Genomic DNA, 60948 nt, shown 5'->3' with positions numbered 1-60948 from the left:
AACACTGCAGTCAGTCCTCCACTACAACGATTGCAGTAGTCGTTTTTCTTTTTTATAAAGAAAATGTCTCATCACTAGATCAATAGGTTAATTTACATTATCAGTAGCATTGGATTTCTGGAACCTTCATTATTAGGATCCGAGTGATTTTTAATAGTTAATTCAATATCTGTCTTCTGAACATTACTGTGATTAATTCACACAACAACACTGCAAGCACCATCCACATTGGACAATATCAGCTGGCTTAATAACTCATTCCTATAACTTCAATCATCTTTTCTCTCTGTTCAATTTCAGACAACAGTATAAGGACACAGTTGTTAAACCTGTAATAGAATTCTACACAGCCTTTGGTCAGTAATTTCCTGCTCTGGCAGATTATGCACCAATAACAACCCTAGATACCCACATGTGATCACAGCGAGCATAACAACATGGATGTAGCCTGAACGGACATGGACTCGCGACAGGATTGCCCGTGATTGATGAGGCAAATCACAACCCGGAATAACTATTTAAAATGAAGTGATAAGACCTCGGCTACCTCATAGAAATATTCATTGTGTATTTTCTAAAATATTTCGACTAGAACCCACTTTATTTCTGATAGTGATTGTTTCCCATACCAGCACCTGATCATATCACACCTCACGCTTCATTACCCTGGCCGGCACTCTCATGTCTGCTCCGAGATGATAACAATGGGATGATCTGATCAAACAAGGTTCACCAGGAGGCAGGAAGGCAGGGTAGCAGGCTAGTGAGGAGGCAGGGTAGCAGGCTAGTGAGGAGGCAGGAAGGCAGGGTAGCAGCCTAGTGAGGAGGCAGGAAGGCAGGGTAGCAGGCTAGTGAGGAGGCAGGAAGGCAGGGTAGCAGGCTAGTGAGGGGGCAGGAAGGCAGGGTAGCAGGGTAATTATGGGTCTGGGTGCTACAGTAACTGTCAGTCTGTCAGTGAATCCCACAGTATCTCGTTTGCCCACCTACTTCTGGTGAGGTTAGGCCATACAGGTAAATGTGCAATGAATATACTGTTGTTATTGTGTGTGTGTGTGTGTGTGGGTGTGGGTGTGTGTGTGGGTGTGCGTGCGTGTTCTTTGTACATGTATGTCTGTGTGTGTATTCTTCGTGTGTGTGTGTTGTGTGTGTGTGTGTGTGTGTGTGTAGGGGGGAGGGGGGGGGGTTCTGTGTGTATAGGTCCAGCACAGCAGGTCATTCTGGTTCTAGGCAAGGCAAGGCAAGGCAAGTTTATTTATATAGCACATTTCAGCCACAGGGCAATTCAAGGTGCTTTACATGAGACATTAAAAGCATTAAAACAAAAAGCAAGACATTATAGACATTTAAAACAAAAGGCAGGACGAATTAAAAGCATTAAAACAAAAAGCAAGTCATTATAGACATTTAAACAAAAAGCAGGACAAATAGAATACAGGAATAAAAGTTACAGTGCAGTATACTGATAAACATAACTCCTCTTAGAAAGCAGTGGCAAAAAGAAAAGTCTTCAGGCTTGTTTTAAAAGAACCAAGAGTTGCAGCAGACCTGCAGTTTTCGGGAAGTTTGTTCCAGATATGTGGGGCATAAAAACTGAATGCTGCTTCTCCATGTTTTGTTCTCCATGTCTTGTTCTAGACAGAACAAGCAACCAATATACATAACACCCTCTACTGGTTGTAACCGAACATGCACATTTTATTTATTATCCCTAGTTGTGTGCTCTCTGGTATTACTACAACACATTTGTATTAGCCTAATTATATTATGTGACGTTAATACTTAATACCTTAATTTGATTGATGTATGAAAATGATATTGGAAGTTTTTTTTCTAACATAATTAAATCACAAATGATGAAATGATAAATCAATACTATGTTTGCAATTACTTTAACTAAAAAAAGTGTATTAGTAGCACTGCCCCATTCCTGGAGTACCAGGCTGTTTACAGCACACAAGCATGGTTGCACAGCTCATCAGAGAAGCTCAACACACACACACGCACGCACGCACGCACACACACACACACACACACACACACACACACACACACACACACACATACATATCTTCAGCTGGTCGCCGGTGGAATTTGTCCTCTGCATTTATCCCATCCAAGCTGTCCTCCTCCAGTTCTTCTGCATGTTTTTGTATTACCCGAGTGAGCACGGGTAGAACATGCAAACTCCACACAGAGGGGCCCGGGAGATAACCCATGTGGGAATCGACACCAGGACCTTCTTGCTGTGAGGTGATGCTGTAACGCACCGAGCCACCTTGGATGCTGCCACCCTCATGCTGGAGCTTACTGTGCCTTGGGACTTGGGGGGTCTTTGAGAGAAAGAGGGAGAAATATGGGGGTCTAGTCAGTGACTGCACCAGACAAGGCTGGAAAGCAAGGAGCTTATCTGTGGAGGTAGGGTGCACAGGCTTTGCAGGACAGTCCTTATGTAGGGCCTACACTGCCCTCGGCATCACAGAGGCTGCAGAGAAAGCCTTCAGGTGACTCTGGATCAAGACAGCGGACCCGTGGGAGACTGCTGCTGCTTGATCACCCTCAGCTGGGTCGCCTGGGTGAGGGTGTTTCGGAAAGACCCGAAACATACAGTGACCCTAGGCTACATCACTGATGATGTGCCCTAGCTTAGCATCAGAAGATGTTTCACTACAAAAAAAAGTTGAGGTATGAGTAAAAAAATTAAATAATTCAAAGTAATATATTACATTAACATTTTCATGATAAATAAACAAAGCCTGTCAATTTGAAAAATGAATTGTAAATAACGTTATTGCTCTTGATATTTCATTTACCACACTTGGCATAAATAAAAATGAAATGATAACGAAAATGTTCAAAAGACAAATACATTTGTATTTTGATTTCCTTGTTGGGGGAGCTGAAACTGTAACAAAAAGAAAATGAATTCTCAATGAAATACTATACTTCTACACATGCGGAAGTTGACGAACCAATTTGGCCCTTGAATCGTCACGTCACCCGGAAGTGGAGGAAAACACCCAGCTAGCGGCTCCACCGACCACATCCAGCAGGGAGACATGGGGGGCGCTACGAGTGTCGAGATACCAGGAGGAGGATCTGAAGGCTACCACGTCCTCAGAGTAAGGTGCATTTTAGTTGCATTTCGTAGCTATAGCTAGATATAAAGATATATCCTCCTGTGCATTCATTCGATCAAAGCCGGAGGTTTCCCAGAGCCAAACATGCTTCCCGCTTGCACTGGTTCTGTTGCGGCCTGCCGTCAGAGTGGTTAGCCAGTTAGCTATACATGTATTTGACTTTCTGTATTATACTTAAAACACGTGTATTCTTGGATCAAATGTTTGATCGAACTGTTGACAAGGGTACAGCCATTAGCTTCTCTGGTACAGCACCATAGCTATTCTGACAGCACCGAGCTAACGTTAGCTAGCTAACGTTACAGTAGCTAGCCAGACATTGGCTATCTATCTATCTATCAAACGCGACACTATAGCCCTTCTTCAACCAGCGAGTCCTGCAAAGATGGCATCGTTTAAAGATCTGATTTAGAAAGTGTTTCAGTCTGCAATATGATAATAGTGTCCCTCACCAGCTTTCTAGTAAATACGGCGTATACTGTATATTTCCACATCGTCTTATCAGAAGAACCGGTCTAACCATCTTTGACTGAGTGGGTCATGTGTGCTGACTGTCAAATTGATGTTACACCTTTCCCTGCTTTCATGATTCTGATGCAGTCTGTGTTTTCCTGCTACATTTTGCAGGTGCTGGATAATTCCCCTGGTCATCGTGCAGGACTGGAGCCATTTTTTGACTTCATTATTTCCATCTGTAACACTAGACTGGTAAGTTGTCAATGATAACCCAGCACTAGACTGGTAAATTATCAATAATAAACCCAGCACAGCCGAGGCACTAGACTGGTAAGTTATCAATAATAACCCAGCACAGTTGTGACACTTGACTGGTAGATTATCAATAATAACCCAGCACAGCTGTGGCACTAGATTGGTAAATTATCAATGATAACCCAGCACAGCTGTGAAATCCCATACAAATCAAACAGTGCCATTATTGGCTCCACTGAAAAGCTAGAGTTGTCTGATCTTACTGTGTGTGTTGGAAATGGGTATTATAATTACCCCCCCCCACACACATTTAGCAAGTCCAATGAGCTCGTGTAAATCCTCTGACACACCCGACCGATGATCGGCCATCTTGAGCGTGAGCATCGTGAGTGTTGGTGGCCTGAGTTGGTGAGGTGTGTCGAGCACCGCTGGCTACTTGGGAGGATTTACGGGACGAGTCAGGACAACTGAGCGTGTTGAATCAACCTCGGAGCGTGCTGGCACATCGGGAAAAGAGAATCACTCTCTGATCGGCTGTTATGGGAGTGACCTGCAGTAGCCTGTTACTCCTACCAAGTGTTGAAACACATTACAGTAGGCTAGTTGAGAGAACAGAAATAGGGCCTATATAAAATGTAGGCTAAAGTAACAGCTCATATAGCCTCATATACTAGGGGCAAGAATTGACCAAATACGTTTGGCTATAGAAATATATGGATTCAGAAATCGCCCATGATGCAGACAAATAAATTCAATTCCAGTAACCATCTAACCTTCCATAACCATCCACCTTACTGCTAAACAGAGAACTGGCTACCGTTGGCGTCTGGGTTGCACTGCTTGCAGATCAAACTGAATCTCGCTCCTGGTGAAGCTGATTGTGAAATGTCCAAGCGTTTCTCTTGAAAGCTGGGAGACTCTGGTTGATCAAACGAACGCTGCTCTGCTCATTCACCTCCTCTCTATACATTTTTCATTTGATTAACATAAAAAATGCTATCGTTTTGACTCACACGGAAAAGAGGCTCTGTCGAGCCCAAATTCTAAATCCCCTCTGTTTCAAGGAGCTGAGATCTAGTCCCAAATCCCTAACACTACTGTATTCCCTTGTGTGATGACCCAGACTACTGCTGGTGTTGAGTTATTTCCTCTCCCGCAGGCGCAGGTCATACTCACTAGTTGCCCGTTGGCTCGTCAGACCGCTGTGTTCGACTGCAACTTTCCTGCCCCGCCACAGGGGACAGGAGGCAACGCAACAGTCACCCTTCATCGCCGTTAGTTCTTTGCTGTCAGATTGTTTGTCTGTACCTCAACAGTAACTTCCTGTCGATCCCTTGCAGAACAAAGACAACGATGCCTTAAAAGACTTGCTGAAGGTGAACGTGGAGAGGCCCGTCAAGATGCTGGTGTACAGCAGCAAAATGCTGGACCTGAGGGAGACCACTGTCACGCCAAGCAACATGTGGGGCGGCCAGGGGCTTCTGGGAGTCAGCATCCGCTTCTGCAGCTTCGAGGGGGCCAATGAGAACGTGTGGCATGTCCTGGTGAGGGAATGTTTATGTCCTGGTGAGGGAACGTTTAAGTCCTGGGGAGGAATGTTTATGTCCTGGTGAGGAGCGTTTATGTCCTGGGGAGGAACGTTTATGTCCTGGGGAGGAGCGTTTATGTCCTGGTGAGGAACGTTTATGTCCTGGCCCGTATTTGTTGAGTCGTGAAAGTTGTTTGGCCTACATGTTGATCTGGAGAGGTGTGATGGCTATATAGATACACCGATTTAACAGCATTGCATCGATTTTCTTTTCGTCTCAAGGAAGTAGAGCCAAATTCCCCTGCAGCCGTCGCTGGTCTGAGGCCCTACACTGATTACATCATCGGAGCTGACACTGTTATGAACGAGGTCTGCAGGGGGCGGGACTTTTCTTAAGAGGCATCAAGGCAAAACGATTGGTTTGATTGTCAGTAAACAAGGCCTCTCATCCCACAGAGCGAGGATCTGTTCTCCCTCATCGAAACACACGACAAAACCGGGTTGAAGCTGTACGTGTACAACACCGACACAGACAACTGTCGGGAGATGGTCATCGTTCCCAACTCTGCATGGGGTGGAGAGGGCAGGTAAATATGTCCGTCGTATCTGCTGTGAAATCACCAGCTGTCTCTTTGCCATCTAGCCGTAGTTTACTCACATTCTGCCCCTTCGCAGCCTTGGCTGTGGGATAGGATACGGCTACCTGCACAGGATACCCACAAAGCCTTTTGAGGAAGGCAAGGATATCAGTCCCCCGGCACAGATTCCCAGTGAACCGGTTTCTCCGCTAAAAGATGGCTTTACAGAGGTAAAAGGATCTCTGCTAACGGGCTTTATCTTTTCACCCCCATACCTGACACACTGGTACACGGTTTGCAAACAGCCCATTTTAAGTTTGCGCCCGTTTGCGTCTTCTCCAGGTCCAGCTGTCTGCCGTCAGCCCTCCCCCCGCTGTTCCTTCTTCTGTCCCTGCTGGACTAGAACAGGATCTCTCTGGGCTGTCAATCAGCTCAGCTCCACCCACTCTTCCCAGCGCCCTACAAACAGGTACATTACATTACTTTACATTACAATCATTTAGCAGACGCTTTTATCCAAACCAACTTACAATAATTGCATTTAACGTAGGAAGTCAGTGTACTACTACTCGTCAGAACTCCCAAGTGCATATCATTTCTAAAACAAGTGACTAAGAGCATAATCTAGTGCTGAAGGCAAAGTGCAGTATATAAAGTGAGTAGCAAAATATACAAGGTACAAGTCTATTACATTGTTGCACAATGTGGTACATCCCTTCAACACAGGCCCGTGTCATTTGGTAGTCAGTGGTAAAACTTGAATATATGAGGATTTCCTCGTCTTCTCTAGGCGTACCTACCGTGCCACCGCTGCTGAGTCACGCCGCGTCCTCCCAGAGTTCCCTGCCCCCCGCTGACCCTGCCGCCAGGATGCCCGGTGAGCGGAGGAGCGCTCTGTTTGTTCTCGTCTTTGTGAGGTGTATTATTCTGCCTGCTGCTTTGTGTGTTTAACTGAGCTCATGTTTGCCGCCCAGGTCTAGCATCTCTACCAGGAGGCCTACCATCCTTTCCCTACTTGCCAAATTTGAATATCACCTTACCAGACTTTGGCACGATATCAGTACCAGGCATAGGAGGAATGCCGCCAGCAGGTAATCTCGCTGACTACAGTTGAATTGCTGTTTCAGGTATGCGGCTGGTTTTGCTCCTGGCTGTGTTCTTTAACCTCCCGTTCTCCACCGGCGTTCCTCAGGTTTCCCTTCTCTAGCTCCTCCCCCGCCTCTCACCCTGCCCTCCCAGCAGCCCCTGGTCCCAGGCCTGACTCCGTCGGACTTCCTGCCTCCTGCGCTCGTGACCGCCGCCCTCGATCTGGAGGCCGTGTCCTCCTCAGCCTCACCCAGCGTGACGGTGACAGGAACCTCCTCTGAACCAACAGCTGCTCCAGAGTCCTCCTAGCAACATCACCCAGATAACAGGTCTGGTTCCAGATCTGCGTCATGTTTGGGACGATGGCGAAGATGGTCATAGAAGGCTGCAGCTGAAATGTTGAAATCGAGTACATGCCAACCAACAAGCTTTGGTATTTAAACCTGAACCAGAGAAATTCTGGATAGATGTTGGTATACTGAAAGCTTTTTATTCATATGGGAGGGTGGGGTCAAACAATGATTGGGGTCTTCAGGAGAAGCTTGAGAAATCTGTTACCGTGGGAATTGTGAATGAAATCAACTTCAATTTGTTTCAATGCAGTATGAATTTACTAAATCTTTTTTTATTTATTTTTTGTTGTACAAAATAATCAAAGTATAATTAATATGAATGATGAATGAAGTAGTTTGTAAATGAAACATCCTTTTCTTGATTAAATGGATGCGTTTTCTCCTCTGCATTTAGACTTGTATTTTCATTCTGGGTTTCTGCGTTGCTTATGATAACCACAAGGTGTCAGTGTAGGACCACACAATGATACACCACCTATATCAGGAATGTTTTTGGTAGTAATTTGTAGGAACATATTCCATTTCATAAAAAGACAATGACTCCATTATACTCTCAATATAGAAGTTTTTAGGAGAATTTGAATACAGCAGCGTTATTGACTTGGAAGTGGCGTACGATGATCGTAGAGTCGACGGTTCGAATCCCAGCTCCTCCTGTTCACATGTTCGAGTCCTTGGACAAGACACTGAACCAATGAGCAGGCTAGCACGTTGCATGGCAGCTGCCACCATTGGCAGGTGAATGAGAGGCCTTCATTGTAAAGCACTTTGGACAAAAGCACTATAAGTGCAGTCCATTTACCATTTATGATTTACTTAAATTATGCAATTGGGAATGAAGGAAGAAAGGATAGCCAGGGCAACACAATGATGTACAACTAGAAGTGCGGTAAGTTGGCGTTTTGTCATATACTGTACAACATCAAGAATTTAAATAAAGCGTTTATTTTGAGGTTTTATTTTGCTTTTGGCTACATTATCTATAATTCCAGCAGCAACCTGTAATATTAATCTCTTCATTGTACAGGAAATAGCATTAGAAATGGAGCAAGAGCAGATTTTGGGACAAAGGCCGGTTCCTGTTTCTTTAGAAATCGGGTGCCAGCTCAGTTTCACTTGGACAAAGGTGGCCAGAGGAATGGTAGTCATACAAGATACTGTATGCCACATCACAAGGGACTGAACTGGATTATTTAGTGTACCTGGTATCAGGGATACACTACTGAAAGTTAACTGGCACCCTGCCACGCCACATTTAGTTACCAATACTGCACCATGACTGGGACCCTCCAACAACGCATTCCGTAGGGCACTAGCATGTGGAACGTTCAGATAGAATTAGAATCAGAATGACGTGCCTGTAAGAAGCGTTACGAAGAGTTCTTTCAGCTGAAGACTTAATCACCTCTTTCAATACCTTGTACCCTCCTGAAGATACATCAGGCGGCACAGTTAAAGAAAGGTAAAGATTCTGAAATGAACTGGCCCAATAAGAAGCACTCGTTTATTTCCATTTCACACCAGTTGGTTTCCAGGCCGACTACATCATGACCCTGATGGAACACGGGAGGTCCGACCAAAAGCATTTCTGAAAGAAGTCACTTTTGTGGCATGCCGTGATTTCCCACTATTTATTATAATCACTTATTATTTTTGCTGAACTGTACAATTTGTACCCAAAGTGAATCATACAGCCCTTTAAAAAGATAGAGCAACATCAAATGAAGCAAAATGAAAACACTCCAGGAAATAAAATTTACAAGGGAAAAATGGTAAACCTTTGTACAGAATAGTACTGCTGCAATCCAAAATCTGAAAATCATCTAATGTACAGCATATACATTTACTCTCAAAGGAATCTTCTTTTGAATCTTCCTGCATAGGATTCTGTACATTGCCATTTGTCTACATTTGGTTATTTTGTGCATTCAACATTAGTATGCTGCCTGGCCCTAAACACCTAAAATGCCACTTATATGCTAAAATTACATTCTCATGGCTGACTGTAATTTAACTGAAGTTAAACCTAACACTGTCTCTCAAAACAATCAAAATAGATAGCCAAATTACTCAAGTGAAATTACTGTAGACCTAAAAAAAAAAAAAAAAGAAAAAGAAAAAAAAAGTTGACTGCTCCCTAAGTTATCTCCTCCTAGCGTCGTAACCATGAGCGCCATGGCAGGTCCATGGTGGTCAGTCTGAGCCGCAGCCTGCCAGGTCTCCCTCCGGCCTGGTGAGGCTTCTTCTACCTGCACATCAAACTCACAAGTGTCCCATCACATTTCTTCAAGGTACTTTATCCGTTGCAGTGCTCTATTGGACCTTCACAAGGTCATTTACTCATCATTATGTGTGTTGCTTCAACAGCCTTTCAATCATTTCAGTCATTCCCATTGACAAGTCCTTTTCAAAACACCCGTTAGAAAGCCAGCACAGTCCAGGGCCTGCAAAGACAAAACTCGGCTGGCCACAGAACTCGTCACCAGTGTCCAGAGGCAAGAGAGCCTTTTCTCATCCATCCACCCACCCACCCACCCACCCACCCACCCATCCATCCATCCATCCATCCATCCATCCATCCATCCATCCATCCACCCACCCACCCACCCACCCACCCACCCACCCATCCATCCACCCACCCACCCATCCATCCACCCACCCATCCATCCATCCACCCATCCATCCACCCACCCACCCACCCATCCATCCATCCATCGCTACTGGGTGGCACGTAGCTCCTCTCCCACATGCCGGCGCCTGTGGGCGGGAGGGCTCTGCAGCCAAGGGGGCTGCCGGGTGTTGAGTTGGTCGGTCGGTGGCGTGTGGGGCCCTCAGTACGAGATGATGCTGGAGGAGGCGGGTCCTGAGCCTCCGGCGCCCATCTGTAGGCTGCCGGAGGAGCTGGCTCTCCTCATGTGAGGCAGCAGGTACGCGTCGCTTCCCAGCTGGTGGACATCAAACCGGTCCTCTTTCCTGTACGCCAGGCAGCGCCTTATAAAGTTCTGTGGGGGGGGTGGGTGGTGGCATTGTCAGAAGTCCAACAACTAAACATTACAGTAGGCAGGAACGCCTTCTAAGTCTACATCATTACCATTAGTCTTAACTGTGGAAGATATATCTTAGCGGCCTGTAATGTCAGGTGGTTTATCTGAATATCAGTCAATATCAAATCATCACTGACCTTTGCTTCATTACTGGCTACAGGCTTAACAGGGAACTGAACATCCGTAGCTTTGAGTATAGTGTTCTCCTGCAGAATATCCTGCTGCGACTGGTTATGGCCGAACGGCTGAAAAAGAAAGGAAAAAAAAAAACAGCTTTGAGTTCCCTCATTGGCTCAACGCAAGTCGATTGATTGATTGAAACCTTTATTTATACTCAGGTGAGCTCTGAGGTGAGGCCACCTCATTTGTAAAGCTGCTGAGTGTACAACAAAATAGAACAAAACGATGTACAGTGCACTTAGTTAAAAATAGTTACAGCATGAATCATAAAGAAATGAAATCAGGCATTTAAATTCCGTAAGGGAAGGAAGAACTTCCAACTTTAACTTGGACTGAATGTCATTCCAGGACTTTGGGGCTGCATAAGTAAATGCTGTCCTGTCAATTGCTGTACTAGTCCGTGGAACTTTAAGTGTGATCCAGTCACTTGAACGTGTTTGATGGGCTGGGGCATTCCTGTCCAATAGGGCAGCTCTATACGGTGACATCAACAGTGACGTTCCAGCACCCCTGCTTACCTTCCTTCCATACAAACACTGGAAGAAGATGACGCCCACGGACCAGACGTCCACCTTGTTAGAGATCTTTGGTGGTTCTTTACCCACCACAAAACACTCGGGGGGCAAGTACCTGGCCAGACAAAAACACAACAAACATTAACACAACCATTAACCAGGCACACAACACCACGGTCCTGGAATACATGTTGAACTACTTCTCACAGAACCTTAAATACTAGTAATCCCTCTGAGTGAGCCTGTTACTAGTCAAGAGGAGGGCGTCAAGTTTGGTTTACCAGTAGGTGCCCGCTCCCTGGGACGTCAGATCCATCCCGTCCACGCCGTAGTTGTCGTCATCCATGATTTTGGACAAACCAAAGTCTGTAATTTTGATTTCGCCACACGCTGTGCCATCCACAAGCAGGATGTTACCTTGAAATCAGACCAAAACCGATGAACACTGAGAACGAGCAAACATGCCATCAGGAATCCATAAGAGGGGTGTAATATGATACTAAGTACGCCCTCCAAAAGGTATTTGACTGTATAACTTCAGATTCAGATAGTTTATTGCCATGGTAGTTTACACATACTGGGAATTTGTTTAGGTCAATGGTGCATACACTGAAGGAGACAGCATTAGACTGAGTGCAGGACAGAGACAGCACTGTCCTATCCTGCACCCAGTCTAATGTTGTCGCCTTTAGTGCAGGACAGAGACAGCACTGTCCTATCCTGCACCGTCTAATGTTGTCTCCTTTAGTGTATAGACTGCCTAAGCGGAAGCAGGAAGAGAAAACCGCCATGGGACCTTAAATCAGAAAAACAGTAGTGAACAGTCTGAGAAAAATATATTTTTTAATCCCGATTGAATTGTGCCATGACCATCACATATGATGTTTGTCAATTTAAAGCACATTTTACTCATCTCGGTTAATTTGCGAGTTAGCCAATATTATTAGCTAGCTCACATTACACATTACTCGTTTAACACTCACCATGACCTAGCTCTTACAGAACTGACTAACTCTTCTTTCACATAGCTGCAGCTCTCAACATGGCCAGAAGAATAGTGATTTTCACCTCTTTTAATAGTTTTAAACTCATCCTGGAATAACTGCTTTATAGTATTACGACAAACTGTGACTTTCTTGACTTGCAAAATTATGTTTTAAATTGACGAACATCATGTGTATGGTCATGACACAATTCAAACAGGATCAAGAAATAATCTCTTTATCGACATTAACTACCGTACATTTTTTTTTTACGAAATAAGGTCCCATGGGACGGCTGTTCCTGCTTTCGCTTAGGCACTCTATGCACTTTAGTGGTTAATCATTCTAGTGATGTAAAATGTGGGTGTTCACCTGGCTTGAGGTCATAGTGGATGATGGGGGGCTTGATCTCGTTCAGGTATCGCAGCGCGTTCACAATCTGCATGACGATGGAGCGAGCCTCCTTTTCAGACATGAGCTTATTCTGCTTCAAGTAGAAATCCAGGTCGTTGCCTTCACAGTACTCCAGCACCGTACAGAACCTGCAGGACAAGGTCAAACAGCACTTAACACCGACTGATCACTAGTTTGTAATTCAACAATCAGAGTACAAATATAATCTGTAAACACCTTGATGTGGATGGTAAATAGACTGCACTTATATACATTAAAATGGCCTCTCATTCACCGATTCACACACACATTCACACACCAATGGTGGCAGCTGCCATGCAAGGTGCTAGCCTGCTCATTGGGAGCAATTTGGGGTTCAGTGTCTTGCCCAAGGACACTTCGACATGTGGACAGGAGGAGGAGCCGGGATTCGAACCGCCGACCCTACGATCGATTGGACGGCCTGCTCTACCTCCTGAGCCATGGCCGCCCCATGGTGGAAAGCTGTGGTGTTTCTGTGTGGCGTTCTATCGTCTGAACGGCGGCGGTGACTAACGTGTCTGTATCCAGCGAGAAGTAGTCGTAGAGCTTGACGATTCTGGGGTGGTCCAGCTGCTTGTGTATTCTGTACTCTCGACAGGCGTGCCTGGAGGAGAGGGAAGTTGGGTTACCACGGGCAACCGAGGGAAAAGACAGAGGGCGCAGGGCGGTGGCCGCTGATTGGCTGGATGAGCTGACAGTGTTCTCTTGGAGGGGAATCATAATGAGCCTTGAAACCAACAGCATCACAAGTAAATAACAGCAGCCGTGTGACGGATGAAACCACTGTTGACTGTGTGACATAAAACCACTTGGAGCAGTGAGAGGCAGAAGCACACTGCCCCAATGAACAGCTGAGTAAAATACCATGTTATCAATATAAACCTGCTAACAGCTGAGTAAAATACCATGTTATCAATATAAACCTGCTAACAGCTGAATAAAATGACATGTTATCAATATAAACCTGCTAACAGCTGAATAAAATGACATGTTATCAATATAATCCTGCTAACAGCTGAATAAAATACCATGTTATCAATATAAACCTGCTAACAGCTGAATAAAATGCCATGTTATCAATATAAACCTGATAAAAGGCTGTGCTATCAGATCAATATAAACCTGATAAAAGGCTGTGCTATCAGATCAATATAAACCTGATAAAAGGCTGTGCTATCAGATCAATACAAACCTGATAAAAGGCTGTGCTATCAGATCAATATAAACCTGATAAAAGGCTGTGCTATCAGATCAATATAAACCTGATAAAAGGCTGTGCTATCAGATCAATATAAACCTGATAAAAGGCTGTGCTATCAGATCAATATAAACCTGATAAAAGGCTGTGCTATCAGATCAATATAAACCTGATAAAAGGCTGTGCTATCAGATCAATATAAACCTGATAAAAGGCTGTGCTATCAGATCAATATAAAGCCAGAGCCGTACTTGTGGTAGTTCTCCTTCTTCTCCTCCCTCCAGTTCTTGTTGAGTTGGTGGATTTTCACAGCAGCATAACGTTGCTCAATCAAGTCGAATGCCTGTGACAGAGTGATACAACACCAGCTGACAACTCTGTTCAGCACAGCCTGGATGCAGCTCCGTAATGGAAAACTGATGACATGGAAATGAGAGGAACTTGCCTTGTAAACTTCACTAAAGCCTCCTCTTCCCAGGAGGTGTAGGAGCAGGTATCTCTCATTCAACGTTGGATGGTCTTTGAATCTGTGGACAGCAACAAACAGAACAGCAGGCTAAATGTCACTGGAACAACTAAACCAACCAACAACCCCCAGTGATGCTAAAAGTCTGGTGCCAGGTTTAGATACAGTATAAAGGCTGGATGTTTTAGAAGTCTGGTGCCAGGTTTAGATATAACGGCTGGATGTCTTAAAAGTCTGGTGCCAGGTTTATATAACTGCTGGATTTTTTAAAAGTCTGGTGCCAGGTTTATATAACTGCTGGATGTTTTAAAAGACTGGTGCCAGGTTTATATAACTGCTGGATGTTTTAGAACTTTCAATGATCCAAACAGGCAGTTACAAAACAGTCAAATGCTGTATCTGAAACAAGGTGATTCAAAAGTACTGTGACAAGTTAACTGTACAATAACCCAGATAGTCAACATGTGTGCGTCAGAGGGGTCCTGAAGTCAGCGAAGTGTGTGAGGGAACATGTGTGTAGAACAGGACCTGAACTCATTTGAGGTCTGATCAGAACTCACTGTGAGCTGTCCTCGTTATTTATCCTCTTCAGTTCCCGTATATGAAGGTTGCGCACTCTCTCCAGACGCTCCAGCTCCGCCTGGATCTCCGCCTCCTCCTATGAATGATTCAAACACACAGAAACACACCAGGAACATCAGAGAACTGAACACAGGGATATGTGGTGCTCATCAAAAGCCTGTCCTAGTCTGCCGTCGACTACTCCCATATTAAATATTAAATATTGACTTGGTAGCCAGTCTTGTTGAGGGCCCTCTCTGATGCTTATTCACCAGGAAAACAACCAATACTTCAAATAAACCACACTCCCTCCATGCTTAAAGCCAGCCTCACTCCATCTCTGGAGAAATCCACACTGAAGCATTACTAGTCTGTAAGTGGCTCTGTTTCAGGGAGCAGGAGCAGGATGTGCGTAATAACCCATATGTAGCGGACCTGAACAACCGTGACCTATCTGATAGAAAAGGTCAGCTGATGTTGTCCAGACCAGCCAGGGTGAGAATCCGCTGACTGACCTTTTTGAGATGCCCAAGTCGCAGTTTGAAGATCTCTTCTTGTTCGTGGTACTCAGCTAAAGTCAACCTTGGGGAGGAGATGGGGGGGGGGGGGGGGGCTACCATTATTTTACATTACTTGATCAACATAATACAACTGCAGCCATTTAACTAATTTAACTAATTTGAACCATACAACAAAAATGTGTACAAAAATTTGATTGATTTCAAGTCATGATGTCATGATACTGCTCAATGACATATCAACCAAAACTGGATGTTGATGTTTGCCTGGAGAGCTGGCTGCTGGTGTGTAGACCTTTCTTAATCCCACAGCCTCCATATCCGTCAAGTCTGACGTAGTCGGCTGGGAGAATTGCCGAAGTGTCCGTTGACTCCAATGTTGAAAGATTGCTATGAAAAATACCACTTCAAGTAACAAAATATTCAAAATAACAGGCAGAATACACTATTGGAATTACAAACTGTGAATGCAGTTGACGGCTGACTATAGCTCATTCACTTCCATGTAACGCAAAAACAACGGCAGTGAAAAACAAACTCGGAGTCTGGTAATGATGAGTTTGTAATTCCATTAGTGTATTCTGTAGGTTATTTTGATTATTTCAGTTCTTGAAGTGGTATTTTCATAGCAAACTTTTAACATTGGAGTCACTGATATGGCGGCTGCTGGATCAAAGCGAAGATGCTGTTGTTTGTGTGGAGGGCTGGCTGCTGGGGTACAGATCTGGCCTTGTGGGGAGCCTGGGGCTGGACTCACAGCTGAGGTAGGCTGGGCTTTAGGAAGGGGTCGTTCTCCGCTCCGTTCACAGCCTTGGTTTTGCGTTGCTTTGGCTCAGAGTTTGTCGTGGGTGCCTGGGAGCTGCTGGAGGTCGGGGGTTTCCTCTTGGCTAAGAGCTTCCTCTGACGCTCAATCTCCTCTCTCTGTTGGTTTATCCACTCCTGCTGTCTGTGAATATGAAAAAACAATTCAACACTATATAAAATCAATACCATAATATCCTGTGCGCTCTCTAGCCTGAATACTATATTAGAACAGAACAAAGCTGATAATATTTAAGTAAAACTATAAGCATAATCAAAAGCTGGCTGACAAAAACTGACTTGACGAGGTTTTGGAAGGCGAAGCCGTCGGTCCACTGCTCGGTGAAGGAGGCACCGTGGCGCACGGTGGTGAAGTGGCCCAGGCGGAGTCTGTCCTGCATGCTCTTCTCCCGACACGCCTGCTTCTCCTGGGTGCTCTGGGAAAACGGCAGCATCAGAATCGCATCAACCAACCGGCGTGTGCGCGCACACACAGAAAAAAAAAAAAAGTTAACAGTTCACAGGATATGAAGCGTGATTACCTTCTCTATGAGCAGCTTCTTACTCATGCTGATGCATTTATTTAAACGTTCTTTATATTTTTCAAGTAATTTCTGTTGTTCGTCTATCTGCCTCCTGAGGTCACAGTTTGCCTGTTGAGAGAAGAAAGCAGGTTAGCAGATTCTATTACAGTAGGCAATCCAATCAAAACATCAAGATCCTCCACTCAACGTCGGAAAAACACGATGGTATCGCTCCACGCTCTGGGACCGTGTCACACGTTGCTCACCCTAAGCAAGTCGTCTATTCTCCCTTCTTTCTTCTCCAGGTCCAGGTTCTTATTACTCTCCAGTGCGGCCAGTTTCAGCCCGGTAAGGTCAGTCTGCAAGGAACGCAGAACTTCCTTTAAAGACACATTCCCTACTCTTTAACGAGGTGAATACAGACTGATATGGTTGTAGCAGTCATCCTCACCTGGACACATTTGACTGCTGACTGCTTCGGGTGCATCACGTGGTCTCCGAAACACAGACTAGTCGGCGATGAGCTATTTTGCCTAATCTGGGGGAAAAAACAGGGGACAAAATTTCAGTGTGCAAAAAAAAATACATGCGAATGCGAGTACAGAACGTCATGTATTGCATCTTAAGGTTGAACATTGTGTTTAATGTGGAAAAGGCTTTGAATTCCACAGACTGGTAGTAGATGGAGTTAAATCACAGACTGGTAGTAGATGGAGTTAAATCACAGACTGGTAGTAGATGGAGAGTTAAATCACAGACTGGTAGTAGATGGAGTTAAATCACAGACTGGTAGTAGATGGAGTTAAATCACAGACTGGTAGTAGATGGAGAGTTAAATCACAGACTGGTAGTAGATGGAGTTAAATCACAGACTGGTAGTAGATGGAGTTAAATCACAGACTGGTAGTAGATGGAGTTAAATCACAGACTGGTAGTAGATGGAGTTAAATCACAGACTGGTAGTAGATGGAGAGTTAAATCACAGACTGGTAGTAGATGGAGAGTTAAATCACAGACTGGTAGTAGATGGAGAGTGGTCACTTACAAAGGAGCCCTGAGCGGAGAGGGAATGTGAGTTCTGTGGGGAGCGGAGGGCTGAAGGAAGACCTCTCACCGGACTGGACCCGTTCCCTCCCTGGAACTAGACACACAGACCACCAACGTGAGGCAAGGACCAGTGACATCAGCACCTGCTACTTTGCGACAACACAGGCAGTGGCTACCTTTACGTCACAGTGTGGTTTATTTCTGAGACAGGACTCTGTGTGAAATGGATCACATACTCTTCACAGCATATGGCCAACCCCTAAAACGTTTTTCCTCACTCCAAGAAGAATAACTTACATCAAAGTAATCACTAATCTTGGGTCCTCGTCCAATGGACTTTCCTATAACAGAGAGGGTACAATTATCATTGACTTAAATTTATGGTACATACAGAAATTATTATGCATCCAATCCAGTGCATACTAAGCACCAGCTTCAGTGGATCTGACCTTGGCTGCTCTCTGATTGGGTGATCTTACCTTGGCTGCTCTCTGATTGGGTATCAGGTTTCCTCTTCCTTCCTCTGGATGACTCAGAGTGTTTCTTCTCAGGGGTCTGTCAGAATCAAATCAAATCAAACTTTATTTATACAGCTCATTTCATACACAAAGGCAACACAATGTGCTTCGCAGAAAGAAAGGGAGAGAAGAGACACAGATACGCACATATTGTACTGATCCTACCCTTCGTTTTCCAGAGGGAAGCAAAACAACAGTTCACCCATTTCACACCACCAACAATTCATTTTCACAACCATAATCTCGTTAAGCCCATCCACCGAAATGACCTCTCTCCACAGAAGGATGTAGCCAAGATATGTTATTTGTTATGATAAACAAAATATGTTCTATTCTGTTACTGACAAAAACAACAAACAAAATTCTACTGCACGTCAGATCAGTATCAACCATGGATGGTTCATCCAAGTTGATCTGATTCCAGAAGATGCAGTGATTCTACAGCCTGGTATGAAGGCCATGCAACTCAAGCAGACAGATCAATGCTGTTTGTTGTCCAACAGCTGACATTGAAAGAGTAAGAGGGTGTTGAGAATCCCAACTCTAAAAGGGCTGCACAATATATCGTTTCAGCTTCGTCATGCCGATGCATGTGCAACTTGCATCGCAGGACGTGCCATTTCTTTTTATCAAGACGTGCGATATCAAGCAAGTCAAATTAACTCAAACACATCATGCTACAACTTTTTTGCTGCTTGATACAAAAGGAAAACTCACAGTTCTCATTTTCCATGACTAATCTACAAGAGAAGTCTGTCTGATGTCACACTTTACACGAGTGACACGCAGGTTCTGCATGCACAGCGAACAACCAGTCACAATCATTCTTCAGTCATCTGAAAATTCCAGATTTTTTTCGTATCGCAGATTTTTTTTTTTTTACAATGTCAGTTTTGTTCCAATATGGTACAGCCCTACCTACCGAATACGCAGGAGAGCTCCCCCTTTTCACATCTGAGCCCTGCAGAGAGAGAGAAAGAGCACATGACCAATCATGTTTAGAAGTAGCCTGTTTTGATACAGATGAACAGCAATGGAAAGCGTAATGCTTTTAGCAGTTTAAAGCCACGGGTTGTGAGAATCACCACACAATACAAACGCCGTAGGTAAGCTAACAAACACCAAGCCATGGCACCTGGACTGACAAGTGTTTTGTGACTACTTGGATTTCAAGCTAGACAACTTATAGACCATAAAGGTCCACAAGGTTTGCATATTCAGCAACAATGTAGCCTACATGTTCAACCTCCCTCATATCATGTGGGTGAAGGAGCTGTTAGACTTGAAAAGCTCAAATTCTCCCTCAAGGGTTCCCTTAACTCTTTTGAGAAGACTTGGAGATCTTTCCTAAATCATCCTTGCCCGATTGTGATGACTGAGCCTCCCTTTTTCTTTTCTTATCCTCTCTCTCTCTCTCTCTCTCTCTCTCTCTCTTTCTTTCCATTTTTTATTTGGTATTACTTACTTTCTGTCACGTCTTATTATATATCCATTTAGATGTTTGTGTATTCTGTATTGCTGACATTGTCATTGCTGTCATTAGTTTTACCTTTACCGATTCTATCGGCATAACCTCTACGTGTGTTATTGGGTGGGGTGGGGATATGGGACAAACATGGGAATAGAAAAATGGAAGATCTCTCTTTAGTTTGTACTCCGATGTGCTTCCAATAAAGAAAGTTATTAAAAACACAACAACAATGTCACCTATATAACAGCAGGTAGAGTAGTTACACCAATCAGATAAGAGGATTCACGCCCACCTCCCTCCCAAAGATCTATATCCTATATTAAAATTTACCAAAATGATAATCAAGAGGAATTCTATATTTGCACCACAAGTTTTTATGGGCCTCAAAACCAGGCCAGAGCCTTGTGCAGGCAGTGGGGGGGGGGGTTGATGCTGACAGGTGCTGGTCTGATTGAGTGTCACTACTGTGCATCATTAGGGAGTGGGCTGACGTATGGGGGGCATCTGTGCTCCTGACATCTGTGCACATTCAGCAGCTCAGAGGCAGGAGGCCAGAGAGTGAGAGAGAGAGAGCTCTGAGAGAGAGAGAGAGAGAGAGAGAGAGAGAGAGAGAGAGAGAGAGAGAGAGAGAGAGAGCAGTCTGCCAGGAAGGGCCTCCTGCTCCCTCTCCCCTCCTCCATCAGGCTGCCTCACACAGGCCAGCGTCGCTGACTTATTACCCCGGCCTGGGGGTGGAGCACACGGGAGGGAGGACAGGAGAGGAGTGCAGAACAGACACAATAACCCAGACAAGCCCAACGTTGCTAAAGTAGTCACAGCTCAACACACTCCTCCTCACTGCAGCTAGAGCAGCAGTCCGCCCCTGCTGGGCCTGGCTCTCTGGCGCCCCCAGCAGGACGGGCCGTGACCGGCCGCGCGGCCATTCTGAACTGACAGCGTTAGCCTCCCTTTGCACAGAGCTCTGCAGCCAGACACAAGAGAGGAGTGTCGCATCCAGGAGACTCAGGGGGGATGATGATGATGATGGTGCCCATGATCCGGCCATCCTAGCAGGACCCATCACAGACGTCATTAGCTGCCGTCGTACACAGAGCTTCCACACTCTCTCATCCCCTCTCGACCAGAGCGCCATCTTAGCTTCCGTCTGACATTGTTGTCAGTGAGGGGGATGAGAGCCCGATCTCTCCCTCTGCTAGGGCTGACCCAAACAAGGGATGCAATGTCTAAGAGACTAAATCAACACACACACACACACGAGACGCATACCTCCGACTCCTTGTCACTCGAGGATCCCAGGCTTCCGAAACTGTGATTTGAACATTCATTATTTGTCAAGCCCTGAAATAAAACAAAACAAAAGCTCGTCAGACCACTGAGTCGGCAGGATCCCCTCGACCTGTGCCAGACAGGAGGCCGGCCTTCGTAGAGCTGCTAGTATGAATTAAAAAGTGTGTGTGTGTGTGTGGGAGGGGGGGGGTAGACTGAGGCACCTTGGTCCCCCCGCTGGTGCTGCCAGTGCTGCCCCCGGTGCTACCGCTCACCCCGCCCATGAAGCGCGCCTCCAGCAGCTCCTGCCGGCGGGGGTCCAGGCTGTGCAGCTCCTCCATGGTGCCTGAGGACCAGGGGGACAGACCACACGTCACAACGCGTCACAGCAGGAACAGCCAACACCTGGACACCAGAGGGGTGACCATATTATATCACCATACTTGTACCATACGATACACGATATTGGGTTCACGTTATCGATACGATGTGATATTATAACAATATTTTTAAGATAACTTGAATGAAGAATATATGACTGGAATAGTTTTTCTCCAGAAAAACACAAAATGCTAAAATATGCTGTTATTTGCCTTATAGTTCCATTTTGTAATGTCTCTATAGCGCTTTTCTGGGTACCCAAAGTCACTTGTATAGGCAGAAGTAAAAAAATAAAATGAATAAAAAATAAATATACATATATAATAAATCATACGTATATCGCAATATCTTGTGGCATTATATCTCATCACACCCCTACTAAATACAGGTATCGCTGCAGGGAGATATTCAGATGGAAGACAGAATTAGGTGTACGCCGGCCAATCTCCACAGGTCTACATAGACCACACCATCTGAAGGCCTACACACCATCAAAGGCGTTTCAGGCTACTAATCAGCAAGAGATCGGTTAGATTTGGTAATTCAACAAACAGTCTCCTCCTGGTTGTGATGAATCCTAACGTGGCCAACTAACTCACCTTGGAAGTAGTTCCAGGAGAGGGGAACCTACAGTACGTAAATGGATGGACTGCCCTAATATAGCACTTTTATCCAAAGCACTTTGCAATGGCCTCTCATTCACCCATTCACACACCAATGGCGGCAGCTGCCATGCAAGATCATTGGGAGTAATTTGGGGTTCAGTGTCTTGCCCCAAGGACACTTCGACATGTGGGCAGGAAGAGCTGGGATTCGAACTGCTGACCCTACGATCATTGGATGACCCGCTCTACCTCCTGAGCCACAGCCGCCATGTCAGGTCATCCTCAAGGCTGGACATCGTCTGTTCACTCAAGGCATTATCAGATCTTAGGCTATATATCACAGAACCACTTAGCTCCAATTAAAATAAAGAGGAGAGAGGATTGTTCACATCACACAAAGGGACAGCCATCAGTAATTTACTTTGTAAGAAAATGTTTAATAAAACTGAATGTGGTTAGTTAAAGTCAGAACAGACAGAGAAGTTATTCACCAAATTGTTTTCCTCATCAAGAGGACTACTTCCTGAACACTAACAAACCTGAACAATAACATACCTGGACACTAACATACCTTACAAAATCCCAATTCTGTGTATAACCACATTCTAATGACTTCATGAACACTAACATAACTTACATACACACCACTGGGGTTATCACCACACATTCTAATGGCTTCCAGCATGTACAGCCTCTTTGAGGAGTAGGCTACTTCATTACACGTTTAATCACACAGCTGTGTTATTGTAGGACACCGTAAAAAAACAAAACAACAATGTTCCTACTGGGACACATTCTCTTCTCTCCCTCAAGCCTATGGGAGAACTCCCCGGATGACAGTCTCAGAGACCGTGGGGGCCTAATGACACAGCCCTGCTCCACTGACGGCTCCATTTTGGATATACAAAGGGCCGGGCGGTCTCACAGCACCTGTTCAGGATCGTGTCTTCCCAAACGCTTCCGCTGTCAGATTCTAACCACAGATCAATTGCCCATGAGACACCGTACCCTGGAGCGGGCAAGAACATAGGCGGCTTACTTCTGTAGCTGTACCTGTACACGGCCTAAACATAAAACATGAACCTAGCAATACAAATTAGCCTACTCCAAACAAAACATACACTGCTGGTAATGCAGTGTCTGATCAGCTCTGATTACCGTGTGAAAAGACCTGCTCATTCATGAATGTTCCCAATGGTGGATCACTTCGGAATGTATACATTATTCTGTGACCTCTTTAACCATCTTCAGACAGGCAGGATGCTGGAGCCCCGTGTAGCCAATAGCCATCTCACTACCTGAATACATAATGAGCCTAAGGAAAAAAACAACACCCCCCGGGAGACAAAGGATCAGGTAGTACAGCCAACAGCTTCCAGCGCTCAAGATGGATGCCATGATGCCACAGGCTCATCTTTTGAGTAGAGCTGACAAACGTGGTGTTCTGGGGCTGCATGTAAACTTGCCTAATTCCCTTCGAGAGAGAGACAGCCTGCGGCAAGCCGACATAGAATTAACTCCTCTCTCTGAGTTAAGTGTGGATACATAGCTCCAATATATTAGTGCAATTACTCTATTCAACATCATTCTCAAGAAATTGCTAGTCAAAGTATTTTTGCAATAAAAAAAAACATACAAGAAAGAGTTGGAATCCAAAAACCACAATTCATCATCTACTGAAGATAACAGACAAGTGAGAGTAACATGATATAGGGTGCTGCTGTAATGTTATGGCTTGCCAGTAGATATTTCAGTGTGACATGAACCTAACTTGAGAAATGTCATGTCACAACTCAAAAGCATTATGCAGGAGAGTAAATATCCAAACGTGTGTGGGATTATTAGATGCTGAATATAACCATGTTTGCAAACAAATGTCATGGGGGGGGGGGGGGTTCTGATGTATTGCTGAATCACTATTCCTTCATTCCTGCCATAACCAATCTCAAAGGAACCTGAAGGCTCAGCTCTTTGATCAAAACAATATTCAACCATTATTCTAAAACTCAGGTAGCTACTACTGTAGCTTTCCTATTTGAAACACAGGAAAAGCAGGGGGGGAGTTTGCTCCCTCATTGCTGGTAGGGAGGAATTCTGCATACATTTGATTTCAAAGCACTCCCAGCCACCAAATTCAAGCCCCTGCACAAGCAAGTGGTTGAACCCTTAGAATGCTGTGGATGTCATTTTAGCTCCATGCTGTTCAGCATAGTGTGTCCACCTGTTTATGACAGACACTCAGAAAGCCATTAAAATTCCTCTTATGAGGCTGCTGATTTTGATTTTTAAACCAGCAGTGCAATTTTTTTTTTTTAAATAGTTAAGTGATTCCAACATTATCTTAACTTTTAATATGGTTATGAATATGTATATAGTCAGAGAAAACTGCTTACCGAATGCATCTCATTTCAAGATGCAACAACACTGAAGACCTACTAGTACTGGTAGTCAAGTCAGTAGGCCTACTACTAAATGCAGCACTGAGATTTCAACCCACTACTATGCAGCACTGATTTTTAAATTGCCTACATGACAAAGTGATCCATTCTTCAATACAATGGTCTGAGCTACTGAGCAGCCATAAGGAAACCTATATAAATCACAGTATATTGACAATCAGTCTGAAGCTAGCAAACCTTTCTGTTACTTACAAACATCAACAAAGACCCACAGGACATGGTTATGTATAGTTTTGACATGGTTATGTATAGTTTTGAATGCATGTTTGTGCTGACCCGTGAAACCAATATGGATTTAAAGAAAGGTGCCTTTTTTTTTTACAGTGCTGTAAGCTTTCATGGGGAATAATATCTGCCCATAATGACTCCAATCATTGACTCCATTGAATACAACCGTGAGCTATAACATTCAATGTGTCCAAAGGTTATCATGGTTTATAATCTGCCGACAACCTCCTATTTCAATTCTTCAAAATCTGAATTACACAGGGGGAACATGGTGATGGTTGATAGGGATGCCATCCCGACTGAGTTCCAAAACAAGGCAACTAACGTTAGCTAGCTAGCCATCTCTCGTTATTAACGTTAGTGCTAGCTATCTAGCCTTTATAACTAGCTACCTGTAAACATTTGAGCAAATATATCACGAATTTATGCCATCTTGTACAATCTTATTTGCTAGATAACGTTAGTCACATAGGTCCTCCGTGATAGACCCGACCCTGTTCTAAACACACATCCTAGCTAGCTTAGTGCTGGTGCTAACGCGCTATGGTGCTGGAAAATTTACAGAAGATATAACTAGCTAGCTAGCTAGCTGCTGGCTAGCCAACACCACCGCATCACATCATCGTTAGCCAGCTAGCTACTAGTGACACTAGCTAGTAGTGCTACCTTAGAGTAGTCAGTCGCTCACTGCTGTCAAACTAAACTGTCCAACTAGCTGGCGAGACAATAGTTGTTGCCAGACTAGCTACATCATGATTTCTTGTTTGCAAACCTCATGTAGCTAGCTACATCCATCTCGCCAGCTAGTTCCTACATGGCTATCTCTATCTCCTTGCACAGCTAGCTAGCGGGCTAGTAACTAGCTAGCTACCTAGCTAGTCCTAGCCAGCTAGCCTGCTGCTACACAGGCACTGCTGCTGGCTGGTTTGCAAGCTGTCCACCATGGATTCACTAGTGTCTGGTCGAACTCAGTTACAATTTCATTGCCAGACGATTCTTTTCATAAACAACTCTCAACTAACACAGATGTGGGGAAAAGGACTTATGCGTCCGATATTATTTCACAGTACCTTCCTGAGCCTTCACCACAGCCGTGATATGTTGCTGAGAAAGCAGCCCCTGCGCTGGGGACGTGGAGAGCTGGGACCAAGATGGCTTCCCCTCCAAACTTCCACTGATACTTTGGACACTCATCAAGCTACTTTTTGAATTGATACGGCAAACATAAGACTGTCGGTTATGTATGAGTGGCAGTGAAATCCTGAGATCGTTTAAATAAATAAAAATATTCAACATAAACAAAGCCCAAAGCCGCAATCAGTGACCAGGCAAATGTAATTTAACTAACATTGTTGGTTGACACAAACCTCACACCTCTGCGCAGTGCGTCTTCAAGTGCCCTGTGTTGTATGGGAGTTAACCTGAACATGCACGTCATACATCGTGCGCAAAATGTACAAATATTATCGCGAGGTTCATGGCATGCACCCCCTGTAGGTGCCCTGGCACTGACCCAGATAATCACCGTTTTTCTCACATCAGTGCTCTTGCAATACACTGTGCAGCAAGAGAGTGCATGCTATAGCTTTAAAGCTAGCCTATAATAAGTTCCAGTAATAGCTCTATTAATGCCATAACTAATATGCCTACTAATCAGTTCCAATTTTCTATTATTGCCTTGGGAACATTAAAGACACTGTAGGTGTAAATTGAATGCACGGGGAAAATCTCATTTAAAAAGTATCCAAAACCTTTATTTCACTTCTGAACCAACAAACAGACAATCAACTCACCCTGTGGCTTCCCAGGGATAGGAGAGGGAGCGCGTGGGTAGCGGGTCACAGTCGCAGGCAAACGGGTCTATTGTGTGTTTGTGTGTGTGTGTGTGTGTGTGTGTGTGTGTGTGTGTGTGTGTGTGTGTGTGTGAGAGAGAGAGAGAGAGAGAGAGAGAGAGAGAGAGAGAGAGAGAGAGAGGGAGAGAGAGAGAGAGAGAGAGAGAGAAAGAGAGAGACAGGCAGATCATTAGAGATATCCGACCCATGCACAGGGGATGTTTGCTTATAAGTCATTTGTGGACATTTCTTCGACCTTTATTTATGCAGGTTTTCTAGCTTGTCAACTTGTCACCACTCCTACCCCCTGTACAGTTTTTAAGCTATACAGACATATTATATCTCAAAATCCGGTTCCCAGGATTCCTATGGTATATATAAGCTGTGACATTGATGCCAATACTTTTTGAGATAGAGCTGTCTGAAGCCGGCCATGCTTTCCTCATGCCTGCCCTCTAGTGCTGATGTGCAATGGTATTGATGACTCCTGATTGGTCTAAATCTCATGCTATGAACGGGCACACACACGGACGGATACACAGATGGACACATGTCACACATAGGACCGCTGCACCGCTTAAAAACCTAATAATTACCTAATCATTGGTTCCTCTGTAACTACTTTATTAGTCCTCATTAGTAACTAGACATTAACTAATCATTAGTTCCTATGTAACTACTATAGTAGTCCCCAGTCTGTTCCCTAGTAACCCACCATGATCTATTATATAGTGATAGATTGCGAGTTAATCACTACCTACCCATTGCTTCCTCAGTAACTACTATAGCAGTCCCCATAAGTAACTACTCATTAACTAAGCTCAGAGTTAATCACTAACTAATCATTAACTAATTATTGGTTCAACAGTAGTTACTCATTAACTACTGTAGTAGTTACTAAGTAACTACAAATTTTGTGTACCTTATTGTAAAGTGTTGCCATGAATTTATTATTTAAAAATGTTGACAATGTCCAAAACAAATATTGTATTTATCTTAGATGTCAGATGTCTGAGGTTTGTTTCCCATCTCCAACAAGGCTTGTGAGCCAATAGTATTAGAACGTTGGTACCATGCGGTATCTCTGTGTTGGGAGCGATAAGGTTGTTACGGCTCCATGGTCCTTGCCTTGACAACGCCCTCCTCCAGCTCACCTGTGCACCCTAGACGCTCCGTGCATAACTCCACCCCAAGCTTCCCAGCACCTCGGGGCCGGTGGAGGTGCCCAAGGTGACTGGTGAATGAGCTTATGGCACAGCGGTGCACACCTCAATCAATCAATCAATCAATCAATCAATCAATCAATCAATCAATCAATCAATCAATCAATCAATCAATCAATCAATCAATCAATCAATCAATCAATCAATCAATAAATCAACTCACTGCCTACAAGAAGCTAGTCGACCCTCCAGTCTTCGCCAGACCTTCCCATAGTGTTCCTGTGACCAGGTGAGCAGAGCCGTCGCTTGCCTGCCTGCCAATCCTTCTGGACTAATTCTTGGATTTCTAGACCCCTTTCCTGGATTCTCGACTACAAAACTGGATTATGGATAATGAACTTTGTTTGCTGATCGATCAACCTCCCTTTCAACTTTGACTACAATATTTGGATTACAGATTGGATTGTTTGCTTGTTTGTTTTTCCATATCAAAAGCCCAGTGGGCATTTTCACTTTTCTCCTGCCTCAAGTCATGCATTTGGGTTCATAAGCAACTGAGCCATAACACATAATACTGTACTATTGGCTCTTTTTTATTTATATCTGTAGCACATTTGAAGGGGTAGTGTGCTATTTTGGACACTTAGCCCTATTTCTGATATGTCTAAAATCATTCTGAAACATAGAGATCATAATTTCATTGATCGCTCAAATATTGAGCTAGATGGAGATTTTGATACATTTCACAGTACAGCTTTTTGAGACCGGTAAGATTACACACTGAGCTTCCTGATAGTTTCTCTTGAGTTTTTGAACGTGCCCTGGCCACTTCCATTGTAAAGAAATTTGAGTCAGACGAAAATCTCAATCTAACTCAATATATGAGCAATCAATGAAATTATGGTCTATATGTTTCAGATTGATGTTAGACATCAGAAATAGGGCTTAATGTCCAAAATAGCATTAAAAATGTAATTAGACCCAGACTGAACGCTGACCAACTGAAAAAATCAGAAGGGGAAAGAAACTATAAGCACAGATTTTTCCATCTCTACACAGGGAAACTGTGTATGAAAGGGGATTGATCATTGTGAAACGTATAACAAAGGGGGTGTGACATGATAAAAAGTGAAAGGGGTGGGGACAAAGCATTGTTAAACCTAACGTAAGCTAGCTAGCTAAATGTTGGCCAGGTCGTAAGTATGCGTGGGATGGATCAGGTACCAAGTTTGTGCAGGTGGTGTGGCCGTGCAAGATGGCGGACCAGTCGCCCATGTGCAGAACGATCGGACAGCCGGTAGCCTGGTATCGATCGTGTACTGACACCGCACAGTGCAACCAATGTAAACTATGTCAGACTGCATTTAGACAACAGTATCCGACAAATGTGTAATTGGACAATAGAACAGCATACTGACAGTATCACCACCAAGATCAAAGGACCTTTGGAAATAGGAGCAACTGGGACACATTTGATAATTAGCCAAATAAATAACATTTATATGACTTTTGTTCAACCTTTGTCCAGTCATATTCTCTTTCACAATAAAAATCGGGTTGGCAGGAGGCAAATAATTGTGTACCTAAAACAAGTCTGTACAAAACTTAGTCTACAATACAATGAATGACCATTCAAGGAATTCCTGTACTATTGTAACAGTATACAAAGCTTACCACAATGAACACAATGAGAAGAATTCACATACCAGAATGACATTTTTAAGCAGTGCAGTAGCTTCATATACATGACATGTCTGTCTGTGTGTGTCCATTCATGGCATGAGATTTAGACCAATCAGGAGTCACTGTTGCACACCAGCACTAGAGGGCAGGCATGAGGAAAGCATGACCATCTTTACACAGCTCTATCTCAAGAATTATTAATGTCACAGCTTCGATATTTACACCGTAGGAATCCTGGGAACCAGACGAACATTTCGGTATATAATAAGTCAATGTAGCTCAAAAACTGTAGGAGTTAGAAAATAGGTATGAATTCAAAATTAGCAGCTCAAGTCATTCATTTCAGTGGTGAACATGGCTGTCAAACAGTTGGTCAAAACTATAAATTGCACGGCATATATAAATTGCACAGCATAAATAACATAGAAATGATGCTCGGTGAATACAGACCTCCGCCCATGAATGCATTTCGTGGCTCTGTGTGTGCGCATGTGTGTGCGAGCAGGACATGTTTGATGTTGTTACATTTGTTAGGTTGAGAGACTCACCAGTCCAAACTCCATGTCTCTGTGATCTTCCCATCTCTAGATATGCCCATTTCACTTCCCCCAATTGACAATGAATGCAGGGATTTTTTCACTCCTAAAACAGAGTCTGTCTAATGAAACAAATAGACTATCCAATGAAAAAGTTTGCTTAATCATGATGATACTGTGGTCTAAATGTGCATGTCATGATGCTGAAGATGGTTACAGAAACATCCAAAACTCACAGTTGTTAATTTTAATCTGTTCTCCTCAATAAAAAGTGTTAAAATGCATTTAGTCAGTTCTACCTCATTTTTGTTGGCACCACTGGATTCTTTGACCCTGGAAACATAGGTTTAGTATCAATGTTCCAGCTTATTTAGAAGCTGGAACGTTAGCTGTGTTCGGAATCGCTCCCTATTCACTATATAGTGCACTATATAGGGCGTCAGCCATTTTGTTTGTAGTGTCCGAATTCTCCACAGAATTTTCGTTCCCTATATAGTCCACTATTTATTACCCACAATTCACCTTGATTTGCAGGGAACAGTGCATGTACCCTACATTTTCTCCGTTCCCTAGGTAGTTCACTATAGGGAATATGGAGTGAGGGAACGAGGGAGCGATTCCGAACACAGCTATAGATATTACAAAACCTTAATTTTACGGCGGACATTTTGTAAATTCGAAAGATGACTGCCGGGCAAATGGGAACATTGATTTTCTGATTCCTTATACAATACCCTTTCCAAAAATGTATAGTTTTGCAAATCCCCCCAAAAATCCAACAAAACTATATAGTGAGCCTGACTATAGCCGACATGGGCCTCAACGCATAATACCTCTGGTAATAAGTTTGAACTCATCTGTTGAAGAAAAGTTGGCCTAATCTTGAATCAGTTTGTCACTAATGTATAGTCTCAAGACTCAACATACTCATTCAGTTTCAATAAAATTTTGTTTCAATCTAAGTGGCAAGTCACCCTCTTACAGTATATATATTTACTTTCAAACCAAACAAAGGGAAAATAGCTACTAAAGACTCATATACTGTATGAGTAAAAAGTAACTCCCAATCACATAATAATCTGATACAAAACAAAACTACTAAAATACCACAAGCTATGCAGAAAAGCATGTGACAAACCTATGACTTATATGAACTTTGGACTCCGCCATTTTCCCTGCACAAACATAAGTTGAAGACTTCAATTGGCATTGATGTAGTCTAGTCACACAATCTATTCATCTGATTCTGTCCCCTAACCAATACATACAATACACCAGCGTATACATACACACCCCTCTCATTCTTCCAGTTGTCGTAGAGATAAAGTTGAGATAGAAACAAGACTTGTTTGTTTTTGGAAATTGATACACAGAAATGGCAGTGCTACTCTTTTACCTTCACAGGCCTTGTCCTCCATTTTAATCCATCACCGTTCTTCACTGTTTGAAGAACAAACTGAACACAAATCTCTAACTTGACTCAGCTTGGTAGTTTATGTTCATCTATAAAAGACAATATGTTGCAGACTTTAACCTTTACACTTCATAGATCAATTACTGTATATGACCCCTCACTTTCAGGCAAATTTGTGTACTGCCTGTCTTCCAGCTACACCTACTGTACTCTACTGTATGCTTAAAGGGATTCTGAATAATATAATTCTGGAATTTTTGAACTGGGTCCTCATTTTCGACTTACCTATGGTGTTCTTAACTGATGGATATCATTTTCAGTTAATTCCATGCTGTAGATAGCTTTGGGTCGTTCCAATTTCCACTGGTGGCTAATGCTAGTGCAACACAATGAAGTCACGTTAGCCTGTCCAAAAAACACCCCCAAACACCCAAAGCGCACCCAAAAACAAATTAAATATGAGCAAAGTCTCTCTGAGATTCTTCTGTCTATTTACCATCAGTTTTGAATTCAAAACTATCGTGTTATCTGTTCTGGTTTGGGGACCTATATTTCTGTTGCTCGTGCTCGCACTTTGTTGACATTGACAAGCGCTGGCTCCAGGCTGGGTCTAGATGGATCTAACTGAGTGTTCCACCGGCCAACTCACAGACAGAAATATAAATTCCACAAAGCAGAACGGATTACACGATATGAATGGATGAATGAATGAATGAATTCAAAATGGATGGTAAATAGACACAAAAGAATCCCCAAGAGACTTTTGGGTGCGCTTTAGGTGTTTTTTTGGACAGGCTAACATGACTTCATTGTGTTGCACTAGCATTAGTATCATAGGTAAGTCGAAAATGAGGCCCTATTTCAAAAATTCCAGAATATCCATTTAACATCAACAGAGTTAACAGTGATGACATTTGTGTATATTTACTTCCGCCCCAGCACCAGCGCAAGGTGAGAGGTAATGCTTTTGTTGGTGTGCTTGTTTGTTTGTTCGTCTGTTAGCAGGTTTACGCTACAACTACCAGACTGATTGTGTGTGGTGACGCACCAAAGACAGCAAATGTCTGGTTGTCCCTCCGTTCCTCCGTCGGGTTGTTGACCTGCAGTTCTATGTTGCTACCACAAGAGACAGTGTTTTTTTGTGCATGGCTGTAAGCCAGCGCACCTACCACAAGAGGCAGTGTTTTTTTTGTGCATGGCTGTAAGCATGCAAGTAGAGTAGCGGTGAAAGCATAGGACTCCCACCCGGGAGAGGGGGGTTCAAGGCCCCAGTGGGGATGACTTTATGGGACTATACCCCAAACGTCCACATTTTCATCCTTTCACTCCAATCTTTTTATCCCTTACCTTTTTTCAGAAACAGAAATTGAACCAATTGCAGCAAAATAACGTTACAGGAATCATCAATGTAACTGCTTTAGCCACTGACCGCTACCATTAATGTTATGGAAGCTGCTGCTAGTTGTTATGAGCTCATGAGCTAACTGATATCCTGCTCTTATTGTTCTGGATTAGAATTGGAAGCATTGGAACTGATGTGTCCAGGCGACAAGACCTACCTTAATTTATCAGACATTATTTCATGACATTTCAATTCACAGCTATTTCAGTGGTGTGACCAAGCCCGATTTAATGCACGGGCTTACCGGGGCTTGAGCCCCGGGGCCCGACGGCGTAAAGGGCCCCACAGCCCACTAGGGGCGTCCTGCGTTCCTTGGAGCGGACTCGAAGTGGCTCAAGTTCAAAGCTCCGCTAATATAAGCGCGATTCGATTGCCGATTTGATTGGCTCTGTGACTGGAGTATTTACATACCGTGATTTGATTGGCTCTGTGACTGGAGTATTTACATACCGTGATTTGATTAGCTGGTGATTTGACTGGCTGCTTGAGTGAAGTTTTGTGAGCGACTTCGACTTGAGAGACAACATAATATAGCCAAAGATGTCAATGGAAACTCAAAGAAAAGTGAAAGTGGGTCGACTAAACGTAAAAAAACAAAGAGATAAATTAGAAATGGAAACACATTTACTGACAAAAATCCCAAAGTTAACGGGGTATTTCAAAGTAGCTGCAAGTGCTGGGCCTGAGGACGAGACCCTGCGTCAACATTGGCCGATGAGTCGCCGGCAGTTAGAGCCGAGGAGACGGGCAACATCCACAAGCAGGCTAGGCCTTTTGCACACCAGATATTTTGAGCTTGTAAACGAGAATGACAAGTTTAATTAATAAGGTTGATTAACGTTCTACTCCATTGTAACAGGGCCGTAATCAAAGCTATTAATTACCGATGTAGGCTACGCCTACGATGGATGCCCTGTCAAAGTAGCTAGCTACCTGCCTGGCTGTGCAACAGGGCTATGCTCTATAGCTAGCATAGCTTTACTCGTTTTTGAAAATGTAGCGAAAGCTTTAGCTAAATTCAGCTGCTGCAATGCTTCATAAGAAATATCATTCAGATTAATAAGAAAGATGGACCTGTCTTCAGTATTTCCAAACATGGATATAGCCTTAAGGATTTACTTAACTCTGCCTGTATCCAATGCCTCTCGAGAGCGCTCCTTTTCAAAACTCAGACCTCAAAAACAGACTGCGCTCTACAATGGGACAAGAAAGACTCGACCACTTGACATTGATGTCTTTGGAAAATGACATTCTTAGAGCACTTTATCGCTCTAATTAAGAACTTTGCCAGGCGTAAAAGCCATTAAGAAGCCTTTTTAAAGGTAAGAATGCATTGAATGCAAATCAAATTTAAACCTAAGGCATTATTAGCCTACCTGCGCGTTTCTATTGATCAGTAGGCTATCTTATGCTTGCTCTACTTGTGAGTGGACAGAATGATGCGTGCAGCCAGGTTGTATGTGATGAATACGTTTTTGTTCTTGATGCTCAGGGCTTGTGTTGGTGAGGGAGGGGGGTTAAAGGGAGCGTGCCTGCGTCATTAGTTCAGAGTGATGTTGGCGCTAGAGTGTGGATGTTGAGTTGCTGGACCGGAGTGTGTGCGCCTGGCTTAAGAGTAGAATTGTAAATTTTGACTTATAAATATGAAACTTGGCTCAAATAATAAGCAAATTAATAATACAATATGCTGAGTTGCAGAGATTGTTACAATATAGTGAAATTGTGTGTGTGTTGGTAGCAATGGCGGGGGTGGTGTTGCTGGTGGTGGTGAGGGTACTGTTACTGGGAGGGGGGGGGGGGGCTAGGAAAATGCCTAGCCCCGGGGCCCATGGGTGCCTTAATGCGGGCCTGGGTGTGACAAGCAACTGTCCTGAACAGAAACAAGCCAGCCACGCACATAAGCCAGGCTGGACCTCGCCTGGTTTTCATGAAACTTGGTGGGGGGCTGAAGTACGGGTCAACTAACAACCCATTAGATTCTGCAGTGGATCCTAATCACGGGGTGGGTCCACGAGCTGGCCAAACACGGCCAGGACAGCCATTCACCTCCATTCATTTTTGGACTAGAATTATGCAAAAACTACCAGCCCGCTTTCCATGAAACTCGGTGGAGGTGTGTAGCATTCAACCCATTCAATTTTGGAGTGGATCCGAATCACGGGGTGGGTCCACAACTGAGTCATCAACTACCAAGGTTTTATTTATTTATTTTACCTTTATTTATTTAAGGTGACTAGTTTCAATCATTTTTCTCTTTAATATGTTTTATATATACATCAAACATCTGCCAATGATTATAACATGTTCAGAAATAGAGACAGTAATCCAGCATGAGAGCACCTGTCCTCTATAGGATTTTTCGAGAGATATTAAACTAACTTAATAGCCACCACATTAACAAAAATACCAGAACCATTAACTAAGACATTAAACTCCTGTATGTAGAACCACAGTACACTCAAGATGTCCCTTAGCATGTTCTCACGACCCAAAACAATGACCCTCTCTCCCTGTGGCATGTAGGATCTCTCTACCTGCACTCCAACAATCACCAGGGTCCCTAGCGGCCGCAGGTGGGACGTCACGTTACCCAAAGTTTGAATGTGCATTACCGGGTCGTCACAAACAGGGTCAAAACACAGGCGGGTTATCACACAGTCGGCAGGTCCCACAGTCAGAGGATGGAAGGGATTGTCGAGCCGGAGGTCACTCCTCAGAACCTTCACTTTCTGTCTCAGCTGCTGTTCCACCTGGGCTGGGGTCCTGGGTCACGCAAACAACATGGTTTTTGCAAAGAGGGATTCAAAGAAACATAAACATTTAGTATTATTAAGGTATTCTAGCATAAACGATTTGATTACATATTTGTGAGACTGAGGATCCTATTTTGTTGGTGCAGTGAACAAGACCACCTATACTTTGTAGCCAACTAGGCTAGAGGGGGAATCACCTAAAAAAAAGTCTGAAGTAGCCTAGGAGGCTAACAGTGATAGCACTTCTTGTGCTACATTCTTGTTTACATAAATATAGGGAATAAAGGGAATTAATGAAAATAATTTTAGGATAAACAGTGGAGTAGTCTGAGTATTACGGTAGACTTCCGCTCCAATTCTGACAATTTTTGATCCAACAAAATAGGTCCTCAATATCAATCCGATAGTATGGGTTACAGGATTAGCCTACCTTGTCCCTTCCAGTTGACACACATGTTGGATAGCTGAGCTCAGGTCCAAACGTCCTTCTGCTTTGTGGAGCCACCTCTCCATGTCTAGAAAGTTGTGGTCGTTGAGTTCAGAAACAATAATTTCCTCAAAGTAAACACTGGCACTTATTAAACTGAGGAGTGAGCCTGTCCCGATGGCAATCAATCTTTGCCCATGGTGCTCTCCTGGAAATTAAGCCGTTATATGGTCAGAGCAGAGGACAGCTGACATTTGAAGTTCAATTGTTAAGTTAAACAAATTCAACCCTCACCAGTAGAAAAGGTTTTGCTCAAGTGTTCCAACATAGAAGATGAGTAGAAATCGCTGGACTGGTCTCTGACAATCAAATGGTTCGATACATTGATCAATTTCCTCAAATTGTGAGAAATTGTCATGAAAGGCAGATTGCTGAAATGTATTCAACACTAAATCACTGAAAGAAAAGAAAAAACACAGAAACACAATTTTTTCCATCTCTAAGCTGGTCAACGATGTTTTGAAGTGAATCGTTCAGACTAGAGTTGTTGGGACAAAGGAGAAGCAAAAGTAAAACTAAAAACAGGTATCATCATCTGATGTTTACTGTAATCTCCACTCATCTAACTGCATTCATGCTGACTTGCATTTTTTCCTGATACATCTTGTTCCTCGGTACAAGCCTGTTGCTAGTCAGCAGCCGGCTACCAATCGTGAAGGTGTGACCAGGCGCGTGCTAACAAGCTAAACCTGCTTTTCATAGGTTTGACTCAGCCCCCACCCCTGCGAGCTCAGGGGACAACCTAACGCACCCTCCACCTCCCACCCTGCTGCCCAGCATGCATTGCATGAAACTGAGGGAGCTATCGGGAGGAGGTGAACGGAGTCGGAATTCGGCAGAACAACAGCCATTATCTCTTGAGCGAACATTTGTCACTCAGAACATTTGTCAGGCCCTGTATCTTTCTAGATTTGCTATTGAAGAAAGACACAGACAATACCAAAATACTGTGCAATTTGTAGAATAATGTGGAATTCTCCTTTAAAATTCACTGTAGACAAGATTTAGCTCTAAGATTCCCATTCCAAATGCCAAGAGCCCATTCCAAATGCACTTGCTGATTACAATGCACTTCACTACAACTGCCGTTGTAGAGAGATTACATTAGGCACCATATAATACAGTAATACTTCAATAATGTAACACTAGTACAGCAGAACAATACCATTTTCACAAAACACAATGTTTATTAACACCAAACAGAACACAATGTTTGTTAACACCAAACAGAACACATTGTTTATTAATACCAAACAGAACATACTGTTTATTAACCCTAAACAGTACGTTTGCAGTCAATGCAATGAAATTTGCTTTTCAAAGTGCCCTGACTGACTTCTAACAGGAGGAACGGGCAACTTTACAAACAACCAAAGGCAGTGAGTATCATTGCCACTGCACCTTCAGTCTCTGTTATCCAGACTGGACAAACAGACCTGTGCAGAGATCATCACTGGAGCTGCTTTATGAAGGCGGTTGTGGTTTTCTGAACTTGCCCTGCATCCAGACTCTGTGCATCACAACTTTCTTTCCCCGGTTCACCTGCAATCGCCTATCCTCCAGATTTTGAATTTCCTCCAATCCAGCGTTGGAAAATAAGCGGTGAACTTCATCTATGGAGAGACAAGACACAAGTAAAATAACACCACCATAGAATGTGAAAAGCCTTTTTACATTCTCAGAGGAAGAGAGTTTAGAAGTCATATTAACCTTTTGTAAAAAAGTAAACGCAAGTTCCATCTCCTCGTGTGTAGAAATTCTCAGACAAGCACCTGCCTGTTGGTCAGAGAATAGAACCTCATCATCATAATTTGATAGATTATCAGTATCAATTAAGAATCCACAGTATAATTCATTGTGCGTATGTGTTTATGTGTAGTGAAACTGTCATGAATCGATAACATTTCCCATTTTTTGGTATCAAAACGAAACAATTTCAAAATGCTGCACTTTCAAGTGTAGAGGAGAACCTTTCTTAAAGCGGAGTTGTGTCAAGTCATATCTGCCATAGTCACGGAACAGGAACATCCCTCCAGGCTTCAGCAATCCAGACAGCCGATTCACAACTCCTTGGACTCTGTCAGACAAACAAGTGTCAGGAGTCCTTTTTCTTTATTCTATTAAAGACAGTTTGTATTCTGATTTGATCAAACATTTGGAGCTCATATCCACATAGGCTGCTTAGTCAAACAAATCTCCAACCCTAAAATCCTATCTGGACAGTGTGAGACTGGAGACTGGACTAGAGAGGCGGAGTTGACAACAGCGTTCAGACAAAGCTTGAGGACAGAGGGCCGACTCCATGTGGTGGTAGGTTCATGTGTGTGTGTGTGTGTGTGTGTGTGTGAGAGAGAGAAAGAGAGAGTGAGTGTGTGTGCGTGTGTGTGTGTGTGTGTGTGTGCCGGTGCTGTGGAGGGTGGATGAGGGGAGCTGGCAGGTGATAAATGGGGTTAGGCGGTCCAGCCTTTGTCTCCTAACCTTCACCCACCTCCGGGGTTGAATGGAGGACAGCACAAAGACCAGCAGGACCACGTCCAGGCTCAGAGGAGGGAAGGGAAACGAGGCGCCGTCCTCACAGACGTCCTGGATGAAGGCGTGACACACAGATGAGTCGTAGGCCGGATGCTCCTACATAGAACAGAACGCACGATAAGAACAAGTCTACTGCATTTCTATATTTTAAGCCAACAAACGAATTACCATATAAGTCACATTCACATTTACTGTTTTTGTAATCTCAGTGTCTTCTGACTTTTACATCAGAAGAGGGTTAAATGCATAGCACTACATAGAAGACGTGTACTTGTAAGTGATGTATATCATTCACACAAAATATTATTAGGATGGTTTGTACATCTGTTACTAATCAAGGTCTCCCCCAAAAAAACAAACACACATACTGTATGGTTATTAATGGACATACTGTATGTGGTTATTAATGGACACACTGTATGTGGTTATTAATGGACATACTGTATATGGTTATTAATGTACACACTGTATGTGGTTATTAATGGACATACTGTATATGGTTATTAATGGACATACTGTATATGGTTATTAATGGACACACTGTATGTGGTTATTAATGGACATACTGTATATGGTTATTAATGGACACACTATATGGTTATTAATGGACATACTGTATATGGTTATTAATGGACACACTGTATATGGTTATTAATGGACACACTGTATGTGGTTATTAATGGACATACAGTATATGGTTATTAATGGACATACTGTATGTAGTTATTAATGGACATACTGTATGTAGTTATTAATGGACATTCTGTATGTAGTTATTAATGGACATGCTGTATGTAGTTATTAATGGACATGCTGTATGTAGTTATTCATGGACATACTGTATGTAGTTATTCATGGACATACTGTATGTAGTTATTAATGGACATACTGTATGTAGTTATTAATGGACATTTGGTATATGGTTATTAACAGACATACTGTATGTAGTTATTAATGGACATACTGTATGTATAGTTATTAATGGACATTCAGTATATGGTTATTAACAGATATACTGTATGTAGTTATTAATGGACATACTGTATGTAGTTATTAATGGACACACTGTATGTGGTTATTAACAGACATACTGTATGTAGTTATTAATGAACATACTGTATGTAGTTATTAATGGTCATACTGTATATGGTTATTTGTCTGTAGGCCTAACTACATTTAAATAACTACATTTGGATTGCTTAAAAATTTCTTGATTGATACAGAGCAACAATAATGTCAAATCCTATTCTACAGTACTGCGGCACTTACTGTACATACACCAATGTTATTATGATATTTATTTGTTACAATAGATACAGTCAGGCTAAAGGGGATGACTCCACTTCAACACCTGCAGACACATAATCTGACTGAGAATCTCAGGAGGAGTTTCTATGGAAACAGAGCAATGTATCCGCTCCATCACACACGCATGCACGCACGCACGCACGCACGCACACACACACACACACACACACACACACACACACACACACACACACACACACACACACACACACACACACACACACAAAAGCTGCAGTGCTAAGACCTACAGTACAGGGGTACTCATTGCATAAAAGTAAGAATTTCGAAAACCCATTTCAAATGACCAATAATGGGACCAAACCAAACCAACCGCTGAGAAAATTGGCATGAAGATGCATATCAAAGTGCAAAAAACATGTTGTCATTATCAACTTGTGGCTGTCATATGAACTACAGTAGCAGATCTCTGTTTTTGCATGGTAGCATCCAAGGGATTACAGCGGTCATGTGGCCATGGCAGGCAGAGAGCTTTATGTCAAAATTCATGACTGTTAAGTGTTCAGCTGCCAGGGCCTCCTGGTAGTTTGGGCCCCATTCCAAATCAAATCAAACTTTAGGACATTCACAGAGGCGACACAATGTGCTTCACAGAAAATAACAATACTATTGTGCGTTCAGTTGAAATAGTTAAAAATGATAGCATAGCAACACAGCCCCTGGTACCTAAAACTACAAACACTTGTCTTGCTAGTGCTTGTGTGCAGTCCCTAGATTACACACTATGATGAGGGGAGGAGGTTGCAATTTCCTGAACCTACAGTACCTCTTCAGTATGCAATAGTAAGAGTTCACCTTGACCAGCTGGACGGCCTGGTGGGAGAAGTCACAGCAGTATAAGAAGGCTCCTGTGCCTCTGGAAGACAGCACACAAAGGAGTCCTGCATCATTAAACACATCATCAAATCACAACTCCTACAAATGTGTGATTACGCAAAATATAAACCCTTTCCACCAATTGCATGGGCAAGATATACTTGGGGCAATTATAGGTACTGTGCAGTAGCTTACTGTATGCATTTACACTTTCTAGTAAGAAATGACCCCTATACTGATATCATCAGGGTGATGATTATTATAGCGACTAACTGCTAGGAAACATACAGTAGACTACATTTCCCTTCTTATCAAGAGCCATTTATAGGATAATACACAAACTAAGGTCAAGGTTAAAATCCCTCTGCCTCCTCATTATTTTTTCCCCTCCAAGCCAAGTGGTCTGGACATAATGTTCTATGCCATATTAGCATTACGTCACACTTTGGTACTAGTAGTCTTCTTTGAAAACAAATATCAATCAAATTCCCCCCCAAGAAAGACATCAGATTCACATTTTAGAGTTCAGAGCTTGGGTCTTAATATAAATGATTAAGGATTAATATGCCACAAATGATAGGTAGTACATACAGGACAGTTACGTACTTTATCGAACTGACAATGGGAAAGACACTGTTACCAGCACCACATCCAACCTGAGGAAAAGGGGAGGATACACTTCAATAATATGCTACAAAGGGAAACCCACCTATACAAAAAAAGGTACTGTATGATATACACCCAATTCAGCACAAAATTAAAATGTACCTCCAAGATCCTGAGAGTCGCATGTTGTCCTGGGAAAGAGTCTGTCCGCTGTGCAGTCTCTGTGGTCAGTGTCCAGGAGGGCTGGCTCTCATAGGCCTCTGCATTGCCCTGGTTGTGAGGGGATGCACGCTGTTGCTCACTCTGCGTGCCCCTGCCAGACACGCCTGGTTCCTGGCCTGGGGTCCGCAGACCACGTCCACCCCCCTCGCTGCCAGCCCTGTCAGGCCACAGAGGAAGAAGCTCTGGGAACTCCAGGAACAGCCACTTGCGATCTTTGAAGAACTTGTTCTGGTGCGTTTCGTAAAAGTTGTCCCAGTATCTACAAGCGCCTGTGTCGTATTTGCCTGAGTGAGGGGGGGGGGGTGTCATTGGGGTGGAGGAAACATTAGTAGGTTGGACAACTTCATCAAGATCAAGAGGGGAAAACATGCAGGATTTATTTTAGGAAATTGCTGCTTTCTTGCCTTGCTCCTCGACAGGAATTCTCATGCTAGAATTTTCTTCTGCTTTTTGTCTGGCTTTCTTTTCCTCTTCGGCCGACCACTGCACATGGTCCCTGTTACGCACAATCATTTCAATAGTTTGTCCAAACTGCCACCATTATACTTGACGGATGCACTTGTCTACTTCACCACATGGATTTCAAAGCATATATGTTTCCAACTATATTTCGGGAGTGGACACAGTGGTGTAGTGGAGGGTATACGGAGGTAAACGGAGTATACCCACTTCTTTATCCATGGACCCACAGTATACACACTTCTTTATCTATGGACCCACAGTATACACACTTCTTTATCTATGGACCCACAGTATACACACTTCTTTATCAATGGACCCACAGTATACACACTTCTTAATCTATGGACCCACAGTATACACACTTCTTTATCCATGGACCCACAGTATACACACTTCTTTATCCATGGACCCACAGTATACCCACTTATTTATCCATGGACCCACAGTATACACACTTCTTTATCTATGGACCCACAGTATACACACTTCTTTATCCATGGACCCACAGTATACCCACTTATTTATCCATGGACTGACATTATACCCACTTCTTTATCTATGGACCCACAGTATACACACTTCTTTATCCACCACTAATGTAAAAACAGTAACATTTCTGCTACAGTATGCCCACTTCTTTAGTCAGCGTATACCCACTTCTTTAGTCACCACCACTACACAACTGAGTGGACATGTGAGTGCACACTTTAGGAAAGGGTGGGGATGTGGGATTTAAACATAATATACATTTAAACATAATATACATTTATCAATACATTGTTACACATTGTACAGTACAACTAAGCTGTATTGAACTCCAAAAGATCATCTGTGAGGACAAGACATATGAAAGGTCACAAGCTAAATGCAAACATACCACATATTGTGCTGGAAGATGTCATCAGGATTGGTCAGAATCCTTGCTCCGAGAGGAGCAGGAGGTCGACCCCTTGTGCTGTGTAATCTGTAGGAACACCTGCCCAAACCCATGGCCACTGATGCTAGTGATAGACTTCGTAAACCACACATTTCACCTGTGAAGTTGAACATAGAGGTAAGTAACTAGTTAATCGGCTATATGACATTATTGTAAATAGTTATATGTACATCCCTATAAACTCATTGTAGGCCTACCTACATAACCCATGGAAAATGGTGGATTTATAACATGAGAATTAACAGCTTTCTGTCTGGTCTTCACAGATCTGATAGGATGCACAGGAAAGAAACTTCGACAGATCTGGGAGGTGGCATGATCTACAGCACATAACTAGGGAATAGCTTTTGGAATGTGTAACGTATTTGTGCAGTGTCACTGTCCGGCATATTATTCCATCAAGGATGGATGGCTGAACTTTCGGAAAAAGGACTACAAAAATGGAGTAAAAGCCTAACATCCACAAGAAGGCGGTAATAAGCGGAAGCGTCAAGTCTAACACAATATTCACAAGAAGAAGACGAACAACTACAGTAGTCTACTCACAGTAGGAGAATCTGCGGCTTGATTTCTACTGCCTACAGCGCGTCTATCAAGCGTTTTTATAGATTTGTAGAATTGCACACTGCCATTTGTGGACTGCATGTTCCAAACTGCACTCAAGTATAGCTAACTACTAGCCTGCTACTAGCTAAGTCTCAAGCTTGCTAGTTAACCGTTAGCTAGCTAAGTTGCCGACAGTCCTGATTATATCATCAGTCGATCGAGAATGTGACCTTCATATCCACACGTCTTCAATATTTCTAATTTTCTTGTGAATTAGTCATTGAAGGTAAATCAAATCCTGCATTACCTTTGTATTGTGTAGTGTAGCTAACGTTAGCATAGCAAGCTGACTTGTTCTCGTCTTGTTCTGGCAGCCCTCCCCGTGCACTGAGCGCCACCTAGCGATGACTGCAGGCAAGACTCTGACCCGGAGGAGGAACGCTGCTGACCTCCTGAGCTGGAGATGTCGAGGCATCTCGGATGCTGGGACTTTGTCAAGACACAATCTGAGGATTCTTAAAGGCATTGTTCTTCAGGTATGTGCAATAGGCCTGCCCTACAGTGTAAGTTAACGTTGTGTAATGTCATGTGTTACTTTTGTGGCTATCTTGCTCAGGGCTGCTTTGTAAAAAAGATCTAATCTCAACAGAATTTCCCTGGTTAAATAAAATTTAAAAAAAGTAATAGCCTACAGTAGTCTCACCAAGTTTTTACATGAATCCACACTATAATGTGACCAAAGCAATTACAATGCAGATATTGTAACTACAATTTTAATACTTATAGCTGATTACTGCCCAAGGCAACTTCGTATAAAATGTGATCAAGAAATTAGGTGCTAAAATCTTTTTCTTTTGCCAATTCCAGGATAACAGACATTTCGTGAAAGTCTGGACCAAGACTTCAAAGTCCTCAATATGTTGTGAAAGTGGGAGGATTTATTTTGAAAATTACCAGCGTTGCTACAGTTGGTAATCTATTTGAACAATCCTTTTTAACAGTGCATACTGTTTCTTTTCGATTCATGAGCATGTAGTAGAACCTGCAGTTATTATTCTACATACAGTTCTATGTGGTAATGGAATGAGGACTAGGGAAGAGTGGTTCCATTGCTCATCGAATTACCGCTCCATTTCAGCCTTCCATCTGAACCAAAGCTTCTGTATGAGCTGCCCAAACGGTCCAAAACAGAGAAGATTGAAGATGCGCTACTTTGTCAGAGCCCACTTGTAAGTGATGTTCTCTCCTCTTAACCCGTCTGGTCGCTGCATGTAACAGGTCTGAACAGCTCAGCATTCCCAAGAGGTCACACAAACACCATGTTCCTAGTCCAGAGTCATAGGGGAATATTCTCAAGAGGTCATACGAACACCATGTTCATAGTCCATAGTCAGTTCTGCGTTCCGAATCACACACTTCCATACTACAGTATGCCAAAAAAGTTGTAGTATGAAAGATGTAGTATGTCCCAATACATAGTATGTCACATGCAGTATGGCAAAAATACCAGGATGTCCTACTACATCCAGTCGTTTTTTGCAGTATGCAAGCCAGCAACATTTTCTGGCTATTCTGACCCACAATCCTGTGCACAGTGGAAATTTCATCACATGTGTGAGTTGTGACAACTGTGGACAATTTAATGCACACTAATGTGCAAAGTGTACTTTCTAGGGGCAGCTGTAGTACAGTCGGTACTGGTAGTAAAAAGTAGAAGTATGCGATTTGGAACGCAGCCTCTCTATCAGACATATTGTAGTACTACACAACCTGCCGGAAGAGGTCAGCATTTTGTAAAAATATAAATACAAAGGTAGCCACTGTTACAGAACAATTCTAAAGGGTACATATATTTCAAAAAAATCTGAATTAGGCTATTAAACAGGTAAATTGACTTTTTTATATTGCAAATGTGAGTGATTGATTCTGAGATGCTATTGATTAGTTCTGTGCTATTGAAAAGTCTTGTGCAAGCACTGCCCTGGAGACCCTGATGAAGGCAGCTTGCTCACAAAAAGTTGGCAAATAAAATGACTGCATGGGAGCATTGGAGTGTGCGACCTCTCAATGTTAGATTATTATATGCCCTTGGGTAACTTGCTGTCAAAAGACTTTATTTACTAACTATCTCCATCTCTAAAATGTGTGTTATATCTCTCAGGACAAAGTGTTGCCCACATCATTCGACCACAAACCCTGTCTCTTGGCTTTAACTGCCAACAACTGGCTGTATCGCCTCTCAGTGGAAACAGGAGAGCAGCTGCAGAAAGTTTACCTGTCTGCACACCACAAGTTCAGGTACAATTGTTGTATGAAATGACAGAAAAAAGGCTACATACGTATGCGATTTTGTTCATTAATTAAACACCAGTTGGGTGTCTCATGTGACTTGTTAAGCTCTGTGTTATAAGCACCCATACATTAATTGATTTGCTTTATTTATTTTATAAACATGAGCTGTTCTTCAATAGATACATGAGCTGGGATGTCGATCAGGAGACGTTTTATGTGAAGACCATGCTCAGTAAAGTGACGCCCTTTTCACGACAGGTTTGTGCTGAATCAGTGTTGTATTATTCACTTGGAGATTGCATCTCATCAATTTATTGTATGACTTACTTGACATCAATTTAGATCTTAAAATACACCTTTAAATCTTTAACAGGCAGGCATCAGCCACGACACCCTGATGTACCTCGCTGTCTTCAACGTTTTCCCCCTGCGACTTGTGGGTTCTCTGGAGATAAACAAGAGTGTACGTATGAAAATTATTATATTTTTATTTTCCCCCTCCATGATTATCATTGAGTCTTGTTATGAATTTCACATCTATGTCATTACAGGTATTTGGTAGCAGTGTCATTGATGTCAGTCTCTCCCAAGGAGTCCTTGCTGTTTCTCACAGCACCAAGCATGTGAAGCTCTATAGCTTCGAACACATTGTGAATAAGGTATTGATTTATGATAAACAATAACTTGTCTACATTTCATCTGTGTTGTTCATAATGCTCTATTAAGGCTGCTGTAGACTCTTGTTTTAGTTTTTTAGTCACACCCTTGATAAAGATGAACAAGTCTGAAAACCCTGTAGTCTGAGAAGCCTTTTCCCTGTTCCCTGCCAGTTCATGACAAAGGGATGGGAACTTGGAGAGCAGTGTCACGTGGACAGCGCTAAGACTGTGGGAGAAGCTCCATATGGTATTCCTGTGAACATTGACATCAAGGGTAGGAAATACTCATTCTGTTGGTCAGAAATTCCACCCACCTATCCCCTATCTATTAAGCGAATGCGTTTGAAATGCTTATTCAAGGGACTTTGTCTGGTGCTTACTCCACAGATTGCCCCCCAGTGCTGTTTGAGTTGAAGTGCTTTAATAACGGCATACAGATCGGAGGCCATCCATGGCATTTCATCTATACCCCACGCCAGGGGGCGCACCACATCTGCTCACTCAACGACAACACACTGGTACGATCTTTATCTGTCTAGACTAGACCTAGTCTATACATTATGATCTGTGTGAGTGTATTCACTCTGTTGATTCAATATCCTGCTGCAGCACTGTAGTTCCATGTAGCGTAGGTGAGCCCTTTGAACATGTCACTTTAGGAAAGACACAGGTGCTTAAGACAGTTATTGTCTTCAGCTGTCAGAGAGCCATTATATGACGGAGGCACATGGTGTAGATTGACATAAAATCCCCAATTAAAGGGCTGTGTCTAGTGTTAAGTGTATATGTTAGTAAACTGCTTTGGAGAAATGTCATACTATCAATGGCCAGATTCTTAGATTGTATAAGAAATGTAGATCTTTTTTCCCCAACACATCTCATGACAATCGTGAGAATCTCAAATAAAGTTGTGTGCTACTTACCCCTTGGCTCCTCTGCGGCCATCAGAGTCAATCGTCAGAGTCGACGTTCTACCGTAAATGAACCTTCGCAATTATCTAACGTCGGGCGTATGTTCTGTGCTAACTGGCGAAACTAGGTGCACAATGGAATTCAAGACATGAAGTGCTGTTCTCTGGAGTCTGACTGGATCTATTTCCACCCTGACGACTCAGGAAGGATCATCCATGTTGGGCCTAGCACCATAAAGTGAGTTAATAAAACTAACAAAGCGAGTTTCTTTCCTCAATTTTCACTGCTAGACAGCAGTAATCTGGAATAATTGTCTGAAAACATCACAATTCTTCATATTTTTGTTTGAATTTGTTCTCCAGCATGCTCAAAATCCGCAGTGAGATAGAGAGTGGCGGGTCGTCTGGTGTGTTTCAAGACTTCTCCATCACAGCTCATCGAGACCACAAGGTGAGTTTGATTGTCAGTCAGTCCGTTCGTCCGTCCGCCCCCCCCCACCACCCATAGTACCAGAATCCACCACAAAAGGGGTGCCCTTTCAAATCATTTTTCCATTGACAAGTACATTTTAATTTTGACATTATAAAACTATGCTTGGTGTCTCAGTATATAGTGTAGTACAAGTTTACTCAGGAAAACATGTACTTTCTACATCCGCAGAGAGCAGAGCTTGAGGTGATTACAAGCGCTAGTCAATATCCATTATATTGGACTTTAGATCATACAGGTGCCTGGACTTCTACACGTAAGAATCAGAATTCCTTTTATTATAAAAACCCTCTACACTTACACATTCATCAACTGTACATCCTGATGACATGCATCATGGGTGGGGGATGACAGGTTTACTGTGCACTTGCTTACAGTACGCAATATTATTCTGGCATTTGTTTTGAAAGTATATTAACACACTGTCTGTGATACATTGTGTTATTCAAATGGTGGTAGGTTGAGAGTGGACGGTGAACAGTTCTTTAGCTGAGTTTCAAACGGGGTCAAAAAGTTTGAATTCCCTCGTAACCTCCCTTGTTCTCCGCAGGCAGCCGCCCAGGTCACTGTGACATCATCAGGCCGCACGGTGAAGAGGAGATTCCATCAGCTGGATGACGACCCAGAACAAGAGGTACCTGACATTTCTACAATCTGCATCTAATCAGTCTGAGATATGGGAAAAGCAAACAGAATGTTTCCTGACATGTCAGCTCATTTTGCTGGCATTTTGTCATACCCTAGCTGTATTTGCAGGGCATCAAATACAGTATACAGTAAAAAGTTCCATGGCTGTCTTGATAAAAGACTGAAATAAATCGTAATCGAATTTGTCACACTAATTCAGTCACATTGATGGTGTACATTACAAACAAGCTATTGCTCCTGATCGTTTTTCTTGTTACTTGCTGTGGCTGTAACCTCCTAGACATTCCGGATAGTAGAGTATGAGGACGAGCTGGACCTCCTGTCAGTGGTGGAGGCCACCAGCAGTGGGGAGGAAGGACGAGCCCACGTCAGACTGCATGACAACCAGACTGGGGCGCTACTGAAGAGGGTTCCCCTCATGGAGTCATGGGACGAGGTCAGTAGCCCCAGAATACTTAGGGCACATGCCGTGTCTGAAATAGGCCTACTTGATTATAATGTAAGGTTGCCTGATATGCAAGTTGTTCAGAGGGAATTATTATTGATGAATGATTTGAATAATGAGATTTATTTCTTGTTTCAGACCTACAGACATGCATTGTTCTTTGATAAAGACACAATTGTTCACATTGAAAAAACGAAGACTAACCACTGCTGCAATGTTTACAAAATCAGAGCCAAGTCGGAGGAGTCAGAGTGAATAAAGTGGATTTATGGATTTACTTCTGCCACAGTACTTGTATTTTGATTCATTGTTAATGTGAACTGCACTATAGCCTGTTATGGAGTTAATTCCTCCAGAAAGTTGGGATGAGTTTTCGTTTTCTTACCGTTTTTCAAATCTGATTTTTGGTCATTACTGGCTTTGGGTTTAACAAGTGTTTGAAGCTACTTGATACTTTTTAAATACTTTTGTAGATTTTGTAATAAAATTGTTTTTTTTCTTTTATATACTTTTGATACTGGTTGTGGCTAGTAGCCCACAGTGGCAGCTGGATTCACCCTCTTTGTTTTGATATAGGAGGAGAACGTTTTGATATAGAGGGAGAATGTTTTGATGTAGGATAATGTTTTGCTATAGGATAATTGGGTCAAATGTAACACGGTGTAGCCTAACTCAATTTCAAGCAATCAGAAACAGCTATAATTATATTACTCAATCTGTACATGTTCAATTAGGTCGGTCCTGCCTGGAACAAAACAGCTCATATTTGGAAGATTATCAGATTTTATGTCAAAGGGTATGTTTTTGGTTTAAGAAAGTAAACTTTAATTCTCCTTGAGTTTAATTCTAATTCTAATAACATTTAATTCAAAATATTTTTAACTGCTGCTCTGAGAGTTGCCAATGAACGTAGTCATATCATTTTGATGCCTATTTTATTAGCTAACAGCCAATATGACTAACATGCTAGTTAGGAGGTTTTGTCAGCTGATGGCAGTGGGGTCAAGTCTAACTCCACCTGACCCTCCCTGCTTTCAGCTATGACCATGCTCATCACATATGCTCATAATGGCCTTAAATTGGTGATTGTCTGTTAAATAAGCTAATAAATGTTGAATTAAGTTATGAAAAATGTTTTTAATGATTTTAACGACACCCGTTCTCTACAGAAATGCCTGCAGTAGGTCCAGGTTTTTGGCGGATTTTGTTATTTTATGATTATGTAACTTTGTTGTTGATTCCGTGGCAATTCTGTGGCAACTACGCTACAAAACATCAGATCCGGAAAACCACTAAGAAGTTGTGACCATTCCTCTTGAAATTCCTCTTGTCCGTTTGAGACATCACCTCAAGTCACTTCCTCGTTTCCCAGTGTGTTGCTGGCGTCTGAGCTGCCTGACAGATATGGCGATCCAGATTTTCAGGCACTTTTTATTCGCTCTATCCGCGGCTGTCTCTGTTGGGGTTGTCTCGATAGTTTTTGTTTTGCGATGGGTGTTTTACTTTAAAGAAGGTCTGGCATGGGATGGAGGACTGGCTGAATTCAACTGGCATCCTGTTTTAATCGTCAGCGGTTTCATTTTTATGCAAGGAATTGGTGAGATTACTTTGTTATTTCTCTAATAAATGAACCCCACTATAAATAAGCGAGGTAAATGCTTGTATCGTGTAGTCCTTCATATTTTAAAAGTTATAACGAAAAGTATTAGCCTACACAAAGTGAACAGTCCTTAAAGAAATGTAACGGTAGCGAAACATTTGCTCTTGTGAAATAGGCTATGACAGCTGAGCTGGCCACTCTTGTAAGTGCAAGTTCCTACATTCCTTATTTTAAGTTATCCCCTAGTTGGCGTCACAGCAAATAGCTGTAACAGTCATTGTGTGCCTGTTCAGAGGCTGATGACTAACTGGTCTGGTGTAAACACATTGTTCATGATCAATGTGTATGCTTGCATATTAGACTACATACCGTAGTCTACAGGGGTGCGTTTCCCAGTGGCATCGTAGCGCTACGTTCATCGTAAGATACGTCGTTAGGTCCCCCTCTAGGTGGCGCGGCGTTTCTCAGAACCTTCTTAGGTCAAAGTATACCTTGGCTAAGAAGGCTCTGGGAAACGGCTCCACCTAATGTATATCGTAAATCGCCCTTACGATGTACCTTCCGAAGCCCTCCCTGGAGCCGAAGCGCTGTACCTTAGCCAAGGGATACTTTCTTAAGGGCGGTTTGAACCCATCGTAAGCTGTCCCTTGGCGATGTGCTCAGTTCATCCCATAATAGTTTTCGCACTATCAGAGCAAAAGTATAGACTACGTTTTAAAAGGAGAGTTACAATATAGCGCACATCTATCTATCCTACCTGCGCGAATTACATCATTAGTGTACACAAAATTCAATGAAATTGAATGATGAAAATAATGTTTTGGAGCCTACATAACATCATGGGAATGTTGTTTTTAAAAATTTAATTGAGCCAAACAACATATAGGGACTAGCCATAGCCTAATAATCCACTCTGTGAACAACAACAACAACAACATTTTCTTATGTAAAGGGATAGCCTAATTTGATGACATGGCTTGTCTGGCTGTCTTTATACAATGTCAGATAGCCTACCGACAGATATCCTGGCGATTCATCCATCTAGACCCATAGTAGGGTAGACACAGGTGGAATTGATCTTATTAATTAATATTCATCTTTGGCTATTCATCCAGAAGAGCGTTTAAGGTCAGACACTGATGTTGGATGAGGGCCTATCTCACAATCTCCATTATAGTTCATCCGAAAGGTGTTCTATGGGGCCAGTCAAGTTCTTCCATCATACAATAGTCCAAAATGACTTGGTACACTGAATCATTAACATTTCCCTGCACTGGAAAAGCATATCTTCTGCTAGTCAGATTTCAAAGTATGACACAAAATTCTGTAACAGGTTGTCCTTTTCCGGGGTGGGGTTGTCAGCCCCACGCCCAACCCCCAACCTGGAGGGCCAGGTGTTGCTTTTCGTCTGGCCTCTACCCTGAAACCTGCCCGGCATGGTTGAACCTGCTGGGGGGGGGGATGACCCCCCCGCCGGTATAGCCTTCATGGTCATGGAGGCACACAAGCCTTCCCACCACGACAAGTTAGCAACACGTAGGAAGGATGAGTGGTGTGGTGAGTGTATGTAGTGTGAGTGCGCAGTGTAGTGTGGTGGGTGGACGGGCGGGGTGTGGTAAGTGTATGTAGTGTGAGTGCGCAGTGTAGTGTGGTGAGTGTGTGCAGTGTGTCTCAGGCCTCAGGATCATCTGCAAGGGAGGGAAATTCAATTAGGAGGGGGCGTCCTCCGGGATGAGGGAAGGCATGGTGCTCTGCCCACCACCGGTCTTCCCCGCCTCTGCGCACTGCCGCCCCCCGGCTTTTAGCCTGGCTGGTAAACTCTTGCCACTTCTTGTGGACGACTGTCCACTCCCTGTGAGGCCCGGGAGTGGAAGCAGTCATCCGCGCTGCAATACTCGCCCATGCAGCCATTTGCTGGTTGGTGTTGCGGAAGCCGCCAAAGAGGACGGCCTTCCACTCCTTCACCTCGTCCAGCATGATTAAGAGTGGTATCGCTCGTTTTCTCTTCATGTCGCTCAATGTGTGCCATTACCCTTGTTTTTTATAGGCCACATGCGCCAAAACCGGTGCCTGATAGAATCAATTAGTCATCGTATCCGCGTGAATTCCAACGTGGGAATGCTACTGCCACAGGTGCTATTCATATGGGCATTATACCTCTATTTGTATGATAACTAAATCAGTGGTCATTTTGCTATCATCATTGCCTATCATCATTACCGTAACTTTCCCTTGCCTTTCAAGACATTCCCAGACGAGTCTTATATGTCCCGATCCGATCCATGCTCTTGTATATTTTATTTTATGTAATGTATGAATTTGTACTAGCCATGACTCTTAAATACATTAGCAGGTGAGATTTCGGAGGCATAGCTTCCTTTTTGGTAATATTAGACTCAAATAAAATAATTAGGCCTACGACAACACGTATTATATTGGCATGTCATTTATGTGACTTTACGAATGGCCATCGCTGTGTGCGGCATCGATTTATTCGTTTTTCAGCACGGCGCCCAGGGAGAGCTCCCCTAACGATGTATCTTGGGATGAACCTTACGATGTATCTTCAGGCGCCCACTAAGGGAGTCTGGGAAACACTCGTAGGAAAAACTGTCCCTTCGCCAAGGTAGCCTATACCTTGAGAAGCGTCGTAGAGCGCCAAGGTACAGCGAATCTGGGAAACGCACCCCAGGCTGTTCCAGTTCAGTCGATTTTAAAGTGCATTACAGGACTGACTGAACATTGGTTAAATACGATTTTTTTCCCCCAGCCATTGTTGTGTACAGACTGCCATGGACCTGGAAGTGTAGCAAGTTAATGATGAAGTTTATTCATGCTGGCTTACACGTTTTGGCCTTCATCCTGGCTGCCATATCCCTGGTAGCAGTGTTTGACTTCCATAATGCTCAGAACATCCCCAACATGTATAGCCTGCATAGCTGGGTGGGACTAGCAGCTGTCATCCTATACTCACTACAGGTAACTCACTGTAATAACTTTATTTTCTGCATTGACATACTGTAAACTGCAGTCTCTTCTTAGCTGAATAACAATGATATATGCCCTAGTAAGTGATAATTAAGCTGTTAAGCCTACACAAATAGTGATTTGAGAAGCCACATTAAGGTTTAAGACATTTTATCCCACCTTTCTTGACTTGGCAAAGTTTCCTGATATCCCTCTCTCTTCCAATGAGCAGCTTGTTCTAGGAGTGTGTGTGTACCTGCTCCCCATCACCCCTGTATCCTGGAGGGCAGCAGTGATGCCCATACACATCTACAGCGGCCTGTTCATCTTCACTAGCGTCATAGCAACCGCACTTATGGGCATCACAGAGAAACTTATTTTTGGCCTGTAAGTATTAGCTAACATGCACAGAATCAGACATTATTTTTCGGCTCTAAGTAGGCTATAAGCTTCACAGAACGTTCACAGAATCGGGACACACTCTGAATTGACTGAATTAGAGTGACTACAACTGTACCTGTATTGTTGTGCCTCAGGAAAGATCCGAAGTACAAGGATTCGCCACCAGAAGCCACGTTTGTGAATGTGCTAGGAGTGCTCTTGGTGGCTTTTGGAGCGACCGTCCTCTGGATAGTCACACGACCGGCTTGGAAGCGCCCCAGTGAGCAGGTCCTGAACTCTCCGCACACCAGCGGCGGAGAGGCGGGCAGCAGGATAGGCACAGACCTGTCTCCAAACACTGACCCTGAAGCCAGTGGAGAAGCAAGGAGAAGGACTGGTAAACCAGAGGACCCAGGACAGGTCAACTGAGTGACATGAAAACCACCTGTTGCCTCTGTCTGTCAAAGCCTTAACGCTGTATCTATAGTATCTTGGTCTCAGGACCAAAGCAAAATACAACTCTTGCAATACAAACTTTTGAATCTTTTGGCACCTTGTGGAATTGTTGCCTTCAGTTCCAGAATGTTGATCTTTGAACAGATTTATATTTTTTATTGTCAAATTGTCAAAAACATTTGTTGGAAATGAATGTACTGACTACCAACTTGATAGCAGATTTGATTATTTTAATGAATCTCAAATCAGATGAAGTGTTTTTTTCAACATTCCTTTTGTGAAAGCATTTGTGTGTCTGTAACTTTTGGGTGAACAAAAACAATCGATTTCGAAAGAGACTGTAGGATGTGAAAGAAGTATTTTCCAGATAATATAGGCAGTATATCCAGAGATCATTATACACAGCATCTCATGTCACACCTGGCATTAACATACTTTTGCTTAAAGATGTATTTTTAAAGTATGAAAGTAGCTACTGTATATGTTATGGCTACATGATCTTTTCAAAAACAGTATTCTTTTTCTTTTTAGATTTTTTCCAGGCTCTCTGCGATTGGAATCATTTCATAATGAAGAATTACATTATTTTCCTGTGTATTGCACATTTTATATTCTTTATTAAACCGATTAACTCAGTTATTCAGTTGTTGTGTCCTTGCAATGTGTTATTACATTTTCATGAAATATTCAAAAAGGTTATGGCACTTTTTTCTATCTAGACTGCAAGACTGTCCCAGCAAGATAGGAGCTCCTTCACCCAAAGTGTGTGACGGAGCGATATCACAGGTCCTTCCTCCCTGCCGTTGTCAGACTGTACAACTACTGTAGCGCTGCTCCCAGTAGACCACACACACACACACACACACACACACACACACACACACACACACACACACACACACACACACACAGACACGCACATACCAGAACTAAACTGACAAAATGACTGCACTCTAATTCAAAATTCAATATCCATTTATTTGCCACGTATATGGTTCACACATACTAGGACTTTTACCAGGGTAATGGCATAAGCTGATGAAGATGACATGAAATGTTGATGGATGAGACAGGACAGGATAGTGAAAAGACATGAAAGTGCAAATGTAATACAAACCAGGCCAGGTCCAGTCTGGCTTAAGGCTGATGGGCGTACATACAGACGTTCTTTTGATAATTCTTGATAAATTTAATTGCCTGCTCTATCAAATTTCCTTTAGGTGGTGAAGTAAGTAGACCAAGACACAGTGGCTCATCCGGACATGTACACATATTTGATTGAGTCAGCAGGTAGCATTAAGTGTAGACCAACTAGTGCGTTGCATTGACCTTGAGTGGCGGCCATGTTAAATTGTGCTTATTGACATTATGGAATATGCATATACTATAAGTAGAATGTGAAAGGGATGATGCGTTAAGCAATGAGACCTCACTTCCTGTTTGCGGGGCGTTGAAGTTGAGTGGTGGCCATGTTAATTTGTGTCTACTGACTCTTAATATGCCCTAATACTCTCTCTGCACGATTGAGTGAGAGGGAGCAGTCTCTTTCTCTCAGGAGTGAAACCTGACACCGTTGCTCTCTATGCTGCCTGTCACTCACTCTGCCTGCAGTCAACAACACAGGGACAGCGGGAGAAAGAGACGGGCTCCGCCCAGCAGCCAAAAACAGTGCAAACGCAAAATCCAATATAGCCGCAAGCAGCAATGATCGGGGTCGAGCACTTTGCGACGAGGTGTCAAAAATAGGATTTTGAGAGGGAGCAGAAGACCAGTGAAGCAAAGATGCAGATGACTTGATTTAAATGAAGGAATTTGTCTAGCACAATAAATTGTAAAATGAAATAGTTTTATTATTTTTTTATTTTATTTTTTAAGTTGACCACTTGTGGAAGTGTCCATTGGCCATTTGATCCATTTTGTAGGTAGCCTACTTCTTTATAGGCTACAGTAATTTTGTTGTAGAGCATTGTTGCTGTAGCTTGGTATCTCAGATGTGATGCTGCTGTTGCTGCAGCGTGAACTATTGATGGGTATAGTGCATTTGTTAGCCCACCCACCCAATATCACCACCAGCTGTCACCATGTCCACCAATTTATACAGTCCTACTATGTGAGAAGTGTCAGAACTTATCCTGGAAAATGCAAAGATTCAGACCATGTGCAGGATGGTAAAAGCTTGATTTGAACTCGACCTTTTCAACAACTGAACATATCAGATCACCATTGTGTATGTACAGTACACGCATGACAAACATATGCACATGCCTAAAAGGTTTTGACGGGATGAATTATGAATTGAATGAAATTCTGTTTACTTAAGTTGAACATATTTTTGCACATATTGGAGGATATTTGAGATTTGTCACAGGAGAGTGGGGAATTGAGCTTGAAAATGGTAGCACAGGTAGGTGGCAGTGGACAGGATAAGCCGGGATTCGAGCCCCCCCCCCCCCACACACACACACACTCCAGGTCTGGTGAACTAACCTGTCTCATTTACATTACACATTACATTACAGTCATTTAGCTGATGCTTTTATCCAAAGCGACTTACAATGATTGCATTTAATGTAGGAAAAGCCAATGTACTACTACTTGCCAGAACTCACAAGTGCATCTCCTTTCTAAAACAAGTGCCTATGAGCATAATCTACTGCTGAAGGCAAAGAGCAAGAATAGCAAATTAAAATGACAATAGGTGCTTAAGAGGGAGGATTCTGGTAATACTTGCATCCAGTTTAAAACTGCAAATGGGTTGACCCATAAGTCTGTGTGTAAGTACTGTATGAGGCATACACAACAATACTTGCAAGGCAAACAGATCCACAGAATCAGACAATCCCAAGCTGGACTGGTTTGAATATCACAACCAGGGACCAAGAACCAATCTCACAATATATTGTTGGGTATGCCTATGCCCCATACCTATGCCCTATGCTACAGTGTATACCTATATGCCTTATACTTATACACGGACTAATGAGTCAACCCATTTGCAGAGAAGTGGGACCTCACCTCATTATCATCTACCTATATCATGGACACAGACAGGCACATGCAGTCTATGTATGGAAGATATCCTTTCTCATCCTCTTGGATCATTGCCCTGGGCCCTGTCCACACCAGATGGATTGCTGAGAAAGACAAAAAAAAAGCTACTTTGGCCACAACCTTGCAGAAAAATGTAGTAGTAGACTCCCAGGAAACTCTGCTACAGGGGTTGATGGAATGAACTTGGTTCAAAGAGTGGTAGTTGATCAAGTTACTTTCAAAGATGTTGCCACAGCAGTTCTTGGTATAGCTTTGAGGGAAGGCAGTCAGAGCAGCAGAATCATTTAGCCAGCAGCTACTGGCCTGTAACTGTCCACTCCCAAGATGTATGTTTGTTGCAAATGGCCTCAGGCGTGTACATTTGTAGCAACATCTTTTTAAAATTAAATTGCATTGCATTTTTGAAAGTGATGTATCTGTCAGTCAACATAATACATACAACATAAAACAACAGCATAAAAACATAACGTTTTTTCAGGTAGAGGTGGCTCCAAATATTTCGGTCCTAAAAAGTGCCTGGAGGGCAGCACTGTTTGCAAACAGTTCTACATCTGGTACGATGAGGGGTGCCTCCAATACACTGTTGAAGAGCAACCTCAGAGGTAAATGAACCAACAAATTGTGGGGGATTATTGCATTTTAACTATCAATGTGTAAAAAAAACTCATTATGAAACACAGTGTGAAGTGAAGTGTTCTTTGCTTTGACTTAGGAGGATTAGAAAATGTAGTAAATGTCCTTGCTATTGGAGGACCTAATCATTTGTGCACATCTAAGGAGGAAAGTCACAGAGAGCAGATGGGAGCAGAGAAGAGTGCCAGAATTGGAAAGACCTGGAAAGAATTCAGGTCATAATGGGTGAGTTTTGTTTTTATCTCTGACTTAGCTATCACCATACACATCAGTTGTTTCCATACTTGTGCGCATGACTTAGGAGGATTAGAAAATGTAGTAAATGTCCTTGCTATTGGAGGACCTAATCATTTGTGCACATCTAAGGAGGAAAGTCACAGAGAGCAGATGGGAGCAGAGAAGAGTGCCAGAATTGGAAAGACCTGGAAAGAATTCAGGTCATAGTGGGTGAGTTTTGTTTTTATCTCTGACTTAGCTATCACCATACACATCAGTTGTTTCCATACTTGTGCGCATGACTTAGGAGGATTAGAAAATTTAGTAAATGTCATTGCTATTGGAGGACCTAATCATTTGTGCACATCTAAGGAGGAAAGTCACAGAGAGCAGATGGGAGCAGAGAGAGGGCCAGAATTGGAAAGACCTGGAAAGAATTCAGGTCATAGTGGGTGAGTTTTGTTTTTATCTCTGACTTAGCTATCACCATACACATCAGTTGTTTCCATACTTGTGCGCATGACTTAGGAGGATTAGAAAATGTAGTAAATGTCATTGCTATTGGAGGACCTAATCATTTGTGCACATCTAAGGAGGAAAGTCACAGAGAGCAGATGGGAGCAGAGAAGAGTGCCAGAATTGGAAAGACCTGGAAAGAATTCAGGTCATAGTGGGTGAGTTTTGTTTTTATCTCTGACTTAGCTATCACCATACACATCAGTTGTTTCTCTCTGAGTCGGTCTCTGACTCTCTGAGTCGGTCTCTGAGGTCATCCGACCAATAACCTTTATTTAAACTCGAAGGACACTGAGGTTGCCCTCATTTACAGTGACGACGAGTCTCCTGGCGGTGCCCCGGACCAGACTAAAAACTCAGGGTGACAGAGCATTTGAGGCGGTGGCGCCAAGACTCTGGAACGCTCTTCCCCAGGCCCTGAGAGAGCCATCCACTGAACTCATGTTCAAAAAACTTCTTAAGACACACATGTTCAGGCAGGCCTTCGGCCATCTATAACGCCTTGCTGCTCGCAATGTTGTTGTTTTATCTGTTCTGTGTCGTTTTAATCTTGTCTCGTGTTGTATTGCCATTTTAATTTATTACTGTAAAGCACTCTGTGCATCCGTGCTGTGAAGAGCGCTATATAAATAAAGCTTACTTACTTACTTTCTTGAACTGTCTTTTTGTCAGCAGGTTGTCTAATATTTTCTGTCTTTCCAGATGCTGTCATTAAAAGGTTTCCAGGCGCTTCAAGAGGTATACTGTGTCAGGCCATAAATCCAAGTTACAGAGCTCAGGGTCCGAAATAAAAACAGAGCATGAGGGTAAAGGGTGAGTTTTATTTTTCTTATCTATCACCATTCACATTTTTTCCATACTTACAGTTACTGTATGCACATATGGACTGTCTTTTTGACATATAGCTCACACTGCATTTACTCTGGTCCAGGGCGTAGAGGTTTTTGCGTAATAAGGTTTTTCAATGTTGCACATAAATAGCACATAGGCACTAGCCTGGCTTTGCCATCCTGATCACGTGATCCCTTCCACAATAGAGAAACAGAAAGATTAAGTGATAATGATGGCCAAGCCAGGCTAGTGCATACAGTATGTACTATTTAAGTACAAAAAAGTACTTTTGATACAAAAGGTGGCAGGAAAGTTATGTCACCTCAGAGAAAAGACTTTCATTGTTCGAAAACCGTCTTCACGTCGGTGTGTAATGAATTCATTATCTCTAGCTAGAGACTGAAGTGTAGACTAAGTGCAAAGCGCTAATGGAGAAATGTATTGTCACTGGCAGGGCATAAGAGATAATTACGAAATACATATTAGGCAAAAACCTCTACGCCCTGGATCAGAGTGAACTCTGTGTCAGTAATGTTGGATGTTGTCTTTTTGTGAGTGGCTGTAAGCCAGCACACCTCGTATTGCGTTTTTTCCGGTTATCACTCCCTCCCTCCGTTGAATGTTGACCTGCATTTCTCTGTTCGCACCACAAGAGGCAGTAGTCCCAGCACACCAAAATTAATCCATCGATCTCCATTGCACAAGTAGAGTAGCAGTGAAAGCAATAGACTCGCGGGAGATAAGGGTTCAAGGCCCCGGTGGGGATGATTTTACCCCAAACCTCCATATGTTCATCCTTTCACTCCAACCTTTACCCCTTGCCTTCAGATCCTGTCCCAACCCCAACCCTTATTCTAACCCCAACCCACACTCTTTCCCTTATAGGTCAGATCCTATCCCAACCCCAACCCTTATTCTAACCCCAACCCACACTAGAGACTGGAAGAAGGACACCAACATCAACCAGCTGATTTCCACTGCACAAGTAGAGTAGCGGTGAAAGCATTGGACTCCCACCCGGGAAATCGGGGTTCAAGGCCCCAGTGGGGATGACTTGACTATTGGACTATACCCCAAACCTCCAGACGTTCATCCTTTCACTCCAACCTTTTTATCCCTTACCTAAATTCCACAAGTAGAGTAGTGGTCAGAGCATTGGACTGCACGGGACATTCTCAGAGATTACCGTCTATGCTGAGCGAAACTCCTCTAGTCTATATGTAGCTAAACAAATGCTGTTGTTTACGTTTTGGAACTGATATGTCCAGGCGAAATTAAGACCTATCTTAATTTATCAGACATTATTTCATGTCATTTCAATTCACAGCTATTTCAGTGGCATGACTAACTTCCGTCCTACCAGTCCTGAACAGAAACAAGCCAGCCACGCACATAAGCCAGGCTAGTCTGGCCTGGTTATCGTCTTTTCTTATAGTGAGCAGAGAGTGCCCCCTACTGGTGCGGTGAGCATATGAATCCCTCCGAGTGTCCTTCTATGCCATCCGTAATTCCGCATTCGTTCGTTGTGTTGGGTGGCAGGAT

The 60948-nt window shown here is 43.0% G+C and overlaps 6 protein-coding genes across 11 annotated transcripts in view; 4 read left to right on the top strand and 2 right to left on the bottom strand.

The window, feature by feature from the left end:
• Positions 1-3014: 3014 nt before the first annotated feature.
• On the top strand, positions 3015-7780 carry gorasp2 (golgi reassembly stacking protein 2). The gene is made up of 10 exons (XM_084443609.1): positions 3015-3119; positions 3765-3845; positions 5189-5392; positions 5659-5745; positions 5833-5963; positions 6052-6184; positions 6297-6423; positions 6745-6831; positions 6929-7045; positions 7147-7780. Exons 1-10 carry the CDS (start codon positions 3057-3059, stop codon positions 7347-7349), a joined length of 1233 nt encoding a protein of 410 aa, XP_084299735.1. The 5' UTR covers positions 3015-3056; the 3' UTR covers positions 7350-7780.
• Positions 7781-10112: 2332 nt separating this feature from the next.
• On the bottom strand, positions 10113-29879 carry tlk1a (tousled-like kinase 1a; the record flags this gene model as incomplete). 6 transcript variants are annotated; one of them, XM_084442761.1, is made up of 23 exons in its annotated part: positions 10113-10395; positions 10575-10682; positions 11136-11247; positions 11414-11549; positions 12488-12657; positions 13065-13154; positions 14000-14091; positions 14194-14275; positions 14775-14872; positions 15291-15357; positions 16051-16239; positions 16395-16531; positions 16637-16747; positions 16885-16977; positions 17070-17156; positions 17664-17759; positions 17963-18006; positions 18145-18220; positions 19106-19144; positions 20921-20992; positions 21145-21266; positions 26387-26453; positions 29820-29879. In XM_084442761.1, the coding sequence occupies 23 exons, from the start codon at positions 29832-29834 to the stop codon at positions 10225-10227; spliced, it is 2274 nt and encodes a 757-aa protein (XP_084298887.1). In that variant the 3' UTR covers positions 10113-10224. The 6 variants fall into 6 exon arrangements, with proteins under 6 accessions (XP_084298887.1, XP_084298889.1, XP_084298890.1 ...); XM_084442763.1 differs by lacking the exons at positions 26387-26453; positions 29820-29879 and adding an exon at positions 25961-25989; XM_084442764.1 differs by lacking the exons at positions 26387-26453; positions 29820-29879 and adding an exon at positions 25961-25977 and having other exon boundaries at positions 21196-21266.
• A 7448-nt stretch (positions 29880-37327) lies between these two features.
• Positions 37328-42817, bottom strand: mettl8 (methyltransferase 8, methylcytidine; the record flags this gene model as incomplete). Its single annotated transcript, XM_084442930.1, has 9 exons — positions 37328-37476; positions 37574-37639; positions 37834-37940; positions 38352-38491; positions 40517-40577; positions 41144-41193; positions 41306-41649; positions 41770-41861; positions 42705-42817. 9 exons carry the CDS (start codon positions 42815-42817, stop codon positions 37328-37330), a joined length of 1122 nt encoding a protein of 373 aa, XP_084299056.1.
• A 476-nt stretch (positions 42818-43293) lies between these two features.
• dcaf17 (ddb1 and cul4 associated factor 17) lies at positions 43294-49010 on the top strand (the record flags this gene model as incomplete). The annotated part of the gene is made up of 15 exons (XM_084442929.1): positions 43294-43596; positions 43685-43846; positions 44178-44281; positions 44449-44539; positions 45472-45608; positions 45782-45860; positions 45976-46065; positions 46154-46261; positions 46433-46535; positions 46649-46779; positions 47301-47410; positions 47536-47623; positions 48213-48296; positions 48591-48746; positions 48894-49010. The coding sequence occupies exons 2-15, from the start codon at positions 43715-43717 to the stop codon at positions 49008-49010; spliced, it is 1530 nt and encodes a 509-aa protein (XP_084299055.1). The 5' UTR covers positions 43294-43596; positions 43685-43714.
• Positions 49011-50074: 1064 nt separating this feature from the next.
• cybrd1 (cytochrome b reductase 1) lies at positions 50075-54792 on the top strand. The gene is made up of 4 exons (XM_084443411.1): positions 50075-50352; positions 53126-53334; positions 53555-53709; positions 53859-54792. Exons 1-4 carry the CDS (start codon positions 50160-50162, stop codon positions 54130-54132), a joined length of 831 nt encoding a protein of 276 aa, XP_084299537.1. The 5' UTR covers positions 50075-50159; the 3' UTR covers positions 54133-54792.
• Positions 54793-60931: 6139 nt separating this feature from the next.
• LOC311312798 (dynein, cytoplasmic 1, intermediate chain 2a) overlaps positions 60932-60948 on the top strand; it is a 21910-nt gene continuing 21893 nt past the window's right edge. The window contains exon 1 of the mRNA XM_084442807.1: positions 60932-60948. This exon is cut by the window's right edge and continues 41 nt beyond it. The gene's annotated coding sequence lies outside the window, so the exon portion shown is untranslated.

The sequence above is a fragment of the Borostomias antarcticus genome (genome assembly GCF_949987555.1).
Source record: "Borostomias antarcticus genome assembly, chromosome: 9".
Lineage (NCBI taxonomy): Eukaryota > Metazoa > Chordata > Actinopteri > Stomiiformes > Stomiidae > Borostomias > Borostomias antarcticus.
This window is presented reverse-complemented; position numbering and strand designations above follow the sequence as displayed.

What these genes read in the sequence shown, in the direction of transcription:
- gorasp2 (XM_084443609.1), top strand. Translation starts at nt 3,057, where the DNA reads ATGGGGGGCGCTACGAGTGTCGAGATACCAGGAGGAGGATCTGAAGGC. An exon ending in AAGGCTACCACGTCCTCAGA is followed by an intron (nt 3,120 to 3,764) that starts GTAAGGTGCATT and finishes TACATTTTGCAG; the next exon opens with GTGCTGGATAATTCCCCTGG. An exon ending in AGGAGGAATGCCGCCAGCAG is followed by an intron (nt 7,046 to 7,146) that starts GTAATCTCGCTG and finishes GGCGTTCCTCAG; the next exon opens with GTTTCCCTTCTCTAGCTCCT.
- cybrd1 (XM_084443411.1), top strand. Translation starts at nt 50,160, where the DNA reads ATGGCGATCCAGATTTTCAGGCACTTTTTATTCGCTCTATCCGCGGCT. An exon ending in CATTTTTATGCAAGGAATTG is followed by an intron (nt 50,353 to 53,125) that starts GTGAGATTACTT and finishes TTTTTCCCCCAG; the next exon opens with CCATTGTTGTGTACAGACTG. An exon ending in TCATCCTATACTCACTACAG is followed by an intron (nt 53,335 to 53,554) that starts GTAACTCACTGT and finishes TCCAATGAGCAG; the next exon opens with CTTGTTCTAGGAGTGTGTGT.